This window comes from Protopterus annectens, chromosome 5.part0 (genome assembly GCF_019279795.1).
Source record: "Protopterus annectens isolate FY-2018-M chromosome 5.part0, PAN1.0, whole genome shotgun sequence".
NCBI lineage: Eukaryota > Metazoa > Chordata > Ceratodontiformes > Protopteridae > Protopterus > Protopterus annectens.
In genome coordinates, this window is record NC_056735.1 from 679,345,537 (window position 1) to 679,417,625 (window position 72,089).

The following is a 72,089-nucleotide window of genomic DNA, read 5'->3' on the forward strand; positions in this document are numbered from 1 at the left end:
TCAGAATAGATGTGTATGCACATATAGTTATAGATATCTACATATATATCTACATAAATAGGCATATCTGTACACATAGGATGTGCATACATATATAGCTATATATATATTTCTCTCTCTCTCTCTCTCTCTATATATATATATAATATGCAAAAAATACACGGCAGTAAATCCAACAAACACACTGCCTCCTCGCACAATAAATTCAGCACAAAAGATGAATGCCAAGATTAAATCCACAGTATTTAATAGGGTTTAGCGCTTTCACTCGAAAACCGAGCTTCCTCAGAACAAAATAAAAATGAATACATACACTTTAAATAGAGTGTTTTGGCGCCAAATAAGAGCAGTATATCAATTTACCTTAAAAGCAACAGAGCACTATATACAAAATGTTAAAAAGTTGTGATATAAATACAAGCAACCTATTATAACCTCGCAGATTAAAGGTACTGTTCACTCTGTATTTAACAAATCACCTATTGTGAACAAAGATGCAACTAACAAAAAGTATGCTTTGCAAGATTTTATCAAATATGACTGTTGTTTTGACAACGCTTCTATTGAGAAAACCTCGAGGAAGGGTGAAGTCATTAATGGGTCATTACGAGACAGCATTTACCTTTTTGGTAAAAAACTTAACAATATCAACGCGTTAAAGTTGGACAATGCATATTTAAACCACTGCATTACACTTAACATTGTACCAATGGGCTTGAGATTTTTCAAGCGTCCATTGGGTATTGATATAAATGAAAATGTGGAAATGGAATTTAACTGTCTTTTTGACTCGTTTGGGTTAGAATATATGAAACTTTTAATTAAGCATAATGATGTCAAGTTATGCAAATGTATTAATGAAACAGAGCATTTGAATACTAATATTACATGTGATTTAATGTTTCCCCAGTGGGAGAAACTTTATTTTAAACAATTTACTTTAGCAGATGAACGGGCTAAGAAGGCCTTTGAACGTAAGCTTAAAAAACTGAGTAGGGACTAAGATCAATACAAGAGACACATGAGTTATAATTGGAATATTAGCAAAGAGTTCAAAAAATAGGCATTTACAAGATGAGGCAACGGAATACGTTGATATGACAGAGGGTAACAAGCAGGATTTTTACTATACACAAGAGAGAAACTATCAGGGGAAATGGAGAAAGGGGGCAAAATGGAGGAAGAAGAATCAAAATTCACCACCCCCTTATTAAATAAAGGGGTTTTACAGGATGATATAACTAGAATTGATGAGGTTATTAGTGAATACAATAATTTCAAAATTTTTAATTATAGTAATATTGAACTGGAAAAAGCCCATTTTAGTCTCCTTTCAAAAGGTTTAAAATTTATACCTACACCCAAGTTTCGGATAGTAGATACTATATTTGAACTCAAGAGATTCACACGAAAATTGAATTTAGCAGTTATGTTTAACAACAAGGAAAATCAGTGTGTTGACACTAGTAACAATGTATTGAAGAAAAAAAGCACTTTTATCCCACTTAGTAATCCGGTTGTGACGGCTTTTGAACAAGGGGTTACCAAGGAATTATATAATATTAGTAAGGATAAGAACAACAGGAAACATCAGCGACAAATCAATCTATCTGATGAGGAAATAAGAACTTTAAATAATTTAAAGCACGATAAGACCACCAGAGTTATGAAACCTGACAAAGGTGATGGCATAGTTTTGTATGATACCACCACCTATAGTGCTAACATCCACAACATTTTACACAATTCGGGTAATTACTCTGTTGCTTCTATTAATGAAGTTAATACTGCTTATAGGAGAATAGATATGTACTTGGATGAATATCTAATAGAGAACAGAATCAACAAAGAAATTTTTGAATATTTAAAGGTGGACTTCCCGATTTTACCCACTATAGTGGGTATTCCTAAAGTTCATAAGGACCACAGGAACCCCCCTTTTCGCCCGATTATTTCGGGGAGCAATTCGAAAACTTACCCCATGGGGGTCTATATTGACACCACTTTAAAATTTATATACAATGGACTAGGACATCTTGTCAAGGATTCTTGGGAATTCTTACGGAACTATCCAGTTAACAGTTATTGTACTGAAATGGTGTTTAGTTCCAATGATGTAATTGATTTATTTAGTTGTATTCCCATGGATGAGGGCCTTGAGGCATTTAGTAGAAGTCTATGTAAACACACTAAATTTAGTTGGGACAAAATTTCCTTATTAGTGGAATTGATGAGTTTAATATTAGAAAACAACTTTATTTTCTATGAAGGAGAAATCTTTAAACAAACCAGAGGAGTAGCCATGGGGGCAGCTTGTGCCCCCATGTTTGCGAATCTGGTTATGCTGGATTGGGAGGAACATTTTGTATTCACGAGCAAGTATTTTAATTACATTAGTTATTACTCCCGTTTCTTAGATGATATTTACATTTTGTGGAAGGGAGATTGCACAATGTATGAGTATTTTTTAAATTATATAAACTGTAGCAGCAACTTCCTAAAGTTCACTTCTACCACAAGTAAAAAGGGAGTACCCTATTTGGATACATTTATCTCACATGACACAGAGGGCTTCAAGTCTACTGTTTTTAGGAAATCAACATTTAGCAATTCATATTTAGATTACAGTAGTTGTCACCCAGTAAGAATGAAAAAGAACATCTTTAAAGGACAGGTTATTAGAGCTATTAGAATGACATCTAAGTACCCTGATATGCTGAATGAGGTTAAGTTTATTTCTACTTTATTCAAAGAACGAGGTTATGACTCTAAGCTTATGGATGACATAAGTAGTTTTGCTATAAATCAATGGGGGAAGAAATATAGTTCACTTTTGGGGTCCAACATGCTAAGTCTAACTGGGAATCAGCAAAATATATCAGAGTCTAAAGATTTTGTGGATCAATCTCAAGCAACTGAGAAGAAAACCTACAGTAGAGCCCTTATTATTGAATATGGAATGTTTAGTAAGATCATTAGAGAAATTGTGCTTAGGAATTGGCACATCCTTACTAATTCCCAGGAGTTAGGAAACCTCATTGGTCAGAGCCCTAGCTTTGTGTATAAGATGGGTAGTAACCTAAAGTGTATCTTGGAGAGAGACAATATTACAGGTTACAAAAAGGGACAAGTAAATGTCACACACACCACAAAATGTGGGAGTTGTAATCAATGTTATGTGATTAATGAAAATTCTAGCATAACCTTAAACAATTACAACCATTTGAAAATACACTCCACCAAAGGTAACTGTAGAACTACCATGTTAGTATATATCGCAGCCTGCTCAGTTTGTGATGCCTATTATATAGGAAAGACTGAAAGGCAGTTGAGACAGCGAATATACTCACATCTTTATTGTATAAAAAAGAGAGACACTAAAAATGCACTGTCAAGACATATTATTCAATATGGAAGTGACCACTCTTTTAGTTTTTTGATACTGGAATCTGTCACTCAAAATCCTAGAGGGGGTGATCATAAAAATTATTTAGCATATAGAGAATTATGGTGGCAAGTATATACTGATGCCAATTCACCCCCAGGAATTAATGACTATTTATCCATAAAGCCCCTTCTGTATATAAATTGACTTTATTGTGATTTTTATCAATATGTTTTTGACTACTATGCAATATTTAGTAATGTTTCTAATAGGTTGCTTGTATTTATATCACAACTTTTTAACATTTTGTATATAGTGCTCTGTTGCTTTTAAGGTAAATTGATATACTGCTCTTATTTGGCGCCAAAACACTCTATTTAAAGTGTATGTATTCATTTTTATTTTGTTCTGAGGAAGCTCGGTTTTCGAGTGAAAGCGCTAAACCCTATTAAATACTGTGGATTTAATCTTGGCATTCATCTTTTGTGCTGAATTTATTGTGCGAGGAGGCAGTGTGTTTGTTGGATTTACTGCCGTGTATTTTTTGCATATTATTGTTGTTCCAACTTGCAAACTTTTGGTTCTCTATATATATATATAGACATATATATATAGACATATATATATATATATATATATATATATATATATATATATATATATATATATATATATATACACACACACACACACACACACACACACACACACACAAAGAGACCTACACATGGACATATATATGATGGACTATACAGATGTGCATACAGACATATATCAACATATGTATATGTATATATCCATATTCCTTTCTTGTGTAAACATCACCATTGTGTAAACCTTCCCAGATGTATATCACTGTATGTATCTGATATGCGTACATTATGATAAAACAATATATGTAATGCAACAGTCATATTAATAACAAGTACTACACAATTGTGGAAGTAAAGGCAATTGTTCAATACTAATTAATATGTGTATTGACAGATATATTGGAAAAACAGCAGCTGTCTTCACAGTTGTCGTGGCGTAGTGGTTAAGTATTGTGACTATAGTGTGCAGGGTTCTGGGTTCAAAACCTGGAAGGGCTGATCATTTTGTTGTTGGGCAGAACAAGGACGGTCGGATATAGAATGGTTAAGGCAGTTTTGAGCAGCTTTAAGTGCATTTGCATGTGTTTGCGTGAAGCTAAGCAGTGCTAAGCTATGGGTAAATGTACGGGCGCTTACACAGTGTAGGCTTCACTTACCAGTGCACAAATCAGCTTAGCTGTTATATTGGAGCAATGTTAATACCCGCTAAGAATGGCTTAGCCTTGCTAACCAGTGCTCACCACCAAGTCCGATAACATTGCAGGGTGATGACATCTGTAATAAGTGTATGTAATGCCATGTACAATACATGCACCTATGTGCTGTCATTACAGTAGCAAGGGGTGTGAGTGTCATGTCCGGGACACACAAGTATATGAGGCCTGTACAGCACTGTTATCTGTGTGAATGTGTTACATACAGGGGTAGTATCCCAGGGTATGTGCTGTCACACTGGCATGTAGTGTATCATGGCAGTACTACTGTTGACAGTGCTTTCCCAGGCAAGAGTAGAGTGCCAAATGTAGTACTTATAACAGGCACACCTGCAGGCATAGCTGGACTCTGAGGCCTCCCTGTTGTGCCCCTGGTGTGTAAGCTGTGTCACAGTATATATCCCCTACTGGATAATGATCCGACATGTGGAATGTAACTGTAGACTACCGTCTGTACAGCACATGTTAGTGAGGGCTTCTAGTATGTAGTTATGGCATGCATATTGTTGTCAAATATCTATCTGTCAACACAATCATCCTACTGCATAGCTACTTGCCAAGCTGATGACTCTCAGTTCCTGTACAGATGTGCAGATGGCAGGTATCCAGCTGGGATATGTACAGGCAATCTATGCTTGATTGACACTGACATGTCTGCCAAGCTGTGTAAGAACTGTCACATATAGGAGACAACACCCTGTACTAACCACATGCCATGGGTAGCTCCACTACACTACCACAGTCAGCAGAATATGCTTGGATACTGATCTCCATAACAGACACTAATCATGTGTTGTAATACATGTTGCATACATGTCAACTTGATCACCTCAGTGGCCTTGTACAGAAGGCACCCAGAGGATTGGCTGATGCATGTCACTCTCACCCTGAGGGTCACCACAGTGGTGTCTGTCAATAGATTGCCTGCTGCCACATGGCAGGTGACAGGATACCACTGTACACACACCCCTACACAACCCATCTCTCCATGGACAATAGCTAGGTGCACAGCTATGACCACCTGCAGCGATGCACCCCAGTACTGACACATGTGTATATGTGCTTTACTGAGGATAGCACTGTCTGTGTGTTAATACACCTGTACTTGGGAATTCCATGAGAACCTTCACAACCACCACAACACCCATTGTTATAGTCAGTTGTGGCTGCTGCTGTATTAAATGTACCCTGTTATGCTCCTCTCCCTACCGGCTACACAAGCCTTGCAGTACCAGCACAACAGTGTTGTACAAATGGGTCAATAGGCATGGAATACCCATTGAGTTCTGGCAAAGTAAATGTGTATGTCCGTATATCTGTAAGGTACAGCATTCCGAGGCCACATACTCCTATTACAATACCTGTTGCCACATAGTAGCACATATGGTGTTGTGGCATGTGCATTTGATGTATATCCCTGTAGTACCACTGTTGAGATATATAATGGGTTGTATCGCAATCATGGGCAATGTGTGATGGTGGGTATGTCAGAGTGTCATCATGGGTTTCAGGGAGTACAATATCCACTGGAGGATGTGGGTGCTGTGTACACTGTCATTACAACAAGGTACACCTGGTATATGTCCCATGTACCACTTTATGGTGACCACTGTCACTATCAACCATACAGGTAACTGATAACACAATCCCAGCCCAGTTATGCATGTGCTATGTGCAGCCTACATGTAACACAGTGGACACATAGTCAAGTTAGTTAGCAGCGATAGGCCCAGGTGTCTCAGATGTGTGTCTGCCTGTTATGTGTTTGTTAATGTGTATATGATGGTATGTCACACTATGTATTGTCCATATACAACCATTACATCCCCCATTAGCATACTGTACATGTCTGGGGATGTTCTGCATGTAAAATGTAACCTGGGACACGCCTCACCCTAAACACTGTGTGGTGTGTGCAATGAAAGCCACACACTTCAGTAGCACTACATACCTAGGTAGGGGTCTAGTCCCAGTGTTGCCAAGTAAGAGTGTGCATGTATGTGGATGGGTCTACATCAGGTTGCAGATTATAGATGACCCAGTGGGTCACCTGTCCATGTGGCTCAAGCAATAACTGTTATACAAACCCGTAACATGTGTTCAACTGTACCCCAGATATGTCACAGCCATGGTGTCACCACAGTGCCATACCTCTTGTGGAATATGACTGCAGAACATCCTCCTGCTGACACATGTACACCGATAACACAAATGGATAACATTATGGAGACCACAATCAACCAGTGTTACTAACAGCTATAATGAATCATTGCTGGATGGCTACACTACCTGATATGTATACATTAAACTTTACTCGTGACAACATGTTACATTGCAATACTTTGGTACATGGTAGTACAGTCACCGTGTGCATCAGAACCATATTAGCCTGTCCCTGCATCGATGTTATGGATGACAGGGACGTGGCACAGGAATCATCATATGCAGAGGGTATGTTGTTGGTTTGCCAGAGTCCGAGGGTGGGCCATATTTTGACACCATGTGTGTGGGTGAGGGGTGTAATGAGGTGAACTGGGCATGGTGATGTGGTGTGTGTAGTGTGTGGGTATGCATGCACACATTTCTGCCATGTGGCTGCCCTACATATATGTTTATGGGCAGCTGCAGACCATACCTGGTAGGGTGTGCAGTTCACTGCCTCTGGCCATGGACACATGGACTGTGCCTGCCAGGGGTTCCATGGGCACGTCCAGGTACCAGCCTCGATGTGCTACTCTCCCCTGATGATGACAGATGTCCACTAATACCAGGTCCCTCCTGGGACTGGCCAGGACCATGTGATCATGGCCTGCTGTGGTGTGGTGTGGTGTGGTGTGGACAGTGCCCCCCCACAGTGCTGGGGCTGGTACTGCCACTATGGGAGCCCCCTGTTGTCCTAGCACATCCATGTTGACTGCCAGCTGTTGGTGTTGCTGACCTATGTCCATGTGGCCATTGCCGTACTCCCACCACATGTTCAGGCATGGACAAACTATGGTCGATGAGGCCCATCATCTCACCAAACCATCTATCCATGAGCTCGGTATAAGCACGGATGGCACCAGACAGCTTATGGAAGTTGTCACTTACAGATGTGAGAGCAGCTCTCTGCAGCCTCAGGCCCTGTCTGGTGTAATGTTCCATATGTGCCTACACCACCATGACAGCCTGAAACATGCACCTGGTGGTACCAGTTGTGGCACCTTTGCCAGGGGCATGATGACCAGTGACCCTACCATGATCACCCTGGGACATCTGCCTATGTGGTGCCCTGCCGGACATCTGGCTATGCCTGCTGTGACCAGACACAGTAGGCATGGTTACCACACTTTTCTGTGCACTGCCACCGACCACCAGCTGTCTCTTCTCTATGGTTGCTGGTGATGGGGTATGTATAGGCACTAAAACTGTGTGCAGGCTTGGGGTGGCTAAAAGGGCGATGTCAAATGATGGCTCTGTTTTGGCCCCTGACAACCCCACCTGTGCCTCAACTGTACTATCATCATATTCGGTGACTGTATGGGCACCAACATCAGACTGCATGCAGGAGGGACCCTGACCCACCTCGCCACCTGTGGGGAAAGACAAAAAAATGCACTTTAAGACCTGAACAGCATTGCAAACATGTACACACATACACACACACACACACACACACACACACACACACACACACACACACACACACACACACACACACACACACACACACACACACACACACACACACACACACACACCACCTTAATAACTACCTGTCCGTGACTTTACAGACAGTCCCACATATATTCCCATGCATTCTCCATCCCGCAACACACTTGGTAACATACACTCATTAATACCACTCATTAACGTATCATCTCTAAATGCCTGGACAAGTGATCACAAAACAAGACCTATTACTCCATTACCTCCCTGACCTGAGTGGAGTGGTTTTATATGGCCTCACTGCTGTCATTTATTGTTCACCCTGTGTATGTCCGGACATCGTGAGCATGATCCCTATATTTGAGATGCTACTAAGTTCACTCCATAATTTCACACAGTGGAGTGTCATGCATAAGTATTGCTCAGTACATGCCAGATATGCTGCTCAATCAACCTATCATGTGACAACTGTAATATATGGATACACTCCCTGGTGTTGTGTAGTAATTCCCAATGCATCTGTAGTGCTACACACGTGGGTTGTCACTCACTTCTCTGCTGAATGCGATATTAAGGGTTACCTGGTGTCTACCTTTCCTCCCACTGCATGTTCCATGTTACAGACCTTATTATACTATCAGCTGTCCTGTGATTACATACATGACAAGTATTCCTGGTGTGTCATGTGTCATTCCATCTCCATGTACTGTACAATCCCAAAGGGAAGTACTGCTGTATGAACAACCCCACAATCACACGTGCATACATGGACACCAACAGAAACACACACACATGCACACATGCATCCTACATGCATCAACCTCCATCCACTTCAACAGAGTGATCCTACAGACAAAATAATCACCCACCGACACACACACACACACACACACACACACACACACACACACACACACACACACACACACACACACACACACAGGTGAAGTTGCACAAAGATAGTACACACAGTCCTCCTATTACCCATCTGTCAACATGCATAACATATGGTACACAACAGCATGCAGTGCAGCTATAGTCAATCCATGCTAGCAACAGTATACATGTGTGTAATGCATGTGCTGTGTTAGTAGGTGATGCCCCTTCCCCTAGATACCACTGCACCCATGTACACGTTATTGCTGTGCACCTGTTCCACACCCTGCCATGTACTGTGCACCAAACCTCACAAGTGTACAACCCATTGCTGAATGTGTAGTACTGTGGCAGTTATGTCAGCTCTAATGCTGACAGCTCCTATGTTTTTCAGCAACACATACCTGAGATGATATGTGGACTGTGAATGCCTGATGTCTGGTTTACAGATCTCAACATCAGCAGACCATGTATGACCAATCCAAAACTATTACACTGATGACAGTTAGACCATACCATGGCTATGGGGAGTGTACACACCCTTATTGATATGACGCACCCTTCCTTGATCTGCCATGGGACCACATCACCGCATATATTAACAGTACATGAGCCTGATATGTGACATACGTCCTGTACATTCACATACAGTGTCTACGGAATGTGCTAGGTGTGCAGATACTGACCGCGATGCATACACTCCGTGTGTGCATATGTGTGCACACCCTTATCATGATGGCTTGATGCACCTATTGTTATGTGTACTACAGCAGTCACTTCTCCTGGCAGGGGTATACTAGCATGGCCCATCTGCATTTGCCAGTGTATGTTTAGTCTCCCATACACATGTCCTCCAAATCTGCATGATTGCAAGATCTACTCATGTGCACACCCTTGGTGTTCACACACTGCCATCACTGTTGCTGTGGGGGTAGGGTTACATCTGCCACAGTTCCTGAATCTGACTGTGTGCAGATACAGCCATTCTTAGCATCCTTAGGATCCCTGTTGCAGTGCACTGGTGTGTCATGCTGACACCCCCTCCCCACCTTCAGCCTTTTTGTAGATGCTTGACAAGTAAGGCCTACACATGTGTGTCAGTTTGCAGTGTCCCATACACCGAACACCACATGTTACAGCATATTTCCAGCTAATAATGTGGACCACAGTAATATGTTATGCCATAGTGTAAATCTGTAACAGTTGCCATTGTATTACTGGTATATACACTGTTGTTGCACTGTATACGGGTGATGTTTCACACATGTCCCTACTGTAGGTCATGTCTCCCACCATTATGTTACTCCCTGTGGACACATTCCACAATGACAGGATGTTAGTTATCTTGCAGGTGTCTGACATACCCTTCCAATACCTCATCATGGTCACCACTGTGATGCCATGCATTTAACAGTAACAGTATGTGCACATGTACAACGTGCATTCTAGATAGGTGAGTTAGATGTGTGCATGGAATACACCATAGTCATTACATGCCCGGTGTATTGGCAAGCATCAACATAAACCATACTCACCAGCTACATGCTGCTCCCTTGGTGGTATACCGGAGGGACCTACATAAGAGGGTGAGAGATGCAAAATCAGTGGCCACACCTGTGGCATTGCTACAGGGTGGGTGCAGCATTACAGTACATCAACAGTAAATGTCCACAGTACTACCAAGTATGCACATTTGTTTATTACTACTATGCAGCAACAAACTATATATATGACATGTCAGATATGCATGATCTACCTATAGAGATGCAGATGCATACACAACAGTGGTCTACTGATGTGCCCTATTACTAGTTTAACATGGAATGCAGTCTGTCTGCATAGCTTTCAATTGTGGGTCTATGCACTTGATGGCCAGAGGTATGCCTGTTATGTTTTGTCTGTCCACCACACAGGTCTTGTGTCAGATATATCACTAGCAGTGTGTGTGTTGAGTGCTATCAGTACATGGCTACATCCATTTCCATTTCTAACTTCATATTCCTGACTAAGGGTATGTTGCAGACTATCCTGTAACACCAGTGACTTGCTTAGTGTATGACAACACTATTTCACATGTGGGCCTGTGTTCCAGCCTCTGTCCTCCATCTACATACCAGGCTTTGTCCATATGACAAGCTGTCAGAGGTTGTTATGTAGTGAGCTGTGAGTATGCCATGCTGCCATTCCTGCCATCATTCCACTGCTGTTGTGGCCCCTACACATATTGTGGGGTTGGGTCCATATATGTGTGGGCTTCAGCTACATAATATATGTGTGCCCTTATGCAGTCCAGAGGCCAGTGTATGTAACAGTGGCTTATGGCCCTGTATGTCAGTCTATGGGGTGATGCAGCATAACTAACCTAGGCTGTTACAACATGTGGGTGTATCAGGTGTAAGCTGCCTTAAGGTATCTGGAAGTACATTACCATACAATTCACCTTGGGTAAATGCAGGCGTACTGCTTCCTGCCATACAGACTGTTCTGTTTGTCATTGTGATTGTGATGGTTTCAGTTATGCCTTGTTATGTAACAGATACATCCCATTGTGTCAACTGAGGTCTTTACCACCTAGGGATTGTGTACAGAGTGTAGATAGAGGCTGTTGGACTATACATCTTTATTACTTACTGTTTATTGATTGTTATCCTGTGGCCCAGTCTGTCTTTACTGTTGTACTACTTGAAGGCCTTGGCCTGGACACAACATATGTAAACTTTCCAGAATACTGTCTTAATGTATCTGTTTGTGACAGTTGCATTAGTCTGTTTATATGTATTTCAGAGACTAAACAGCTATATGACATGGCATATACAACTGTAATAGTACACAAATAAAGCTTTCCCATGTATGCAAACCTGTGGGTGGTGTTATATCCTTTGACCTCCCTGTGGGTATATGTTGCAGGCAACAATTGTCATTTCTTTGGGTGGCTCATACAGTGCCCAGCTGGTAAGGTGGCAACTGTAGGCATAGTGGCTGTTCTGTATTGTGTGCAACCTCTGCATATGTATCTACCTATACATATCTCTGTGTGTGTATGTGTAGTTACATATATATCTATTATTTATATATATATATATATATATATATATATATATATATATATATATATATATAAATATATATATATATATATATATATATATATATGTATCTGCATATATGTGTCTGTGTATATGTATCTTAGGAATGTTGATTGCTTCCACATTGTACATTCCATATGGTAGCCAGACTGTACTGCATGATATGTTACTGATACCAGCCTGACATCATACAGGTGGGATGGAGTACTGTTAACATCTTGTGCCCATGTTGTGTCAGGTCTTGGTTATGGGATTTGCAACAGTTGGTATTGTATTGCAGGGCAGATATGTTTGGCTGTGGAGGGGGATAGCTATATGTACAAGACGTATGTTGCTTGGCCCCCTCACCTCCATTAATGGTGCATGTGGTCATATATGTTTTTGTTATGTTCTCTTTTATATCTATAGATATATGTCTGTATATACATATATAGATATATATATTTATGCTTCATATATATATATATATATATATATATATATATATATATATATATATATATATATTTATTTATATAGATATATATAGATATGTATGCATTTATTTAGATATAAATATATATACACACACACACACACACACACACACACACACACACACACACACACACACACACACACACACATACATCTACATGTTGAAATACATTTCATTTACTGTTGAATGACTATGCTGGATGATATGTTTGTGAAAACAGCAGGGTTATGTATATCTGACATGGCTTAGTGGTAAATCACTTTGGCTATGGCTTGCAGGGTCGTGGGTTTGAGCCTTGCAGAGGCTGTTTATTTTGTTGCTGGCCGGAACAAGGGCTATTGGATACAGAGTGATTAAGGCACTTTTATGCAGTTGTAAGTGGGTTTGTGCTGGTTTGTGCTGAGGTAAGCACTGCTAACTTCTGGTTACAGTTTCTTATACTTAGATTCTAAATTGCTTGACCTGTGTAGGCATTGCTTACCTCCATGCAAACAGGCTTAAACCCGCTTACTGCTGCTTAAAATTGCTTACTCCCACTTACCCCGTGCTAATTTCTTTAAAATAAAAGAAAAAAAAGGGTTGATAGGAAAGTGGTGTAAAAGGGGCACAAAGAGGGAAAGACAGTAGGGAAAATAGCTAGGGATGTGCAGGAAGGGTGTAGGGAAGGTCCATAGCTGCTTATTTCTTCTACAGCAACAGCTGTGCATATACACTGAATTTGGAGATAGATTTGGACACTCAAACGCCTGAGAGAGGTGTGAGGACAACAATAATATGTTGTGATGCCAGTTAGACCAGATTACATGTGTCCAGTGGACACTTGTGTGAAATGGAGAGCTATGTATGGGGCGAGGATTTTTGGGGGGAACAGATTGCCCTTTTTTTTCAGGTGAGAGTGGGATGTTGGGGAGGGATAGTAGGTATATTTGGGGAGGTAGGTTGGGTAGGTTAACAGACAAGACAAACAAGATGTATACAGGGGTGGTATATGACACATGTGTGGGGTAAACACCTTGATGGGGAGGGGTGTTGGGAAATCGGAAGCCCATGAGCCCCCTAGTGGAAACAGTGAGACTGAGGTCCCCACCCATGGGCAGTCACCACTGCACCTTCACAGCCCCAAAGGTGGCTGTGCTGGGGGCTGAGTCAGAGAGCCAGGCTGAAACTCTAGCTAAATAAATCACATTCCTCGATTTGCAGTCTGCATACTCATTGAACTCATATTTGACCCCAGTGTCAGGATGTATAAAGACATTGGAATTCATTATATAACTACATTGATTGCAAGTGTGACAGGCATAAGTGCCCTTTCTCTGTGAAGTAACCCTATTAACAGGTACCTTTTCATAACAAAGCATCCGTTTAAGTGACTTAGTATTTTTGTAACTAAAGTCAGGTCTCTCACCTACTAAATCTTTAATACTATCATCAGTCGCGTGCATGGGTCTATCTGCTCCTACCACTTCCACGTTGTCGTCCTCTCTTCCTGCTGAGATGCTGAGCGTGGAACCATGCTCGATTGCGCAGTCCTCTTCTACAGGTGAAATACCTCCAGTCGCTTCAGTCGCTCAGTCGGAACAAGTAGTACGAAGAAAGACAACAACACAAACTAGTGGAAGTCTGTACAATGGGGATAATGACATTACATCACTTCGCTTCCCTCTCCCTTTTCGTCCGGATCAAAGGCAGAACTGGACTCCTCAACAAGGAACCAGGAAGAGGAAAATGTCTGGAGGGAATGTGATTTATTTAGCTACTTGTAAAAAGTGTCAATGTTTTTATGTAGGCAAGACTAATAGGACATTGAGGGAAAGAATTAGGGAGCATCTTTATGCTATCCACAGAGAGAATGAAGGAAATGCCCTAGCTAAGCATACTCTGCAAAATGACACTACACATGTATTTAGATTCATGGCTATAGGACAGTTATTAGAGACAGAGAGGTTAGGTAATATTAGAAATAAAACAGAGAGAACGGAGGCTAGGTGGATAATTAAGCTAGCTGCAGATAAGGGGCATGGCCTCAATGATAAGTTATCTTTGAAACCTTTTTTAATAGATAGACCGTTTGTACATTAAACTAGATTTGCAGATATAGTAAGCTTTTATGTGTGTTTTTATATGTGTTTTTTATATATATGTTTTTACTACATACATAATAGTTTTATTAATAGTTGTCTATAATTCATGTATATATTTAATGTGAGTTTACATATACGTATACATATGTATATATATATATATAGATTTTCTTCCTTATACCCTTAAAAGTGAATGATGTGATTTTATGTGGAACACATGTGACATTGATAAGGTGTGCTATTGGTGCTTCCTAAATATTTAAATGCAATGAACTTCCTGCATTATGTTAAAGTCTGATGAAGCGTTCTATGTAACGTGAAAGCGCTTACTTCGTTTGAATAAAGGGTTATTTTTCTACTTTCATCTACCTGGTTTGCTTCGATAGTTGTGGCGTATCTACCTCCTAAATTTTAAAGCACCTAACAAAACTTTAAGACAGATAAATCCAATGATTTTTACCATAAAATACCATATTTGTAGTTTCATTTATTCATTCATTTAATCATACGTTCTCAGATTAGTCTCTTAACCTAATTCAGGGTCATGGATAACCGGGTCTATTTTATATATTCGAATGCTTAATTGTTCAAAACACTAAAGATCAAAATTTAGTGATCAAACAATTAAATGTTCAAATATATTAAAAATAAATATTTACAAAAAAAAAAAAAAAGAAAAAGTAAAGGGTGTAAGATGTCCCCTGCACCACCCAGACCCTCCACTACTTAAATATACCAACTCTGAGATCGCACTTCAGTGTGCTACAGTGTGGAAATGGAAAATTTCCCATTTCCTACACTGTAGCGCAATCTCGAATATATTAAATGGATCCGGATAATCTTATCCTGGTGCTTACTGAGAACCTTGATGAACACAAGGTAGTAAAACTAATCCTGGATAAGGTACCACACACAAACTCACACTCACACACACACACACTCACACACACACACACACACACATACACACACACACACACAAATACCTATGGACAGTTTGAGAGACTGAAAAATCAGCTACAACATGTTTGGTGTGTAGAAGAAAACTGAAGAATCCACCAGATAACCACATGGAGCCAAGAACCAAAGTCCAATCAAGTACTATGAGACAGTAATTTTCCACTATGCCTTCCCTAACTTGAGGGGATTGAACCATATAGAAATCCTTTTTAAAATATTAAAATCCTGTGTTCTGTGATCTGAAGAGGAATTGCATAAACTGGAATTTCTTAACTGACAAGTCATATTTTCAATTTCTGTACAACATAAAATTTGAAATTCTAAATTAATAGACCAAACTGCAAAACATGTTGGAAAGAAAAGTGATTTACTTTATGCTATGACTGTTTTGCAGTCTATGAGCTGAATTGAAAAAACTTTGATGCATCAATGTAAGTGCATTTACATGTCTAGCATAGACAAACAGGATGACATTGAATATCACACTGACACAAATGTTCTCCATGAGGGGCTGACACAGACAAACAACTGGTGTCAGAGCCATGGACTAAAACTTTATGCCAAGAAATGTATAATAGTATCCCTGGTAACTATCATATTGACAACACACCCCTTAGAGTTGACCCAGTAGTTAGGGACTTAGGGACACACATAGATAGTAATCTAGCTTTTGACCATCATATGTCTACAGTAGTGAGGAAATCATTCGATGCTGCGCAATTATAAACAAAGGTATGGCATCTAAGTCCAAGGAAGGCATTGTTCCAGTGTATTCGGCATTCATCAGACCAATCATTGAGTACAATGCCCCCTTTAGTATGTACCTAACCAGGCATATCCAACAATTGGAATGTCCACAGAGGTTCCTCACTAAAAGAATACAGGAGTAAGTAAAATGTCCTATGCAGACCACCCCAAGACCCTATCACTGTATTCTGTCTTCTACAGGCTTTTGAGGGGAGATCTATGGCTGGCATACAGGGCATTGTCAGATCCCACTCTAATGGACCTCCTTATATCCACAAAACAAACAGCATCAGAATTACCCATTCTAAAGACTTAAACCTCGCCTGTGATATATATAGGACCTGTTGGAGAGATAAGAATGTATCCCAGAGACTACCCCATCTATGGAACAGGCTCCCCATCCATGTGAAGCAGAGTTCCTCCCTAACCCAATTCAAGGGCAACTTTGACAATTGAATGTAAACTGGAAATTCATTCCTGGTTTAACACCTTTGTCTCTAAAGGATACACGTAAACTGTAAATAGTTCCTCTCCCAGGCCCATGTTTACACTTATCAAGGGTATCAAAACTTGTCAGAGATTTTGGATTCATGGCTAGGCTTAAAAAGGCCCTTGTGGTCATTAGCCTAGAAAACACCTATGAACCTATGGAGTTAAAAAAATACACTGACACAATGTGGCCAGAAAAATAAACAGCCTCAGCTGTACTTATGCAAATAAAAGTATAATGAGGTGCCATGTATGCTACTAAGGGAAAGCAAGATGGCAAAGCAATTCATAAAGGTTTAAATACTGCAAAATGGAGCTGCAGTCACTGCACATTTGAACATGACTCATGTTCAGTATGAGAAGATCTCAGAGTAAAGTAAGGGGTTGCTGCAGACACAGTAAATATGTATTTCTAGAAGGACCTCATAGCTGCTGTGTCCTATAGTATACAGTGTCACTCCTGGAGAGAAAAAAAAATGTTTATAAAATATATCTGCAAAAGTCCATCCATCTATGTTCCTCCTCAATCCCCATATCATGAAATTTATTGGACAAAACATATCACCTGACTCTTCACTATCTGTACCAGCCAATACAGCCAACTAACTAAAACCTAATAAATAACTAATTGGTTACAAATCAGAAAACAACAATCTCTTTTCCCATCATTTTTTTTAACACCTCTCCCCAATAGATGCATCCCAATATCTTTTTGTAGTTTCCTTCCTCCCATTTCCTCTCCATACTGTTCTATACTATTCCCTGCCTCCCAACATGCATATACATCTACTTCCTCTAATAGATTACCCATTACCAAAAGTGCAGAAAATAGATGCAAGAAAACCAGATCTAGCAGTCCATGAAAAGAAGACATGAGCAACATTGATCACTGAAATTTCTACATCCAGTTATTACAGGGTCTTACACACAGACAGACACAATGTAATAAAATACCAGAATTTACAGGCAGAAGTGACAGCAAATGGAAGAAAGATACACAGACAGTTCTAATAGTAGTAGGATTAATGGGATTTACAGTCGTATTAGATATGCTACCAGTACATGTAAAGCCATATGAAATGCAGAAGGCATTAGTTCTGCAGGTGTTGTGAAGATCACTTTTGGCTAACATTAGATATTGGAATAATACTAATTTTATGAACTTTAATCATACCATAACTTTGGAATGGGGTTCATTCCCATTGTAGTTTAGAAACAAAAAAGACTTGGAAAAATCAAACTTGACAGAATTTTAGAAATCCTAAGCCTATTAACTTTTTATAAATCATGCCCTGCCTTCACTCAGCTCCCTAATCTGGCCATCCTTTTTCAGCATAGACAAAATCCTACTTAAAAAATCTGCATTTCTAACCTACACCAAATACAAAACCCCACTCTCCACTGCAAAACTGTACCAAAACTACTTCTGCATAACCTCAAAAACTCCGCCACCCATCCTAATAAACTAATAGAGAGTAGAGATGTACACCCAAACCCTGACCCACCAATAACCCCATCCTAAACATAGCCAACACCCAACCCACACAAACCCTCTGCATAAAAACTCCCCTCCTCAGCAATCATCTAAAAGCCAGTTTCTGCCTCCAGCCTATTAATATATAATCTCAATGTCTTCAGCATCTGCAGTAAGATATCTGACCTTCGTGTATGGCTTAAATTCTATATATGTTCTACTTATCACTGAAATCTGGTAAAGATCTGAAGGTAAAGATGAAATTATTCCTCCCATTTACACCATCATTAGGAAAGACTGCATAGCTAAATGGGCTGGAGGCATGGCCATCATCTTTGAAGCTATTTTACAAATCCACACCCACTTCCCAACTATTCCACAATACAGCAATGAAGAAATACTAACAGATAAACTCCACCCAAGCAATCAGAAATCCACGATCTTTCAGGCCACCTACACCCCCTCCCCAAATGCCAGGACTACCAAAAACATGCTTGTCTATTTATCATCTACTCTCAGCCAAGAAACCATGCTCTTCGGTGACCTTAATGTAGACTGGACCTCTAACAGCCCTACCTCTACTCCCATAATACTGACCTCTATCATTTCACTCAGCTGATCCAACAATCAACACATTTTGACAAAGTAACCAAAAAAAAACATAATAGACTGCATAATCTCAGCCATCACTGAAAAAATTAAACTAGCCAATACCCTCCCAGACTCTCACAGTGATAATCACCCACCTGCATCAGCTAACAGAGAAAACCACAAGTTCCCCAAACCCCTATAATTCCACTATGTGAGAAGTACATCTTAAGTGACACACTTAAACAATGTGACTCTGAACTCCTCAAGTATCTGCCTCTAGATGATGCTGTCTGTCACTTCAATAACTCCTTCTTAACCATACTAAACCAACAAGCCTCAGAGAGACATAAAAGAGTGAAAATAAATTCTGCCCCATGGCTAACCCATCAAACTAAACAAAGACAGTGGCAGAGACAATGCCTAGAAATAATGTCACAAAACTAGGACCTAGTTTTACCTGAATACATATTGGACCTCAGAAACCACGCAAAGGCAATTATAATAAAAAAAAACTTCTTCTGCACATATACAAAAATCCTCAAAACAATTTTTGCAAATTTAAGCAACCTCCTAAACCTAGGCAGAAAACCCATCACAAATCATTTCTCATCTGAAACCAGCAAGGACATCGCATTCAAATTCAAAGAACACTTAATATCCAGTACTATTCTTAACTCAAGCAATAACAGCCTATACCCACCCCACCTAAGCCACCCAGACCATAGCTCTACACCTCAACTCAATATAACAGCCATCCAGAGAAATATCATCGAAAATGCTTTAAAAAACGAAACTCACAACACTAGCTCGTGACTACCTACCATCTGGTTACCTCAGTATTGCTGCTGACATCATTTGCTACCCTGCATCTTTCCTAATTAATAGATCATTACAGAAAACTATGTCCAAGCCCCATGGAAAGCTTCCTTCATAATCCCATCACACAAAGGTGGCATATCCACCAACATGTCAAACTATTGCCATATCGCAATCCTTTCCCCTCTTGATAAATGCATACATCAGCAGCTCTTAGACTTTCTACTGGATAACCGATTACTTTCTCCTACCCAACATGGCTTTTAACTCCACCACAGCATCAAAACTGCCCTACTACATTTATTTATTTATTTATTTATTTGACATTTGTTGACCGCGTAGTCTGACTGAGCTTGTGCCCTTTTTCAATGGACGCCGAGGGAAAAAAAGCTCCACAGTACAACCCATGCAAGTAAAAAAAATCACAGTACAATTTATGCAAATACAAATTTTACAGTATATATTATGCAAGTAAACACACCAAAAAGTTTATACAAAAAAGGTTAAGCAGATGTTAAATTTCAGTACAAGTGAGAGGTCTCAGAAAATGAGGCATTTCAAATAAGTAATGAGCAGGACGATAAGAACAAAGTGGTAAAAATGCAAAAGAATTGTTAATGGTGGCCCAGTATGGAAATCATAGCAGTTAGTTAGACAAGTTACAGTGTGAGGGGAAATAAGAGAGAAGGGTAGGAGATTTATTTAACCAGTTTTCTGGTGGGTTTTAATCCCTTGTGCAAACTTTTTTCTAGATACCATTACTCAGACTAAAAATGTAGGTAATTTTCTCTCCACCATTTTTCCTGGACTTGTCAAAAGCTTTCAACTCTGTCTCACATCAACCATTCCTCCAAAGACTAAGTCGTATAGTCCTTACAACTCCCTCATCTAGCTGGCTCATGAACTGCTTAAACAATCACACCCAGTCTGTAAAATGTAATGACTGCCACTCCACCTTCCTTCCCTGAAGGCTACATATTTGGGCCAGTACTTTTTAATATCTTCATTAAAGACAGGCACAATTAATTAAAATCCACCAGCATGATAAAATATGCTGATAACTCAACCTTAGTTTGCTGAGCCCCAAATCTTCCCACCTTAGAAACCATTGCATAGAAAATTTTCACCTCTATAGAAAACTGGTTAAATAAATTTCAGTTTCTCTTAACCCCCCAAAAGAAAAACAAAGTAATTCTATTCTGTCCCAAAAACATAAATCAAAATAGCACTGACCTTAATATTATCTCCTTAAAACAACACAAAAATCGAAAATGTCACCAACACAAAATTACTAGGAGATATCATTGATAACAATTTTGATCTGCAAATTGACAATGCAGTGAAAAAGACATACTGCAAACTATGATCTCTTTATAGAGCAAAGCATCTAAGCGATCATAGTAAAAATAGCTGCCACTTCCCTTCTTCCTGCCCTCATATATTCCTCAATAATTATATAAATCTCAAGTCTTCCACCAAACAAAAACTACAAAGCACCTACAACAAAATTAACAAATTTGCCTGCAGCCTCCCAAACCTCTGTCACCACTACAAGGCGCTCAGTACCATCAACTAGCTTGAACGTCCTCAACACATTACACTCTCCCAGCTACTCAAAGCACACAAAATACTTCAACAACAACTTAAAACACCCTCACTGTCAAATCTTATCCAATGGCATGTTTCAAATAGAATAAAAAATAAATACACTCGTTGAGAATAATAAACTGCTGGAAATAGAAACGAAAATGTGTAACAGCAAACACTAGTGGAATAAAACTGCCATAAGTTAAAAAAAAAAAAAACTGTTTTATTCCGCTGGTGTTTGATGTTTCAAATAGAACCCTAGGATCATCAGAATTTAAAATAACTGTTGCTAATAAATCAAATAATTATTATAGTGACTTGCTATTCTCTGTCGACATCTCCAAGACATGGGGCAAACTTCCAAACCACATTAGGCTTTTAAATAACCTGCAGTAATTCAAATCTGCCCTGAAATATCACATGGTAACTAATATACTATGCAACTGTACCACACATACAGTTTGAAGTATGCAATCTGAACTCTGATCACTATATACAAGTGTATTAATATAGTAAAAACATGTATTTCCTTACTCTGATATGCTTTGTAAATAATGTTTGTTGACAGTTTGCTTTGAAATACGTTGAAAATAATGTTTTCGACCATTTTTTTGAATTTTCAAAAATGTATTTCTATCCTTGTTTTGGAGATATTCTCCCCAGGGCTCCACTGAAAATGGACATTTCCAAGACAGACTTTCCCATAGAAAAGCAAATAAATAAATAATGCAAGTCTCTTTTCCCAATTTTTACACATGGGGTTGGGGTGTCACATAATCAGTGAACATCACATAAAGGGAGAAATAGTGTGACTGTGTTCAAAAGATTCACCAGGTTTTGCTTACCCATGTACAAAGAGCAGTGTACATTTATCATTTGAAATGCCGAGGAAGGGAGCTGACTCTGACAGCAAACGTAGAAGTCTGTGCTCAGAAGCTTTGTCATAACCACAGTCTGAATCTCTGCAAGTCACCCTGCAAATTCAAGTGTCACAGTGGGATGAGCATGCTAATTAAGCCTTATCCAATTTTTGTTTCTTAATCACTCAATTTTTTGCAATGAGCAAACCTGGTAAAAGCCATGCAGATGTCTCCATGATGCTTTGCACATGCCTGTGCTATGTGAACAACTCTGCTCATACCCAAGGAACAAGTGATTATAGGGGTGATGAACTGTCATCCTACCCAACCACCTGAAGATGGAGTTACTGCTGCACATATACTCTCAGCAGAAAATAGAGGGCGGGAGGACTGTCATGGTTCACATCTTTAAGTTTCATTGGATTTTTAACAATGATCATAGAGTGCCTGTATTTCATTAATCTGCCATGCATCACACAAATTATTTTTTCTTCAGTGCCCATCATTGTGTGAAGGATTGGACACATGACAACTGTTTTGGGCACTAATTTTCAGACATTTTTCTCTGAAATATTTGAAGTTGAGACAATTATGGGTAGAGAAAGTGGGGGTAGTGCTCCTTGTAAAGCTCAGAAATGGTATGAGAAGGAGCCCAAGATTTGTCTAGACATCCACAATAAGCATTCTATCCACAGGCTACTACAGGAAAGCTATACCTGGTCATAGTATAAGGCTAATGCCTGAAATCATTGGCCAAGGCTGAAACCAGGGTACTGACATCCCATGCATGGGAGGAACAGTGCCATGAGCACTACAGTGACTCACATCACTGTAAACCTGACCTCCTTGGATGATTACATACTGAAGTTAAAGCATGATCGCTGATTCCATACTGTAAGTATAGAATGCTTTCACTAACTAAACACCCTGCCGAGGCATGCCACTATACAATTTTTCATTATACCCTTTTCTTGTCTCCAGCCCCTGCAGACATCAAAAGGAAAGTACAGCTGTATAAATAAACTTGCCATAACAGTAGACATTTGAATGATTACTGCTGCAGTAGTCTTAGCTATATTGGATATATCCTGCTAAGGATATAACAGTCAGCCAGTCCACTTCCAAAGTTTCAGGGCACCTTCCATGCACCCAAACTGTCAGCTTGAACTGAGCTGACTAAAACACAAAATTAGGTGCCAAGCCCTTCAGAGCTTTCCTACCAACAGAAAGAAGGAGGTTAAGTCCTGAAGGACAATTCTAGGAGGAACAAAAAATAAATAGCCTTACCCTGGCATAAACAATGCACCAAAACATAAAGGGGATGGAGGGAGGGAGCAGCTACTGGAGTAGTGATCATTCAAACATCTATTATTATGGGAAGTTTGTTTACACAACTGTACTATGTTCATCATATTGATTACTGTTGCAGTAGCCGTAGCTATATATGCAGATTACCCAATCTTACTGCATCTGGAAGATTGAAGGAGATGTATCTGGGAGTCCCTGGAGAATGGGCCTTGCAAAGCCTGATCTAGATCTAGAGAAGGATTCAGGCTTATAGTGCTTTGTAAAAAGATGCATAGAGGACCAGGCAGCACCTGCTAGAATACTTATGGAATCCACCCCTTTCCAAAAAGCCATAGATGAAGCCAAGGCCCTGATAGAGTGGACCTTGACCCTGCCTGGAAAAAATTGTTGTGGTGAGTATAAAAAAAGGTAATAGCTTTAGAAAATCATGTGGAAATAGCCTGTATTGACACAGGTTGTCTGTTCTTCCTATCTTCCCAGGAAAAGAACAGCAGATCCAAAGATCAGAAAGATTTAGTTCTGTCAAGACAGTACACAAGTTGTCAGTGTGCATCCAAGGTATGGAGTATCATTTCTCCCTCATGTTTAAGATCAGTAAAAAAAGAGGGAATGGATATTATGGCTTAAAATAAACTTGCATACCACTTCAGGCATAAAAGACAGATTAGTTCTCAAAGAAATTCTGTCTCTGTGGAAAATGAGATAGAGTTGACTCACCATAACATCTTTCTACCCAGATACTCTTCTTGCAGAGGTCGGAGGAATCAGTTTAATCTCAAGTCAGCCAGATTAGCTGGTTCAACTGGAACAAATGTTAGCTTCTCTAACAAAACTTGGCCCCATCATAGAACACCCACAACTAGGCAACCCTTTCTTGAACTTCAGAATAAGGCCAAAAAACAGGCAAAGCTAGATAAGCAAAATTACTACATCTCCCTACAAAAGAAATATAATACCAACCCTCAGAAATTCTGGGCAAAGTAAATAGTATCCTTCATCTGGGCAAATCTACCGCACCACCCCCCAGTACATCTGGCTCAGATCTCGACATACCCTGCAGCTTTGACAACTACTTCACCTCCTTCATACTTAAACTCATAAATGATTCTACCCCCACCAACATACCCCAACCCGTTATGACGCAACAAAACATCATCCCCTTCTCACTCAAGCCAGTACAAACATCCCCTATACAAAAATTCTTAACTAAACTCAAACCTACCACCCTCTCCACCGACAACCTCCCTGCCGAATACCTCCAACTTGCATCCACAGTCATAGCCTCTCCTATTTCATTATTAATTAACAGATACATTACCAAAAACAGCATGCCAACTTTGTGGAAAACCTCATTCTTTATTCCCCTACACAAAGGTGGCCCTTCTACCGAACTCTCTAACTCTCACCTAGTAGCAATTGTTTCACCCCTCTCAAAGATTCTAGAGAGTTGCATACATCACCAAATCCTGTCCCACCTGTTCTCAAATAACCTTCTCTCCCCCCAACCCAACATGGCTTCCGCCCATCCCACAGTACCTCCACTGCCCTGGTCAGATTCCCCAACACTATAAACTCCTACAGGAACGAAGGTAAACTAGTCTCAGCTACCTTCCTTGATTTATCCAAGGCATTTGACATGGTATTTCACAAGAAACTTCTCACCTGTCTCTCTGACCTCAACTTTGACACCCCCACTCTGCTCTGGTTCAAGAGCTACCTAGACAAGTGACACCAGTCTGTCAAATGGATCAACTCCCTATCCCTCCACTCCCAGTCACCCTAGGCATACCCCAAAGTTTTAGCGTCAGCCCACTTCTCTTTAATATCTTCACTGACCAACTCCACCTAGCTACCACAAAAGCCAATATAGTCCAATACGCTGATGACACAACCCTCATATGCTATTCACCTAACATCCATCTTCTACAACAAAAAGCCCAACTTGCCTTTACTGAAACTGAGAACTGGCTCAATAACTCACAACTGATACTAAACCCCCAAAAAACCCAACTCATGCTATTCCATCCAACCAAGCCCAACGACCTCTCCTTTTCCATATTCTCCACCAACAACACCCAAATCACCCCAGTCTCAAAGGCAAAACTCCTAGGAATTACCACTGACCAACAGCTCATATTTAATAAACACATATCAACGGCCATCTCTAAAGTCCACAAAAAACTAGGCTCCCTCTACAGATGCAAAAAATATCTAACATCAGAATCTCGAGTTGCCATAGCCAGAACTCTCCTTCTATCCACACTTCTATATGCCTCTCCCTCACTTACAAATCTAAATAAAACCAACTTAAATAACCTTTTCACCTGCTACAACAAAATCACTAGATTCGCTACTAATGCCAAATCGTGTTCCCACCATTGCCATGCCGTACAAACCCTACTTTGGATAAAATTCCCCAACCTATTAAAATATCACCAACTCAACTTAGCCCAACAAATACTGTATTACCCTAAAAAAAACCTGCCCTGAATGGCCTCCTTAACTTCCACAATTCTAATAGACAACTATGCTCCAGCAACAAAGCCTTAATTAAAACCATCTCTTGCAAAACAACTCTGGTGAATCTCTCTTCACCCATGAAATTGCCAAGACCTGGAACAACCTTCCTCCTCACCTTAGACTTCTAAAATGTACATCCTCCTTTAAGACCCTCCTGAAATCATCTCTCTGCTCCATCCATTTATGCAGCTGCAACAAACCTCCATAAAGCCACATATTACTACAGGGATACCTTTCAACACAGGTGCTTGTCTATCAGGGTCAATATACAAACATATTATATGTTGCTCAGGCTGTATAACCTCCATTTGACTGCCTCTCAGTGCTCACTGTAAATATTGTAAATATTTGTACAAAAAGTCATCTGATCATCTATCCAGCAATGTGAAAGCTGCAAACTGTTATGTTTTTCTGTATAAAATGTCATATTTTATCCAATAATTGCTAACTAAAATATCTTTATACTGTGACATCCACCTGTAAATCTTTTATCTATGCTCTGTCTTATTTTTTTTCTCTCATTTCTATGCAATTTGTAACTTTGTATCTCATGTTAATATAACTTGCATGCTTTTTTTCTATTTTGCTTTGGAGTTTTTCTCCCTAGGACACCTCTGAAAATGAACACTTGTTGTCCAGTCAGACTATCCTGGATAACAAATGTTAAATAAAAAAATAAAAAATTAAAATCCCAAAAAGGATACACTGGTTTTCATGGGGCTATTAAGTAAAATCCCGGTCAAAAATTTTGACATGAGAAAGCATTAAAAGAGGAGGATCCATGGGCAGACATGCTGAAATGGCCAATAACTGAACCTTGATGGAGGAATAAGAAGGGCCAAAGGAAAGTAACTTAAACAAATATTGTAAAACCAAAGAATAACTAGACCTGAATGGGTGCTGGTTATGTTGCTGTTAGTACCAACTAGAAAACCTTTTCCATTTGCTAATAGATGGTTTTCTAGTTGCAGGCTTTCTTGCCTCCATTAATACCTGTTGCACATCCTCAGTAAACAGCTGCCTAAAGGAAAATCAGATCCTATATTCCAGGGAGTCAGTTGAAGTTGATTGGGGTTGGGGTGTATCAAACACCCCTGATCTTGCGTGAATAGATCCGTTTTGTGAGGAAGCTTCTAATAACTAGCCCTGGCCATTTCCAAAAGAAGGGAAACCACTGTTGCCTGTGCCAGACAAGGAATCACCACAATGAACTTGGGGGATTCCTTCTAAATTTTCATAAGTACTTTGGATATCAGTGCAAAGGGTGGAAAAGCATACAGGAACATTCCCATCAAGAAAAAAGGCATCTGTCTTCTAGGCCTTCTAGCATGAAGTCCTGGAACAGAGTCTAGCTAGATGATTACTTAAAGAGGAAGCAAATGGTTGTACCAGAGAAACTCCTCACAGATGGATCAAATCTTGGAATATCCCCTGATCTGGAATGCATGTGTGAGGGTCTGCCCTGTCTTGTCCTGTTCAGCTTGTCTACTACACTATATTGCTCTGATGGAATGAAGGATGCCTGTAGACTGAGATTGTGCTGGGAAGAATATCCCAAGCTAACATGGCTAGTCTTCAAATAGGGTATGACCTGGCTCCCCCCTGCTTGAAGATGAACCACATGACTGTGGTATTGTCTGAAATAACTTGAAAAGATCCTGGGTACCAAAGATGATTCAGAGAGTTGAGTGCCTTGATCAATGTAAGCAGCTTTTTCATATTTATATGCTTTCATCTGTCCTAGGTGTCCCAGACACCTTACAATATTATTCCTCCTGAAACTGCTCCCCAAACAAAGTCCAAGATGTCTGAGATGACTGACTGCTTTGTAACAGGGAAGGATAATGGGAATCCCAAATTTAGCGATAGTTGCTGTCCCCACCAAGTAACTTTTCTATTGACAGACCCCTGCACTGCAATTTGAAAAGACAAGGGATGTTAATGCTGGAACCAACGAGATTTCAGATACCACTGTATCTTTTTTGGGTGGATTCTTGCCAGGGTTATCATGAAAATCATAAGTGTCATAAGATCCAAAATCCTGAGGTATTCCCTCACAGTGACCAAAGTCTGAGTGGAAAATCTTAAACATAGATCTAGATACAGATCTATTTTTTTCTGTGGAAGAAAAGCTCTTTGAATTGAGGTGTCATACTGACACCCAAAGAACACAATCCTGTGTAAAGGAGTCAAAAGGGGTTTTGTATGTTCCCTTGGGATCCCAGCTTGTGTAATAGATGCCTCACCCAAGTGAGAGATTCCTGAGACTTTGAAAAAGGCTCTGGAAGGATAACAAATCACTGAAGCACAGAGAAAAGAAAATGTCCTCTTGGTGTAGTGGATAGCCCAAAGGTTAAAGCAGAGAACTGCTAAAGTGATCCAGATACGCATACCTTAAGAAACACCTGTAGTCTGGATGAAAAGGAATTAAATGATAAGCATCTTTTAAATGTAGAGTTAGCAGTAAACTTGAATGAGGAAAAAGGTAACTGATTGTGAAATGACATAATTTTGAAGTAAAGCAATATTACAAACAGGTCTAAGAAGAAAAATCCAGAACGGGTCTTCTTTATGTGCCACTAAAACATCCTTGAATAAAAACCTTTCCCAACTTTGGAAAGAGGGACTGGTTCTATCACTCCCTGGAACAGTATGTAATGAAGGGCAAGTGGAAATAAGAGTTTGGTGGATGAGAATAGCCTCCTGCAAGGAGGAATATCCTCTCACTGCCATCTACAACTTTGAGGTATAATCTTTATGACCCATTTGTATGAAGCTATCTGCTACAGAAGAGAAAAATGTGGACTCAGACTTTCTGGAAGGGAAAATGGACTGCCAGGGTCAGAGGGGGGAATAAAGTCCCTTAAATAATCAAAGTGACTAATTGGACTACCCTTGGTTTGGGGGGTTCTTGAATTCATTTTGGAACATGTTAGCCATTATGCCAAAATTGGATGAGGGGTTAGGGAAGCCCTAGAAGATTCGAAAAAGGGGAGCAGAAAAATCTTAGGGATTTCTTGATTTAACTTACCACTTTCATCACACTTTTTGGTCACCTTTACAGCAAAGGAAACAAAAAGTAAATTTCTGTAGAAAATAAAATCTCATTATTCACATCCTCTTGGCAGGTTCTGAGAATGCAGCAAGGAAAACCTCCTCAAAACAGTACCGGTGGCCATAGCCCTGAAAGAATTATCAACTGAGTCATATATACACACACTGTAAACAGAGAGCAGTGACTAGCACAGTAGAAGAAACTAAATAATTGAAAGCAGATGCTTCTTTAAAAGAAGAAACTGCACCAAACATTTGTCATGCTTTCACAATTAGTCAGAATAAACATTGATGTGTAACCCTGACAATTCGAAGTTCTGAAAAATCAAAGTTGGGGAAGCATACAGTATTTTCCATACCCTATCAATAATCTTTAAATCCTTATCAAAATGAATAGGATAGGAATTAAGTAATATTTAGCAGCAGTGAGAGTAAAGCCATATCCGGTGGGTCAGGTTTCAGAAAAGTGAATAATGACTTAAAAAGATAGAGGAACTTTAAACATTCTATCTGCCTTTTTAGGGTCATCAGACTAGCTAACAGGAAAAATCTGGCAGAAACACAAACATTCTCCAAAGCTGACAGAAATGGAGGAAATGGTGATGGCTCAGGAAATTCCTGCTGTAACAGCTCATAAGATTTTTTGATGGACTGAGAAACCTCAATGTAGACCCACTGAAAATACTGACACATTCTGGAAATAATCTCAAAGAGAGAGGAACTACAAAGAGAGAATCAGAAACTGAGCTCTCCTCTGAGTCTGAATAAGAAAACTGAGGAGAAAGCCTGTACCTGTCCGTTTGTCTTCCTGTCCAGATTCAGAATCTAGACTCTCTTCAGGAAAAGAGGTATCCACCTTTCTTTTGCCATAAAGCAATAAATAAGGAAGATCAAAAGCCTAAATAAAACACTGAGGCAGACACAGTGAACTATTCCTGTTTGAGGAAGTTTGAGGAGGAGTAGACACATTTAATTTTCTATTTCATTTTGATAGAAACAAATGGGGCCAATAGTGTTATAAATGGCAGCAGTAGCTTCCCCAGGGATGGGCACTAATAGAGAAGCCTTGCCTGTTCCTTCTCCCAAGACCAACAAGAGTGTCTTTCCCCTTGCCTGCTGAGGGAACCCTAGTAGCCACAGAGGACTTGACTAACCCTGGTCCATAGTGGCTCTAGGTGCTACACCAGAGGGATCCAAAGTAAAAGATGAGTATTCTGAGGTACACCAAATGGACATAGCAGAGTGACCCACCTTTGACTGTGGCAAATTGATAGACTGCTGTGGTGGCAAAGGCTGGTTGCTTAACATTTTTTTTGTGGCTGGAAGAAGGCCCAACCAAGCCAAAAATGGTGCATCCTTCCCAGGTAAAATAAGACAGTAAACACTTAAAGTCTTTAAAAGTCACTTTTCACACATAAGCACAAGAAAAATCATTTTAAAGCACCTGCTAGCCCCAAAAAGTTAAATAAACTCAACTTCTCTACAGAATAAATATTTGAATGGAAGGTTTATACCCAAAGGTAACTTACCTGCCCAGTAAAGGAACAGCACAAGACAACCATTCATCCTCAAAAGCCTCAGAGGAGCATGTTCTTTAGCAACAGTAAAGCTCTGAAGGGCTTGGCACCCATACCTATCTTTTAGTCAGCTCAGCACATGCTGCCTGACAGTTTGGGCACATGGGACACATGGGTGCCCTAAAACTTTGTAAGCTGGCCAGCTTTTATATCCTTGGCAGGATATAACCCATATAGTTAAGGCTACTGCATCAATGATCAATATGATGAACATCATGGAGATGCACAGGAGCAGACTAGAGATCCCAAGAGAGTGCCAGGGTAAGAATACCAACTGTTATGGCAGATGTCTGTTTAACTTGCATGCAGCAGTACCACATCTTTAGTAATGGCATACCTTAAGGGAAGCAGTATGACTGTGCAATGTTAGAAATGAGCATCTCCATGCCTCACCTTATATAAGTGAACAGGTCTCATCATGTTAAGTGTAAGAGCACTGAAATTGTTAGAATGGCTTTGGGTTCAATTCCCTCCAACCAAAACAAACATTCTGCTGTTATAGTAGGGTATATTTGTTATCTCTATCTGGGCCACTGTAATGTCCACATATGTAATATACACAATTAGTTGTTGGTTGGGCATCCCATGATACAGAGTAGAAGCATCTGCCCTTGTCTATCACCTGTGCTTAACATGTTTATTCATGTTTTATATATAAATATATATATATATATATATATATATATATATATATATATATATATATATATAGGGTCTATATTAAATCATCGAACGCTTAGAAAAGCGAATGATGATTTATCGACCCCATGTAAGCGAAAGCTAAACTCAAACGCTTAGAACAGCGATTTTTTTCCCAAGGGAAAAAAAATCGCTGTTCTAAAAAAAAAACACTTATAACATAAAGTGCCGCCCACAACCCCCTACTTAAATATACCACCTCTGAGACCACAGTACAGTGACGAAAAGGGCAAAATAACGGACACTGCCAAGCAATTTCTTTCCCAGGGAAAGAATTCACTTATATGCCTCTTCGTCTTTTTCAAGTTCGACCAAGATGCATTCGAAAGGACTTGCCCCCTTGCAAAAACATGAAATCAGAAGTTTTCACATTTAAAATTTTTTTTTTGTCATTGGTTTGATATTTTGCAACTTTAATCCTCTGGTCTTTGATGATCAGAAGTTCTATGTTCTGGAATTTCAAACATATGAAATAGATACACAGACACACAATATATATATATATATATATATATATATATATATATATATATATATATATATATATATATATATAGAGGAATGTATGTATGTAATTGTATAATTGTCAAAACTGAAATTGCATCACTAGCAACGAGCACAGATGAGATATCCTGATAAACAACATGGGCAGTTAGTATGCTCTTCTGTCAGACTGTCTGTTAGGATAGCTTTTGGCTTAGACCCCCCACCCCAAATGTTATAACCATGCAGGTTGATGGCATATATGTTTAAGTCCGACTATTAACAGGCTATTTTGCTTCATTTTAAGAATGCAAGTTCATTGTATTTGAATGTCTTTTCCCCACTTGTTTTTTTTTTTTGTCTTTTCTCTCTCTCTCCATTTCTGATACCTGCACTTTTCCCCACCAGCATAGTCTGTTATTCCCCCACAAGTGGCAGCAGCACCAACACCACCAGAGGCACCCAGCGCATCTAGGTTCCAGCCTGCTACAGTTGCCTCCACATCTCCTGCTATAAATGCTCCACCTGTATCAGGTAGTCCTCCACCAGAAGGTGATACAGTGGTACCCAACGGTAACAGTGCAAGTGGAGATAATACTTTTTCCATGCTGCAGTGACTCATTGAATCTCATCCCTGCTCAGCAGTGTCTCCAGCTTCTGAGGCAGGTCTCAGTGAAGACAGCTTCCATGATGACAAGTAATCTCTCACTTGGTCTAAACTGGCGATACTGTACATTTGAACACCCAGTCCTATCCCCAGTCCTGGTGTTCCCCTTCCTTTTGTGTCAATTCCCAGTCATGTATGTTATACAATCATCATTTCACCATTGTCTTCCATCTGTTTGTCTTCTTCACCATTTTGTTACCCCTCCCCAATTATTATTCCCTACACTCTAAGTCACATCTGTCTTTTCTGCTGACCTACCCTCCCCCTCTTACCCACCTCTTATTTCTCTTACTTACCTTCCCTACATCCATCTTCTTAACAAAAAAGTGAAAAGACGCTTGTCCCACAAAAAATACTCCCACACATACCTCTCAACTTCCTGGATAGATTTGTAATGTATGCATGATGAGCTACAAGTTTTTCCACCTACAAAGTGTAGTTGTCTGACAAATCATTGATAATTACTGCCATTAAATGATTACAAATATTGTTGTAATTCAACATAATTACTAAGGTAAAAAGATGAGAGGTATGTTCCTATCCCACCTCCATCTTGTTCATTTCTCATTTACTCGGGTCTATATGGTGTCAACCGTATGACGTTCGAACTTTTAAAAGTTCAACATCGTGATAGGAACCCCATTTACTCACCTTATGTTATACCCTCTGCTTGCTTTCCCATTTCATCTGTATCCTATATTCCCATTTCCAACCTATAAATGGTCAAATAATAAATGTAAACACCATAGACATACCCACAAAGTGTTTATTATTAAGAATCAACTTCCTGTAGTCATACATGGAGAAACAGATGGCATAGAGCAATGTTGATGATCATATATAACCACAAAGAAATGATTCTTCTCATCTAATGGCAAAAATGAAGAAAACTAATTTACATCCACAAATAATGCATAGGTATGTGTTATTAAACAATAATGATATATGGTAAAGTTAATACTTTTCCTGTAATGGCTTCTATGGTTTAATGTATATGTGATGTAATGAGTCCATTCTCAGTGCACTGGATGCTGAATACTACTAACTACTGAGTGATACTGGATGCTGGGATCTAATCCTCTGGGGGTTGTTATGTTGGTGTTATGTGTATTTTACAATATTTTGTTTCCTGCATGCGGCTGTATTACATCCCCCTGCAATTTTTTTTCTGTTGTCTTTCTTATAAGCTCCACTGTGGCATCCAAGCTAATGCTTTGTTTCAGATATTATAGGTGACAAGTTTGTGAGTTCAAATACATTCTGGTGTATTTGTCTTTTCTTGCTGTCATATGTTCCATTTCCCTGAAATAAAACATTCCTGTTCTCACTGTGTAAATCCTGACAGGGAGCCTGGCACTTTCTAACTAAATGTAAGTATAGATTCATTTAACATTGTTAAGTTGAGATGTTATGAGATATACTTCTAACCTACCTCCATCCAGCTCATTCCTTATTAGTCTTTTGCTCCTGTTTTTAACCCTCAACTTGGTCAAAAAATAAACTCAATGCACACATGCCCACAAAGGGCTTATAAAACAACTCATCTTTCTGTAGTCATCATACCTCTCAACCTCTTAGCACAAGGAATCTGGATGTAGCCCAACATAATGGGGGTACAAAGACCCAAAAATAGGGACAAATTTTAAACATTTCTCTTATAAACTTAGAAAGTTGCTAGAATAAAATGATTTGTATTGGCATGCATTTTCTGAAGGATATGAAGTCTGAAACTCAACTGTTTGTCATTATTTAGTGATGTCACTTCTCAATGATTTGCCATAAAACCGCAAATTTTATGAGGAACAGACCAAAACTATGATGCAAAAATCTGGACATGCTGCAAAAATCTGGGTGGGTGAGTACTATGGTAGTCATATGTTGAGTAACAGATGGCAGAGAACAACATCAATAGTCATATATAACCAAATTAAAATAACATTTCCTATCAAAAATCTTTGCAAAACACTACGATCTTGCATCAGTAGTGGAAATGAGCTAAGCACAGAATGAGTGTAAGAAGGCAAATGTGCAATAAGTTAACAGAACACCTTTATTTCATCTGTTTCAATAGCTCAGTGTACTTATGAAATGATTTATATGGCATCAGTGTACTGGGTGGGGTGTTAGACTCCCATGGGAGTTTTTCACAGGTTTGTAGGTGGTTACTGGACTATCAGTCTAAGAGCAATTTTAAGCCTACCCCAGTTTGCTCCAAATTTACCAAAATATTGCTGAAATGTGTCATGTGTCAATACCCTAGAGAATTCTACTGTTATGTAAATAAATAAATAAATAAACAAATGTACCTCTCCCTCCAGCTTGTCCAGGTTTTGTCAGAGGCAAAGTTTAGGTCCTTAGAATAGTTATTTCTGATGCTATTTCTTTTGCAGATGAGAAACAAACCCCCCAGTGTGAGATCAGAAGATGCTTTGCTTGCTAGGCATAGATAGCAACACAGCAAGTCTCTCAGAGACTGACACAGGGATGGAGTCTTGAGATGGTCTGCATAGGACTAGTTCTTTACTCCCTGTATTCTTTTTGTGAGGAATTCTGTGGTGTCTCAAGCTGCTTCAGATGCCCAGTCAGGTATATGCTGAAGGGTGCATTGTGCTCGATGACTGGTCTGATGAGAGTCAAGTACAGTGGAACAATGACTTACTTGGGCCTGGATGACATGCCCATACTTATAAGTTTTGCAACGTATAATGATTTTCTTACCACAAGTAGAAATGTGGTGGACGAAGGTCAGGTCACTGTCAACATGTATTCCAAGATCTCTGACCACTGGGTCTATTTTAGGGGAGTATTATCAACATGGTAGTTTACACAGGTGATCTTTCTTTTCAAAGTGTACTATTATACATTTTTTCACATTGAGTTTAATCCATGGCTCTGGCACAAGTTTGTTTGTTTCTTTGTTTGGGGTCCTCTAGAAAGGTATCTGAGTTTTTAAAGAATTCAGTGACAATGTCTCATTTACAGTCATCTGCAAACTTGGCCAGACACTGGCCATTGATATTTGCCTTAACTTCAGAGAAGCAGATGCCAGAAAGGGGAGGTCCCAGCACTAAATACTGTGGCACTCCACTACTGACTATTCTCTTTGGAAGTTGGATTCCCTTACCCTAACTGCTTGCTTCCTGTCAGTGAGTCAGCTGGCTATCCACTGGGTGACATATGAGTTTAATCTTTATTTTGTAAACTTTTCTACAATGCCTGAGTGAGGTGTTGTGCTGAATGCCTTGGTCAGGTCAAGCTAGGCAGCATGCACTGTTTTCCCTTGTCCATAGCTTTAGTGACCTTCTCAAAAAAGTCCAGCAGTTTAAGTAGGCATGACCTGCCTTTGACAAAACTGAACTGGGTGGGTTACAGTATATGTAGATTTTCTATGTAATTTTTTATCAGATTCATGATAACTCATTCCATGGCCTTGCACATGAGACTAGTCAGGCTTATGGGTCTGTAGTTTCCTGGGTCTGTTGAAGGCTTTCCTTTGTGTTCAGGGATAACCATTGCAGTCTTCCATTTGTTTGGCACAAAGCCTGTCTGGAGGCTTTGGCTAAACAGAGATTTTAGTGGATGTGGCATGTCATATTTATGCTATTCATGAGGCATGTGCAAAATGAATAAATACAGTTGCAAGTATAGAAAACTCTTGGAACAACCTAGTGTTGATCAGGACTGAATGCAGGAATGGTTAAGAAGAAGTGACTTTAAACCAAAGGATGAAAGATTAATATTTGCAGCCCAAGGCAGTGGACTACATGCATGCTGGTTTACAAAGTCCATTAGCTATGTGGGAGAAACAGACAAATGTAGGTTTTGTAAAACAGAACTGAAAACAGTCACGCATCTTGTTGCTGGCTGTGATATACTAATGGCAGAAGGACTGTATACTGAAAGGCATAATAATGTGGCAAGACTGTTGCATTGGGGATTATGTAAACATTATAATACTGAAGTAGCTGAAACACACTGGAAACACGAGCCACAGCACATCATAGAAAACTATGAAGTTTATATCACATGGGATCATTCATTAACAACAGTTCAAAAAATAGATGCGAGAAAACCAGACATAGTAGTCTATGAAAAGAAGACAAAAGTAGCATTGCTCATTGAAATTGCTACACCCAGTGACTACAGTATCCTATGTACAGAGAGACACAAACTCAAAAAATATCAGGATTTGCAGGTAGAAATGAGGCCAATGTGGAAGAAAGATTCCCAGACAGTTCCAGTAGTAGTAGGAGCAATGGGTCTTATAAAAAAGAATTTTCAATCATACTTAGATATGTTACTGATGCATATAACTCAGAAGGAATTATTACTGGAACAATTGTGGGTGCTGCGAAGAGCACTTTTGTCTTACATCAAAGATTGAAACAATACTAATTTCATGAGCTTTAATCATACTCTGACTTAGGAATGGGGTCCATTCCCATCATGGTATTAGAAACCCAAAAGACTTGGAGAAATTAAAAAAGAGGCATCCAAGGATATTATTAGGGCCTATTCAAGTAGTCTTGTTGGCTTTAGAGAGCACAGTGAGTAGCTGCTCCCTACTGATAGTTGGTAGAGAAATGGTGGGAGTTAGAAATACTTGTATGGTGTTTTGCACCGATTGCTTTCCACTCTACAAATGTTCTACATATCCTTGGTATATGTATTTTTAATGATCCCTTACAGTCTGATAGCTTCAGTGGCTGCCATTACCAATGCACTGCTATGGAGGGTATGATTATGAAAGGCCTGGATTCCATTCCCTTGAAACCTATGTTTTTTTTCTTGCACTCACTCTGCCACTGTGTCACATTTCCCTGATATGTACGTTTTATGAAGCACTTTAGTTTGACTGATTCGGTAGCTCCCCTTGCTAATAGACAGAGCTATGTATCATATCAATATAAAAATCATAGAATCAACTCAGTTGATGTTCATCTTTCTTTTTCACCCACTCCCACCCTGCTCGATCATTATTTGTTCACCTTATGTTGTACTATCTGCTTGCTTCATTTTTTATCTTTGTCCTATATCCTTTCAAATCTCTAATGTTTTCATAAAAGTGCATTAGCACACCAAACACACATTACCAAAAAGAGATTATAAAAAACACAATCATCTTTCTGTGATTACGCTTTCTGTGACAGGTGGCAAAAGGCAGTCGTGATGTCTATACTTAAACAAACAGGAATGACATTTCTCATCTAATGACAAAAAATGAAGAAAGATCCATATCACGGGCTACTCACTCACTGTGCAAATATGAAATATAGTAAACATAATACATGTAATAGCGTTCTTGACTCAGTGTACTCATGCAGTGATGTATACATTATCAATACAATGGGGGGATTAATGGTGTTAAACCCCTGATTATTACATTATTTTACAAAGTTCATTCATTCTTCAACACTGTTATAACATTCCCTTGAAATATATGTTTTCTGACAGCTTCACTGTAAGATTTTCTGTGGCTTTACTTGTTAATGCACTGATATAGAGCCTATCAGTTAGAAAGGCAGGGGTACAAACCCATTGATGTCTACCTTGTACAAGTCATCAAAGCAATCCACGTCATGAGCTAATAACTTCCCATTACTTGTGAATATGAGCTGACTGACAAAACATTGACTGATGGCATATGTATAATAGTGCTGCACTTTGCTGTAATTTAATTGCATTGTACTGTGGTGAGTCTTTTTTTTTTTTTGCTTTCCATGCCATGTGTAGGGAGAATTGACTCACACAAGGCCAGAAATGAATGTTACACATCCTATAATAACAGCTGGATAGAGAACCACCTTGTTTAATTCAATTCAGTTCTTCTGTGTAGGAAACAGTTCATTCATTCATTCATTCATGCATGTATGTGTGGAAGACTTTAATAAACATTCACAGTTTGCTTTTAAATAGAACATGGCAAAACAAAATACATCAATGGTATTCTAATTCTATTGTTTTTGTGTGTATGAAACAATCCTGTCATCAATCAGTCAGTATCTAGGCATTTTTTGTTCCTTTTTATGTACGTTTATGTACAAGTATAGAGACAGCCTGGTAAATAAAAATTACCAGAGTACTATTTTATTTTCTTTCTATATGGTAATGTAAAATAAAAGTCTGTCAATTGTATTTATCCTGCTCGTTTAGTACAGTAATCTGCCAAGTCAACGTTAATTTACACAGCCCTGAGAACATTAAATATGGAGAAGAAGGTCGAAAGAATATTGTCAGAAATGGTCTGTAGAAAACACTTAATACCCATATGTCTGGGATTTCACTAAAGTATGTTGTTTATAGGTACACTCCAACTTTACCCCATGCTTTAATAAAATCTCAGCCATTTAGGATATTAAATATGCTTTACCGGCTATTTCTGGCAACAGTCCTCAACTCATTTGTTCTTAGATCTTTACATGTTGATAAAGTGGACTGGAAACATTTTTTTCTAACTGGTTCATTTACTACCATATAGAAATATGAAAAAAAAGACTAACAAAACTGGGCAGTGTGGAGCTAAACCAGTACCAGTAAAGCACTTGCAAGAATGTATCACTGTGACATACATATGATACAGACCTAAAGCCAAGCAGATGAAAAAAAAAAACTTCTGCCATATATCTGGGAATGTTTTAAGTCCTCAGGTGATTGCTTTCAGGTTGCTGTATGTTACACACTAAAATAGCATGCAAGTTGGACTGCAGCCATCATTCTCTTACTTTGTTGTTGTCATGGCACTAAGGGCATAAATATGCCTCATGGTTCTTTAAATGAAAGAATACCCATGATGGCCCGTATAACTAATGACACTAATGACAACCTGATGTCTCAACAATCTGGGATGTGGCCCCTACATAGACCTTGATATTGCCAGCCATCACAGAAAAGGCATTTTAAATAATACAGAGGTTATCGGGAACATAGTAAACACAGAGCCAGACCCAGGACTAGGTGACCTAGGGTGGGGTGGCCTGACTTCACTATAAAAACATAAAAAGGCTTCAGTAAATAAAACAAGCCCCAGCATAGACACAACAGGTCTTTAGGACCTCACATGAGTCTTTTCTTCAACAAACACCAGAAACACTAGCATTAGGATGTTGTCCTAATGTCATCTTTAGAAAAGATCCGACCACAAGCTAATCAGCCTAGACATCCACATCCCACCCCCACCCCCAATTAGGGAAACCATCGTAAAAAACTTCTCCAAAGCCAATTTTACACTTCTTAAGACAGAAGTGGCAAACTTCATGACACCCATGCAGATGGACAATAGAGGTATGACTGCTGAATCCTACACAAATGCACTTTATAAGCACTTACACGAGTGCATGGATCATGATATCCCTAATAGAACCAAGATGTTATCTTCCAAAAAAAAGGAAGCCAATCTGGTGGTCCTCTGCCATAAACAAACTCTACAACAGAAGAAAGAAACTGTTGCAAGAAAGAGTAAAATCCCATGACTGGAGGAACTCCCTGGTCAACCTCAGTAAGAAGCTGAGATCCGTCATAAAATCCTCCAAAGCTAGTTACAAAAACAAAATTGCCACTGACTCTAAAGACAACCACAAAGCATTCTATAGCTATGTCAAGAATCTCAATGGGAACACTCAGATCTGCTCTGAGTTACAGCACAATGGCACTAAATATACAGAACCAACTGATATTGCCAACATCCTAGCAGATAGGTTCGGTGCTAACTTTATCCCCCTCTCACCACCTAGAGGGCCCATCTCTATACTGGAAGAATGCAAAGTTCCTATAATCACGGCTGCACAGGTAAAAAACACACTCTCCAAAGCCAAGAACACAGCATCCATGGGACCTGGCAATATCCCAGGCTGCGTTCTACACAAACTACAGAATGAACTGGCACCCTACCTAAGTACCATGTTCACTCATAGCCTCACCTCAGGCTTTGTACCCACTGAATGGTGCACCCTGACAGTTATCCCACTCCACAAAGGGGGAGCCACGACGGACCTCGGGAACTACCGCCCCATTAGCCTGACGAGCCTGGTCTGCAAGGGCATGGAACGTATCATCGTGGAACTCATAAACAAAGACATTAGTAATGTCCAATCTCTGGACCCTACCCAGTTTGGATTTGTAAAAGGCAGATCATGTCTCCTAAACCTGATTGACTTCTTTGAAGCAGTCACCAAAGCCATAGATGAGGGTAAAATGGTTCACACAGCTTATCTAGATCTCGGCAAGACTTTCGACACCATCCCCCAGTCAGGAATTATAGATAACCTCACTAAACTAGGTATAAATCCCTATGTCACAAGATGGGTTGCCAGCTGGCTCATGGACAGAACCCACACTGTGAAAGTAGCGGATTCCAAATCCGACTTCAGACCAGTGACAAGTGGAGTACCACAGGGTTCAGTCCTGGGTCCTCCCCTGTTTGGTATCTACTTCTCTGAAGTGCAGGGTAACACAGACGGTCTTTGGCTAACAAAGTTTGCAGATGACTGCAAACTAGGAGCCATAATCGAAACTCCTAACGATGTGGACAAACTACAAAAGGGCCTCACTGAGACAGATACCTGGTGTCAAAGCCATGGCCTGAAGCTCAGTGCCAAAAAGTGTATTGTTGTCCCCTTTGGTAAAAACTCTGTACCCATGAACTACCACATAGATGGTAGTCTACTTAATGCCGAAAATGTGATAAGAGACCTTGGGACACAGGTGGACAGTAGTCTCTCCTTTGAGAATCACATCGCCACAGTGGTCAGTAAATCCTTCTACATGGCTCATCTCATCACAAAAGGATTCTCAACCAGAAAAAAAGAGGTCATTGTTCCCCTCTACTCATCACTCATTAGACCCATTATAGAGTACAATGCCCCTTTTGATATGTACCTCACAAGACATCTACAACAACTGGAAAGACCACAGAAATACCTCACAAAGAGGATTACCGGCCTCAAACAGATGCCCTACGCAGACCATCTCAAAAAACTACAGCTTTACCCGATTGCATATTGCCTACTCAGGGGCGATCTCTGCCTAACATACAAAGCTATGTCAAACCCAGAGCTGTTGGACATGCTCCACTTAAAGAAATCCCAATCCCTCCAAGCTACACTCTCTAGGGACCTAAACCTTGTCACTACAATAAACAGAACATGCTGGAGGGATAGATTCCTGTCCCAGAGACTTCCCATACTCTGGAACAGACTACCTATCTATGTCAAACAGAGCTCCTCATTAGCACACTTCAAGAAAAATCTTGATGATTGGATGGGAAATGGGAAATTCACCCCAGGGATCACTTTTGTGGCTCTGCTCGACAGGGGCACAGGAAAATAATTTTCTTGGGTGGCGAAAGCCAGGGTACATTTTTTGGCTAGGCTTATATAGGCCCTAGGGCCAATAGCCTAGTACCTACCTATGAACCTATGAACCTATAAGAAACTGCATGAGATTTAAGTAGTCATGTGAGCAAACACATCTTTACGGTCATCTGCAGTAACAAAGAGATATAGAGAAGCTGTTCCATTCCAGTGAGTGCAAACAGAGCTAGTAACAGAGCAGCCATTCCAATGAGTGCAAGTGCAATCTTTTAGACCTGTGCCTTTACTTAGAATCAAACCCTCAGCCTTAATTATTGGCAAGCAAAGGCCCAAAACCTCAACCCCACCTGCCAGGTCTTCTTTAATTTTAATTTTGTTTTTGTAAACTGCTGAGGATTACAGACTGTCAATGTTAGAGAGTTTCATGGTTGTGCTGTCAGTGGTGCAAAAGGTACCACACTTGCCTTTGTAGCAGAAAGCTGTGGGTTGCCTTCCCAAACCAGGTAGATCTATTGCTGACACTTGCATGCAGCATGGGGGGGAGGTGCAATCCTGAGCATTTCCTCCTTAGGATGAAATGCCTAGTAACTATGAATCTGTTGTTAGTTTGACAGACATTTCCTATTGCATATCACCAGCACACATTTTTTTCAATGTAACGTAGCCAATATGCTCTTCAAGGGCAGCAGGCACTGAACTTGTAGATGAAGAACTGAAATGCAAAGTTGTTTGCCAGCAGTAAACGAGGTGCAGCTTTTCATTAACTGTGCTAAGGCACTTATACATTTTGTTAACATCTGTATGGATTACCCTGGAGTTTTGAGGGGAGCATATGGTTGCTGCTAGGAAGGCAGGCTCAAGTTTTATTATAAATCTTTGTTAAAAATAAAGCAGTGGTTGTCAGCAGTGAAGGATTTACTAAGCTTTTTAAGTCACTTTTAGGAGGGTAAGAAGTTTTTTAACAGTACTGTCAACAAGCAGGTAGACAGAAAATGAGGGGTCAGTCACAACCCTCAATTATTAGATAGGAGACAAAAGAAAAGGGATTTCTTCAAGATTTGAAAATTTAATTGACATGGATGAGGAAAGCTCTGAAACAGTTTTGAAGAAGGGGGTAATTGGAGGTATGTAAATTACTTGTAAAAACTTCTTATTTCCTAACAATAGGTGGGTAAGTAGCAACTTTGGTTTGAGTTTGTTTTTGCTAGGTTTAACTGTAAATACTTTCTCAGTAGTCTCAGTAGTCATTGTCCTGTGTATACTGTTAGTGTTACTTCTTATACAAGGTGTGATTAGTTACAGTACCTAGTTGCAAAATATCTGAATAAAATCTCAAAGAGATGGTTTTATTGCAATATTATCATCTAATAAAGACACATTAATATGCTTATATTTTTGTGTTATGTTATCATTCAGTTTTTTGTAAACTATCCCATAATCATACTAGAAGTGGGAGGGGGTTATATGGTATTACACACGCAAATGTTTTGCTAATCAGATATCTTGGTTTTTGTCCAGATGTACCTATTTTTCAAGAGCTATGTACCTATTTTCAAAGTCTGCAGGCTAAGAGATGTGGTGCTGTCATTGTAAAAAAACACTGGACTGAAAAGTTGTTTTACTTGTCCCTGAATCTCTTACAGTACAACAGTGAAAAACAATTACTGCTATGAAGCAATTTTCTCAAAATATCTGCAGTATTTGCCCTTAAGACTGAAGAGATTGTCACAGTTCAACATCTATTCTACAGGTGCCTGAAACAGCAGGAACTCATTGCAGTCCAGTTAATATAGCAGCATCCTACACTACAGAACTCAGAGATGAACTGATGGTCAGGCATAAGTGCAGACATCTGTATTGGATGAAACTGTTCTCAACTGAGAGAATGCAAGTAGGTGACAGGTTTAGCTTAGAAATTATTGATATGCCATAATAAGTTCAAATGTATCTTTATAGGCAGTATGAACAAATTATAAGAAAAAAATGTGGTACCCCTCCAACAATATATACTAGAGTATCTATCAGTCTATGTATAATATTGAAGTCCTTTAATAAAGTTGAGCAAAGTAATGCATGGTGAAGTACGCAACATGCTAATGTTAATGCAAGATGTTGCATGATTTCTGACTTGCCATACAGTTGCTGCTGTGTTAGTAAAAAGTCTCTATCTGTATCAGTTCTGAAAGGTTTTGCTGTGCTTGTTGAACTCAGCATCATCCTAAGCACTGCTTTGCAGTTAGTTATCTCACTCCTTGTGCTGCCCATTTGAACACATCTTGTCTACCAGCTCTCATCACTACAACAGTCTGCATTATCCCTGTTACCTCAGAGTTAATGAGTTAGCGTTTGGTTTCTAGGTTCCATCCCTTGTATTGTACTGGATTTATGTAGGGAATCAAATAATCCAAACATTGTAGAAATTGGTTGTTTTAAGAAGTTAAAAAACAAGTGTAGAAGAGTTATGTTACATCACAGTGCAGCTTTGCTAGGTTTAGTTGTTTGGATACCCGGTGTTGAACTTTTGGTTTAACTGATATGCATTCTGGTTGCTGCCAGAATAGAAAAATAAGATTTGTAACTATGTAACTTGCATAGCTTACACTGATCTTAGTGGAAAACGTAAAAGTCGTGGGTGGAGACAAGAGCCATTAGACACAAATGCATCAAGTGGTATTGTTAGGTGACAATATGGAGGTGAATAAGAAATCAAGTTTTCTAAGAGTGGGATCTGTTTCTGGTAATTTTTACTCTACAAAACGTTTGTGTGCACTTTCAGAACAAATACATTAATGTCAGATAAGACGCAAGTTTACATTTGAAACTATTAAACCATAAGAAGCAGTTTGAGCATCCTTCAGTGTGTTTAGTGACATGTCAATCACTTTAGACATTTTCTAAACATATGGGAAATAAAAGCCTAAGATAAAATGTATTAGAAGTGGATAAGTTTTCTTTATGATTTTACAAATCAATTTAGAAATGACAAATGCTGATGCATTAAATTTTCTCCAAGCTTAATGGCAGCAAAGTCTAAATTGCAGAGTGTGTTGAACATCTTGTTATGTAGCCCTGAGGCTTATTCAACAATAAAGCATTTGTTAGGTGACTCACTGTATTTTTTGCTCATCATCCATCAAAAGCAGTAATCAATTTAATACATTTTTATTTCTGCTCAGCAGCAGTACAGCCAATCATTTGCTTCACACTCCTCCTTAATGACTTTTTCAATAATTATTTCTGTGCTGTACTTGTTACATCTAATTCTTGCTTCCTACCACCCTGTCTGTCAAGACAGAACCTTAGCAAGCTCTTGGGAGTAAGCCTTGACAAATTCAGCAAAAAAAAAAAAAAATAGAAATTGTATATGATTTTGGTAGCTTACATTTGTATATACTACAGGGCATTACTAAAATCCATCAACGAAAATATAACCAAAAGTAGTATTTATTTAGTCTATTGTCCACCAGTTCACCTGACAGACCAAACTGACTTCTGATGAAAGGAATCATAACTTGTCCCTACAGTTCAGTGACCTCTGAGGTAGTTATATTAGTTGGAGTACTGTAGGCATCATGGCTTCTTGCACTGGAAATATGTATGGGGGGGACACCCATTATAAAGTCTTTCATTGGAAGCCCATTTGATCTGTCAAGCCACACGGATTGGGGTTCACTGACCAACATTCTATGGCATGTTTCTTGTGAATGTGCTAGGGCCATGCAAACACTTGAACTCCTCCCCAGGTTCCCGTGCCACTGCTGCAGAGGGTGCTTGATGGGATTGTTTCCAGTCTGTAATGTTGCCCATGGTGAACGGGATATGATGATGTCAGAATCATTGAGTTCTGTTACCATAACATTAGGCATCATGTATTTTGTGTGAATGGAAGCTACATTTGACATGCAGCAATATTTGTTCACAACTTGAATTCAGATGCCTTGACAAGCAATGATGATGATGATGATGATGATTATAATGGTGCAATAAAATGTTGATTGGTCAATGAAAGGCAAGGAACTGTTTCAAGAAAGTCACTACATTGGATTACATCATGGAATCTGAATCTATACTTCATGAAGAAAATGGATTCTGATGCTATATTCTATAAAGAAAATGAAAACACACCATAGTATCAGCATGTTAACATGCTTTAGTTCTACCCACATGGTGGAAAAAAGGAGATGTGTTGGGTCATAAAATAAAATAGCAATACAAATAAGTGTGTAGTCAGAAGGTGAAACAGTGAGAAAAGATTGAAAAGCTATAAAATGTTCTCCCTACGTACCTAATAAGCTGTGCTCTGCTAACCGGCAAGAAAAGATGACAAAATAAATGAAAGATTTATTACATGAGACCACAGTGATCACTGCAATGAAAGTCCACTTCTAGCTGGTAATACTCTATGCACCTTTATACTTTGTGAGACACAAGTTATCAGCAACAACTAAAATGGACACTTTGGAGAGCCATGAAAGACCACTAATCACAATCAGCCTCTAACCCTTGCATTTGTACAACATCTGTGAAGGTTATTTGTAAACCATTATGTAGATTTAAATTGCTTAACTCCATATACTTTCCTAAATGCAATTATATAGAATGCTTGGCAATTCTATCATGTAGACACAGCTAATAAGAGGGATGGAGGTGTTGTTATCCTCTGCTCCAACCAACTTACTATCTCTCTACTCTTAACCCCCTTATCCAGCTTTGCTCCTGCAGAAATCCTCATTATAAACTGCCATCTTAACACCCCCCAAAAATTTGTCATCATCTCCATCTATATCCCCCCAGGTGACAACATTCCTATTCTTGAAAACTTTCTCTCCTGGCTATCCCAAAATATTCCTCTTGAAACCATTATACTTGGTGACATAAATATCGATTGAGTTTACCTTTCCTCCTCTTCCCCTACTCATTGCCTCAATCTCTATGGCTTCCACCAACTTAGATCTCCTCTACCAGAACCAACAAAACCTGTTCCTCTGGATCTATTATAGACTGGTTCCTTACCTTTGACCCTTGTGTCTATCATAACCCTGGCATACTTCCCAGCTCTCTGAGTGACCATTCCCCTACCTATGTCCATAGATAATCTCAACAGTCATCCAAAGAACACCTTTACAGAGAGTGGCATAACCTGACTCACTTCAACCCACACAAGTTTAACTTTACACTGTCCAACATCAACTGGACCTTCCTTTATAACCTCCTCCTTAATGATGCTGTAACTGCATTCAACAAAATATTTCTTGACATTCTAAATGCCACGGCCCCATCTAGAAAAAAAATCAGGGTAAAATCAAACTGTGCCCACTGGCTCACTAAGCAAACATGCTCTATTATGCACCTGAGGCACACTGCCTGGAAAACTTGGGTCAAAAATAAAACCTCTGCCCTACTCCAACATTAGAAAGAACTTTGAAACATGTAAAAAAACCTAATCATCAAAGATAAAAAAAAAAATCATTCTTTGCTTCCAACCATTGCAGCCCACATACCAACCCCAAGAAATTCTGGTACACAGTTAATACAATCCTTTACCTCAGTACCTCTCCCACCCCAACCCCTTCCCTCTCAATACTGCCACTGAAACCACTGCTCTGTTAAATGATCAGTTCATAGAAATAATCCAATGACTTACTCAACATAGCCCCAATGCCTCTTCTCTAACTTTACCTCCCAGTCCTTCTTCAAGTGGCAGCCCAACTGCAGCCCCCCCCCCAGCTGTGACCCACAATGCTATAATCCAAATCCTCCTTACCTGCTGCATAGAAAGTGAATCCAGACATCCTTACAGGAAGAAGTCAACAGACTGCTGATGCCCCAGAAGTCTATGCAGTGCTAACCACATAGACTGGAAGGGGATTGGACTGCAAGGTCAGCAGTCTTGGAACATTCAGAAACAGGAACCAGAAGTATGCATTCCAGCATGAACACAAGATAGGATGAACAGCTTATTTGCAGCCATGTACAAAGTGTGTAATGCCCAGTTGATTTGTACTGGTGGCGGTAGAGAGAACTCAGGATACATGCTGGTGATCAGGCCTGAACCCTGTACCGTGGGTTCAAGTAATAAGAGTCTGAATTCCCTACCCACCACCATTTGTGAAACTTTTGCAGATTTTTGCCTCATATTTTGTTCTGTTCTGTTCTTCATAAAATCTGTGGTTTATGAATTTTTAATTCCTTGAATAGTTGATGGTGCAAGGGTGCAATGGTAGCATTGTTGCCTCACAGCTAGAGGTTCTCTGGTTTAATTCTTGGCTGGGGTGCCATCTGTGTGGAGTCTGCATGTCCTCCATGTGTTTGTGTGTGGGATTGCTCTGGTGTACTCCCATATTACAAAAACATGTCTGCAGTATTTCTCCCTGGGCCTCTGCTGAAAATTAGCTTTTGTTCCAAGTCAGACTTTCCTGGTTAACAAGTGTTAAATAAATAAAATTGACAGGCATGGAATTTCAGACTTCATATTCTTCAGAAAGTACATAGTAACAGAAAACCTTTTATTCTAGCAATTTTCTAAGTTTATAAGATGAATATTTGAAATTTGTCCTTATTTTTGGGACTGTATTCCCCCATTATTGGCTTTATCCAGGTTTTTTGTGCTAAGGTTGAGAGCTATGTTGAGAACTGAATTCACTGAATATGTTTGAGGGCTGTATTCCCCCATTACTGGCTTTGTCCAGGTGTTTTGTGCTAAGAGGTTGACAACTATGGTGAGAATTGAATTCACTAAATGGTAGCCATTTAAGTTTCAGTATTCCGCTCTTGCACAAAACAGATGATTTGGTATAGTGGTATGTTGCTGTGACTGGGGGCACAGGGTCCTGGGTTCAAGATTTGGCAATAAAATATATGGAGGCAACACAACATTTTATTCTAGAAACTTTCCAAGATTATACAAGTAATGTTTAAAATGTGTCCCTGGCTTTTGGGCTTTTGCCCCCCCCCCAATACATTTTGGCTTTTTCCAGATTTCTTGTGCCATGAAGCTGAGAGATACAGTTGAGTGTCAAGTAGATTTTACAAGGAGCTGAGAGCTGCAGGGGCAGAGAAGTTTAGTGCTGCTTATACTGAGTCTGCTTGCATAGTCCATAGCACAACAGGTAGAGTACTTGCATTTGATGCAGAAGGCTGTGGATTATACTCCCAGAGAGGGTGGATGTTGCCGTACTGCGAATGTCCTCTTTGATGAAGATACCTACTAACTATGAACCTGTTATCTGTTTGCCATCCATTCCCTAATGCAATATTACTAGCTTATCATTTTTTTAATGTAACATAGGCAATTTATTCCTCAAGGGCAACAGGCACTTTATTTGTAGATGAAACAATGAAATATAAAGTTGTTTGCTAGCAGCAACCTCTTCATTAGCTACAGATCTCATTAATGTGGAATTATTTAGACGACTTTTACTTCTGCAGAGATTGTGCATATTTACTGATACTGGTGGACTGTAGAAGTCTGAGTAGACTTTTATGATAGAAATGTTCTCAATTGGGCAGTTTTGTCATTATTGGTGCATGCATTTTGTTTCATTGTTTACTGGAAAAACGTTCTGAACTATACCTCTCAACTGTCCAGATTTTCACTGAATGAATAGATTTTTGCTTCTTATTTTCGGTTTGTTCCTCATAAAATTTGTGGTTTTCTGGCAAATCATTTAGAAATTAAGTCAGTAAATAATGACAGACATTGAGTTTCAGATTTCATAACCTTCAGAAAAATGCATGTAAGTGTGCAGAGTATCCCCCCATCCAAGGTAGACACAAGTACTGCAGTGGCTTTTCATCTGTCTTTGCTTGATTTTGCAGAATTTTCTGGTTTTCTGTCATATTTTTATACTGCTAATTTATGCTTCTTATTATTAAGAGAGTGCCCGTTGCTCTGTGTTTAAGTAGCAATGCTTTCATGACCATCAGGTAAGCTTGTCTGAGATTGTTAGATGCAAGTAAGCTTTAATAAGCATACTGTTAAAGAATTACCAACATTGAAAGCCTTTTTGTTGTTGCCATGCAGAGAATTCTTACATAACTAGATAACATTTAAGCCTTGGGTATTGAAATGCATATGACAGTATTTGTACTAAAGGACAGGATTACAGTATTTTAAGAAGCTCATTACCTTTGTTAGAGGCAAGCAGTCATCTTTGCAGGCTTTAGCCATAAACTAAACAGAATGCCAATCTATCATGTGTGGTCCATAACCTGTGCAGTAATCCTTTAAGCAATTTATCTTGAACTTGTTTCTTGTTTGCTGTTCATTTTTTTATTTTGATCATATTTTCCCCATGAAACAAGTAGATAGTTGTTGTCAGGCAGCAGGTCTTTTTTTCTATAAGAAACATTTTTACAAGTGGGGTTATCACAGAGATTGCTACTTTCAGTATGTTACTTGGTACTTTTATAAAGCTGAATATAAATTATAATTAGAACTGCAGTGCAAGAAGAAGTGGTTTGAGTTGAGTGCTGCTTGTTTTTCTTATACTTGATTTTGACCAGTAATTTAATTAAAAAGTAATTAATTTTTTTATACCTCACAACCTTTTTGTTTCTATCTAGATATTAAGTAAGCTGTCATGCAGCCAATGCATTGAAATATTTTTTTTCTCCTACACTTCATTTTGTCTTGATTGGACTCTCATAATGATGGTTTGGCACCCAGGGCAGCGTATTTAATTAAAGTTCCAGTTTTTGTGGTTTTGAGCATAGCCCCTCCCATTTCTAGTTGGCTGCACCCCTTCCCATTGGCCCCACTCATTCAGTTGTCTCTTGCAGCCCCCCTTTGATTTGAAGTCACCAGCCGCCATTGCCTTCTTCCTCCAATACCCTCTCTTTACAACCTGTTCCCACTGCCTTTATCAAATCCCAGCTTAATAAACTCAAACCCTGCTCTTCCTCTGTTGACAATTTACCTCCCCACTTCCTTAAAATTGCTACCAATTCTATTGCCTACCCAGTCTCTATCCTTATTAATCATTCTATTATCTAGTCTGTTGTCCATGAATTATGGAAATCTTTTTACACAATCCTTTTTATACAATCCCTCTCCAGTGGTAACTTTCAGTCATATTTTCTCAGCAAACTAGAGCAAACTTACAATAAAATAGCTAAATTTACCTCCAATCTACCCCTAGAAATCCCACCACTGCTTTGCCCTAAAGTATTTGCAATGGTCTGAATTCCCCAAACAATGGCTCCTTCCACAACTGCATATAACACACTCAGTTCTTTATAACCCCACTTCCTGCCCCACTAGCTCTAATATTGTATCACAATACAATCCCCGATGTCAGCTTCCTACATCTGGCAAACATCTTCTGGACATCTACAAACCTACAAAAAATATTGGGACGTCACTATACAAATACTCAGTAGCTCACTCCAGGAACTCCCTTCCTCATAATATAAGTATCCCCCATAAGTCCCAATTCAAACTTGAACTTAAACACCATCTACAAAACATCGGGTCCTGTCTCTGTCAAGCTCCAACCTGACTCTAGCTACCCTCTTCCTAAATCTACTTTCTTCACTCATTATTTTTTCTTTATCTTCAGTTCTTTCTCCTCTCCATAGTGCTAATACTTCTTCATATCAACACCCAGTTTCTTGTAAATAATCTTTTGCATCCAGAGTATCTTGTTGTTACTGTATAGATATACAAAAAACTTGTACAAAACTGTTAATTTTAGTTAACTTCACTTTGTTGTATAAATTCTTGTTATATGACATTTGTGATGTAAATTTTTGTCTTGAATGACATAAATGTAACTGGAGCTTTTTTCCTCGGGTCTTCACTGAAATGGTCCTTTTGCTCAGTTGGACCAACCTGGTTAACAAATGGCAATAAATAAGTAATTGATTCCCTCCCTTAGTATGTGCAATAACCGAAAACCAAGAATTCATTGAAATTGCATTGTATATGCCATTTGAAGATGCATAACTATGTAAATGTATTGCACCATACTGTAAAATAATAAGCAGATAACAGCAAAGTGACTGATACATTTTTGTAAACATAACTGGTAACTCAAAGGTGAAACAATCTTGTAAAAAAAATGTATTTAACTTAGATCATTATGACTGCCAAATAATGTTGCAGGCCCTGAAAGCCAGAGAAAACATTACAAAACTAAACATATTCAATATAGTTTAACATTTATCAAAATACACAATTATAGATTACTTTTAAATCTGGTTGATATGTAATTATTAATATGGGTTCCTGATTAACTAGTGAAAGATTGCAGGCATACCACAAAAGTAAACTAATGGATCAGCACCTTAATTTGAAAAGGCTAGTTTAGACTAATTATGTTCTAAGAATGGTGATGTTGCACACATAAAAAAGTTATAAGACAAGATCCAGATAAAAGTATGCTATTTGATTTGGTGGAAATATATAATTAGTAATATTAGATCTCTAGAATAAATAAAATGTGTGAAAAAATAATAAAATACATTGTATCTTTAAAGTTTTTATGTTTTGCTGTGATCCTTGTTTTATCAAGCATATATTTTTCCTTTGATTAAAAAAATATAGTTTCCAAAATTGTCTTTGCTTTTATTACCTCTGGCAGTAGTCATCGCAGTTTTATTTATTACCTCTTATCTGAGAATGTCTAATCAAATAAAGTTTGAAACAATGTCCTGTAGGCCCTGCAGCAGCCCAGCTCCATTACAGTTGTAGCAGAATATCATATGGCAGGGCAGATCCCCAAAGGAAAGGGTATATAACCATGTAAAATCCTTAATATGAAGCTGTAAGTACACATACAGTACTGTTGTTGTTAATAAAAATAGTAATAATATCAACTGCAGTGTCCTTTAGGAAGAACAAACAATGCATCAGTGTTAAAGCATATGTAGATGCATTCATCCAGTTTAAAGCTGCAAAGCAATTTTCTAATCAGTGTCACTCTGTTATTGGCATGATATGCTCTGTAATTATATGGGAAGTCGTGGCAAACATATTGATTGGAATATCTGAGAAAATAGTATATAGAAAGAAAAGGGAATTTGGGGTGAATAGCCATTACACTGACACAGAATCTAGTATTTGCCAATGAAGGAGAGTGATGTGGGAATTAAGGAAAAAAGAGTATATTAACTGGGCACATGTTTTTCCTGTAAAACATAGTCATTGAAGAGGGACAGCCAGTATACCATCAGAAAGTAAGCTCTTTTTCTGAGTGTGAGATGTAATTGAAGTAAGAAGGGGATAAGGAATTCGCTGTGGGCTAATATAAATGTGCATGCACGCTCACACATACACACACACACACACACACACACACACACACACACACACACACACACACACACACACACACATAAACACACTCACACACACACACACACACACACACACACACACACACACACACACACACACACACACACACACACACACACACTGCATGTCATTTCACACAGTGATTTCACTGAATATGAACTTAGCGAGGACAGTTCCCTGAGAACTAATTTCAGGGAGAGAAAAGTATATTAAATGGCCACATGATTTTCCAGTTGACTGAAAACTGTAGAAGTATACATATGGTATGCGATGTCATGTTTGCTGTGAGTATTTACTAGGGGAAGTGAATTTACAAGAGTATGTGTGGATTGGTAGTGGCCACCATCGTGGTATAACTGACATCTGTAGAAGACTGTGTTCGTGCACTAGCACTGATTTACTGAATATGTTGTTTTTATCTTTTCTCCATGGCTCTGCTACCACTGAGTTACTATATATAAATAAGGTGGGTGTGGGTGGTACACAGGGGACATGCCTTCTACAAAAAAATTGCTTTTATGATAAATTTGTTGTATATTATGTGTTTCATCAATTGCGATTGAGTGAAATGAGTTTTAATTGAATTGTTCTCACCGAGTTCTTAGTCAATGAAAAATAACACTTACCCACACTCGTGCAGACACACACACACACACACACACACACACACACACACACACACACACAAAGACAGATGCATATACATATAGATAGATATATATATATATATACACACATATACAGAGAGAGAGAGAGGAATCAGAAGGAGGAATGGCTACTACAGTGCTTGAAGAAATTCAGGATGAGGAGATATGTATAATGAAACATCATTATCAACCCTTATATTCACATTTTTCCCTCAGGGATATGGTATTGTGTTAGCTCACCACTTCTCTCAATTCACTGCCACTATCCTACCTTTTTTGGCAGCCAGAATGTCACAGGTCTTCTGTCGCACAATCCATCCTCCTTTTGATTAGATGCCCCAATTTTCTCTAGCCTTCTTCATGTGTCTCCAAAGTAAGAATGAGAGACAGAAAGAAGGAAATGATAATTCTTGATTAAATAGGACTCAGCATTTCCATAAATGGAGCTTCTAAGTGTGAGTATAAGGAATAGCAGAATAAGACCTCAAACTAAACAAACATTATTTTTGCAAGAGAGACATAGCCTCCTGCACCCTGTGAAGGAAGACTCAGTTCCCCACACCAAAGTGTCTAAAAAGAATACTTCCAAGGTGAAGAACTTACTCAGGCAGGAAGGCTCTATTTTATTCCTGTAGGATTGCAGTATTGTGGAAAACCATAATTAATTCAAACAATACTAATGGTCATAAAAAGATCAGTGGGATTAGAATGATTTAGAGGCCTAAGTTTAATTTATTCCTATGATAACTATCAATAATACTGATTTATTTGACATAAACAATACTCAAAATTATTACTGAAGAGGCAGTCCTTCCTTTCTTCTTCAAAATCTTAATATTAGTTATGAAAAAAATGTTGCATATATCATTTTCACAATTAGTTCATATTTTAAATGGTCATGATATTTCCAAAGTGCAAGAGACACAGAAAAGCTTGAAGCTTAAAATAAGTTAGAAAACTGCTGCTACCAAGTAAGGTGCAAACATGAGCTATAGATAATGGTTGGAGTTATATTTAACATATGATAAATAATACAGTATTATTTAAAATGTTATATACTGTGTCAGAAATGTTTCTGTGTGACTTAAGTCCCCAATGTTCTGTTTATATCATCCCCCATGGTTGTATCTGTATTTTAACAAAGTATTTTTGATTGAATATAGACATTTTATTATGATATTTAAGGTTTAAACATACACACCAATAACAGTTACTTCATTCGGAGTGCTATTTTCCCAAGAGCTGCTATATTCTGTTAAATAAGCCAGGGCTTACATGTATAAGCTATATGTCAATTCCACTTTCTTCACTCCAGATCAGCCTGCTTCAATTTTGAAATCCCAGTAGCATGCATGTTTATGCTATGAAACAGTGTTGATGGAAAGCATATTATTTAAAGATATTTTTTGATGAAAGAAAATATCTTCACATTATGGCTCGATTGCATTTGACAGGTTTATCCTTAAGTTTTATGTTTTTTACTTGTAAATGCTTTTAGGAGTTTGCAATTTAAAAAAAGTTTCTAGCTTTTGATAAGCTATCTTATCAAATTAATTCATGAAAAGTTTTAATATTTATCCAGTAACTGGCAGAGAATAAGGAACTAAGATATGTATATATATATATATATATATATATATATATATATATATATATATATATATATATATATATAGAGAGAGAGAGAGAGAGAGAAAATGTGTAAGAAGAGAGAAAGAGAGGTGTTGTATGCGTGGAGAGAGAGAGAATTTCTATATTTCCTCTTCCATTAATTAGTTGTGGTAATTGTAAGTTGCTTGCTGAAAAGGCTCATATAGTCTTCACTGCATTTTATGAATAAAGTCTCAGACTCTCTCTTGGGAGGATTTCTTCCATAGTTCTGAAGTAATTTTCCCCTTTCTTAACTTGTTTTCAAGTGTTTTTTTTTCAAATGTTTTGTTCTGTTTTTATAATACAGTAGTGTTATTTTGACTGAGACATTTTGAGCAGAGCCATAACAAGAGTGAGTGAACATGGCAAAAAAATAGGGGGCATGTGCCAGTGGTGCATAAGTATGATACTGCCATTGATTTATAAAGCAGCAGGACTATGTAATATTGCCAATACTGCATCTGTGGTCAAAGCAGATGTCCTCAGAGCACAGAAGAGCTGTACTCACATGGAGGTATGCTCTGGACAAGTATCCTCATGGCAATGACAAGGGTTGTTCAGTAGCTATTTTCTGCTGAGGACACCAAATCCCAGTGTGTTCTGAACTGTAGCTGCTGAATCCTATACAAAATGCAGACATTACGTAAGTTCTTCGGGAAAAAAAGTGAAAATACTGATCTACACCAATTTAGCTTCCTGGAGAAAAGTCTGGCCACCATCATGGAACAGGTTCTCACAACTCTTACTATTCCAAACTCCCTTTAAAGAAACCAAGCAAGATAGATATTGTGGAGGCTTACCTGATGGCATTTTAAAGGTATGCAAGTTGAGAAAAGTTGCCCTAAAATGAGTGGGCCAGAGTTATGACATTTAATTCAACTGGGAACTTATTGAAGGCATATATGGACTTAGATGATGATGACGGCCACATCCACCATAAAATGAAATAGAAATTTCTGGCAAGTTATGGAGCTTCACCTGAAGGTCTATCCTTGAAGTTTTATAATTAGACATTCATTATGGCCAGAATAGTAGGGTCAAAAAATGTTGACTTAATGCATACTTGAAAAATGTAGCTAGAACCTTGTGTAAATAATGTAAGTAAAATGCATTCATTTTTGGTAGTAAATAAGTCTAAAAGACCATTCTTTAGTAAATTAAGAACACAGACATTCCAGAGTGAATCCTTCTGAACAGTTTGTTGTTTTACTGCTGTTAGTAACTGAAATTGTCAGACTTGTGTACTCCAAGGGCTAATAAAAAGCCTTAACTTATGTATGTCTGTCTGCCAGCAAACAAGAAAAATATTACCATCCAGTTGGTTTGTTCCAGAAAAGGACATAGAGTTAATTACTGCAGAGTCCGTGACAGCAATACCATGCCTGTAAACCTGTTAATGCTAGCCAGCAAACTATACATAAAACATGCCTATCAAGTACACATCCATGGAATGTGATAATGTGCAATAATTCATTTTAAAGTATTAGAAGTGTAGAAGTTGCTCCTTGTCACTGTTCTGTTACTAAAATTGCTAAGTGTGATATTGTGGTGCGGGGAAAATAAATTTAAGGGTTATTGGAGTCAGCAGGCATAATTACATTAGTAAGAATACAATTCATTTGTAAGCAAAAAAATAAATAATAAGTGGTAAATTCAAGCAATATCTGTACATGGAGACAAAATAATACTTGTTATCATGGGTAGAAATACAAAGTCTGCTAGGTAAAGTGTTACAGTAAATAGCTTTGATGCCTAATTTAACACATGATGTGGTAGTTGGGCAAGACTGTCCTCAGTTTAAAGAGCTATGAAAGCTATGGGGGTAAGTAGTTCAATCAGATGTATTACCTGAAACACACTGTGGAAAGAGGGGGGGGGTGGAGCTAGAAGATACAGAAGCAACTAAGCTTTTCATGCCAACATAGAGAATGAGAGGGAAGGTGAGTCTTAAGATTCCAGTTGTTAAAATAAGAAAAGCGGTCATTATAGAAACTGAGTGGGAAGAGTCCTTAGTTTGGATTATCCTAAGGAAGTGAGGTATAAAAACTAGGTAAGAGAAGGGTGTGTTTCCTAATAAAATGTATATACCAATCAGAGAGCTAGTCAGAAAGAAAAGCAGGACTCTAAGGATATAGAAAGACTTAGAAACACTAAAGAAGAGAAAAGGAAAGCGTCATTCCCTCTGGTAGAAGAAAGCTATTTTACAAGTTGCCTTTTTTAGAGGATGAATTAATTACATGAATATGAATGTCTTAATACAAACATATGTAAATTAACAATTTTACTATGTACTTCTCGTATTTTTGTTTTTGTATCTTCACAAAAGCAATGTCGCAAATGTAATAATAACTCATGTTCTAAGATTAGCTTACAGGTTCATTTTGTTTCTTGCAATTGTACACGTTTGTTGTAAGTCAGCACCATAATGCCCCAAGTTGTGCCTGAAAGAGTCCTTGGATCAGCTTATCTACCTAGTTAAAACATTTTAAATGAATGAATGAATGAATAAATATATAAAGCAGGAAAACCCTTTATCTGTATTTATAGCAGTCGAGGCTATGACGTCCTCTTCACATCAGACTACTAGATAAGCCCTGTGAGTTTCAAAAAGGCTCAGTGGAAAACAATATATTACATAATGAGAATGTAGGTAGACTAGATGGAGAATCAGAGAAACAGAACAACCCCACTTAATGCCCATCTTTTGAGTTTAGAAACAACCTGCTTTAAAGAGTAATTAAAGACAGAAAACAGACATTCTGAATTATTTTAGAACATTTATAATAAAGTCAACACATAGTCCCATTTTGTGTGGTCATTTAGGAATTCATAAGACAGTAGCTAGGATTTTAGTTAGATTTTACTGGCCTGCTGTATGAAAGACATTAAGGATATTTGTACAGTTTGGATAGAATAAACAAAAAACAGCACCAAAGTCAAAGTTTAAAAACTCTTTGATGCCCTCACCCACATCATGGATGTCTTTTTGAGTGCTAAGCAATTGATATTGTTGGTCATCTTGCAAAATCAAGTAAGGGCCACTACTATATTTTAGTAATTATAGATCATGTATTGACATTTCCTGAGGAATCAGTACAAAGCTCATTGTATGAGAACTAGTACTGCTTATCTTCTAGTGTTTAATCCTTTGAGAAATTATTACTGTCCAAGGCACTGAAAATGCATGTCCAGAGGAAGGCACAAAAATGTCGAGCTGTTTTGAAGTGAACTAGCTAACAATCTCAAACAGATGAGCTTTAACGTCTATGTTATGGAAGGCTATAGAAATGGCTGGGAGAAACTTTTTACTGAATGCTTTAATATATTCTCTTTGTTATAACATATTTATCCCAAGTCTCAAGTAGATTAACATCATTTGAACTAATGTATAGCATATGTCCCCTAGACATACTAGATATAGCGAAAAATGTGATAGAACATTTCTCAGATCTGAAGATTAAGAACCATAACACCTATACTAATAGAACATATGAAGAGAGCACAGGAGACATGGCAGACAGGGTCCAAATGGAGCGATGGTAAATCAACAAGCAAAGGAGAGTTGTATTTCTGGAACTAAATTCATCCTCAAGTCTTGGTGAGTAACTTCCTAAGGTGGACCCTGTTTTCTCAAAATCTCACCAAGACAACATTGATAAATAGACTGTATTTTACACAGCATATATGATGGACAGAAGGAAGTTAACAAATAAAAAATATAGCTGGGTGCACAAGTTCCAGGATAAAAAGGTACCCAATCCTGGTAGGTGCACTGGTGCCAATAATAGAAAAAATGACAATGTAGAATCCTCAAGACATGGAAACATTCCTACAATGGGCTAGACCAGGATCATGGGGAGGATGCCCACTGTTGTAGAAGGAAGTAGTAGTCCACAAAAAATCACAAAAACTTCTTCTTTCGGCTTTTTCCCGGTTAGGGGTTGCCCCAGAGGATCACCTGTCTGCTCATGATTGGCAGTGGAGTTTTACAGTGTCAAGTTGCCAGCCACAGAAGACACACACACGCACTCACACCTAAGGCCAATTTAGGGTGTCCAATCCACCTACTGCATGTCTTTGGGATGTGGGAGGAAACCGGAGCACCCAGAGGAATCTCACACGACCACAGGGAGGACATGCAGACTCTGCATAGAAGGCACCCCAGCTGAGGATCGAACTGGAGAACCTCTTGCTGTGAGGCGACAGTGCTAACCACTGCACCGCCGTGACCACCCACAAAAAAATCACAAAAACTGACAAGCCAAAAAAGAGCCATAAAGGTGATAGACTGGACTATTGAGGAAAAGAAGGACATTATGTTTTTTATTATTATGCAAAAAGCAAATTTCTGGACAGAAGATAAACAAAAGATTAAAAGAAAAATTAGAGGAATGAAAAATACTTGCAAAAGAAAACTTGTCAAAAGCTTCAAATGCAAATTTGTGTTCATTAATACAACACATTTATGAAAAGCATTATATAGACCAAGAAACCTTGAGCCATTTGGAAAAAGAAGCAACTGAGGAAGTGTGAAAATATAAAGAACAAAATCTAGAGATTTTTGAAAGGTATAAAAATGAAATATGGACATGGGAAAGAGAGATCTGATATGCTAAAATATTTATGCAAAGGAGAAAGCTAAATTAATTAATACAAAAAAAAAAGCAGCCCCAAAGATTTTCAAAGAGAGATGCAGGCAAAGGCATTCAGATATGACAAATTTCACAATACAAAAAATAAGAACACAAAGAAGGAATGTAGAACAGAAGATTAGTAAAGTAGAAGTTAAGAAAGTAGAAGCTGAAGTTATGGAATACCTGCAAAGTGAAGGATTTAGTGCAGAAATTCTAACATGGGTTATATTGCAGCATGATGAAACAGCAAGTCCCCTAAGTAAGGAAAAACAGGAGGAGCAGGAGACTTCTCAAGAAGAAACACAGACAAGGGAAAGAAAAAGAGATTTGATATGGTGCAATATTTATGCAAAGGAGAAAGCAAAACTAATCACTACAAAAAGATATTTGAAGAGAAATACAAGCAATGGCATCCAGATATGGAAAATTTTTAAATACAAAAAAATAATAAAACAAAGAGGAAAAGTAGAACAGAGGATTAGTAATGGAGAAGTTAAAGAAATAGAAACTGAGGTTATGGATTACCTGTGAAGTGAAGGATTTAGTGTGGTAAATCTAACTCTGATAAGACCACAGCAAGATAGAGCAATATTTGACAGCATGAAAGAAGATGGTTAACAGACCACGCTTCTTTGACAGGGATGGTCTGTAACTCTCCCTTCTCGGCTTTCAAATATTAGCTAAAACATTGTCTTCCCCTATAGTGTCTTTTTTAGGCATTGCCAAACTGAAAGTACTTCCGACATAGTAGATCAAAAGCAAGAAAATCTAAAGGTGTTACTGCTCAATGCTAGAAGTCCAAACAAAAACTCCCCGCCCTACAAGGTCTCCAAACCCTAGAGAATGCTGACATCTGTACAGTAACTGAGACATGGTTTAAAACCACAAGGAGCATCCCAGCAGTGCAAGGTAAGAATGCCTTCCACACATTTAGACCAACTGCTACACATGCAGGGACTAAAGGTGGAGGTGTCTCAGTTTACATCAAAAATAAATATACCTCAAGACTGGTCAAAAAGGACAATACACTTGAGCTTCTCTTCATTCAAATCACCACAGGCAAAATCCAGGACCACTTCCTTGTAAATTATAGGTCCCCCTCTATGACTGAGGAAACCCCATACCATGTATTTAAACTTATTGGAAACACTCACCATCCAACCCAATACCATATTCATGGGTGACTTTAATTACTTAACTATTAACTGGAAATCATATATGATACCAAATGTACAGGCACAGAGATTTCTGTATTTTGTAAACACAAATATACTGGATCTTGGCATCACCAATATGGAGAGTGTTTCGCACCCCTAGTGTAATGTCCTCTCTGGTAAGATCAAACCACAAAATGGTCACCTTTGAAGTAAAAATAAAACCTGGAATTCCAGCCAACTAATCCAAGTCTAACTTCCTACTATTAAGTGATATCCTGGCAAAATTTCAAGTCCCGTAAACCCTGAGAACACGCTGCCTATGTGGAACTGTTCACAGAAACCCTATACAAGTATGTTAATAGCTGCATAGAGGCAGCTACTATCTACTAGCTGATAAATTCAGCTCCAACTTTACCCCTTTCTCCCCCTCAACCTTCTCTCAGGAAATATCATCAAATATAGCTCCCCCTACTATCATTACGGAACAAGGCCTAAATGCTGTCTCTCTCTGTCTCTGTCTCTCTGTTGCTCTACAGCCAAAAACACTGCATCAGTGGACCCAGACAATATCCCAGAATGCCTTCTAAACAGCATGACACATGACCTTTCAGGCTGTCTGGAACTGCTATTTAACTGACATTGAAATGTGCTACTCTAAGATATGTCCACACTCTAACTCTAACACCTACCTGTCTAGCTAATCCACCTTGCCTGAGATTGTATGGCGAAAATGCAGCTCAAAGAATTAGATGGTGAAGGTGCAGGGATGGTGTACTAATAGGGACCATAGTTGACACTTTACAAGAAGTGCAACATGCTGTGCAGTTATTAAGATGAAATTGCAAGCATAACTTCAGGTCACACAGTGGTCACAACACAAAAACACAGCTGTAAACTTTCACATCTCAGAGAGTGAATCACTGTCGTAACACATCGCTGCTGTTAGCAGACAACTACACATTGCTGTTCAGCATGTACACTGTAATATATTTTAGGTGGGAAGGCATAAAATATGTACAGATATTGTCAAACTACAAATTATTACTCCAAATTATCCATGATATCAGGGCATGTTTTATAGACCAAATGTATATCTGAACATCTCAATCCCTCCAAATATGAGTATGAGAAAGGTATTGAATTCAACTTAATAAACAATGACACACTTATACATGAAATTCAAGTTACAAAGGTTAGCATATTCTACATTCTGTTTGCTTAAATATACCAATATGTTCAAAGCTTTACACATGAAAATCTAGTAAAAGAAGTAAAAGAAGTGATATTGGCAGACCATTATGGATTAAAGAGATATTCACAGAAATCCAACAAATAAATGAGGTAGTCATAAGAATGTTCAAAATAACCATTAATATCAATAAGCAGGTATGTATAGCAGTATTTGGAAAACTTTTAGACAGACACAATCAGAATATGATGAGAACTCTCTCCACATGGATTTGAACCCACATCTCTCTCTAAGGGATATGCATGCTGCCATGTTGCTTTACTGGCTGAGCTAATAGCCATCACACTTTCCTTCTGAACAAACTACTATTGTGTGTGTGTGTGTGTGTGTGTGTGTGTGTGTGTGTGTGTGTGTGTGTGTGTGTGTGTGTGTGTGTGTGTATCTATATTTTTTTACAACATAGAAGATATGTTTAGACAGTTGGACAGTCAGACGCAGTGTTCTTATATTGAACAGATGGGACTTTAATAATAATTTTCATTTTATAAAACAGAATGGACTAACAAATTTAGCTATGAGATATTTATACATAGGTAAACTGGGTGATACTGTCGAAGTATTATGGGTAACAGAGAAATGCGTAATCATCAGCAATACAAGACCATACTGGATGTGTGAAAGGATGCCCTTATATGTTGGGAAACAGCAACATCTAAAATGTTCATTATTTTGTACGTTAAACATTACTAAACAAATAAACCCCTTGGGAATCAAACACATAATTATAGGGAGAACAGGGACCTTGCCTTCTGAATTTTCCAGATGAGAAAATTGTCAGAACAGCAACTTAATGGTTTTAAAAGGCATGTATCTGATATGCTGGGCCACAGCTATAGCTCTGAATTCCTTAAGAATGCCCAGGTATATGTAGGATTGTGGATACTGTAAGCATCCACCATCTATCTCTGCACCTCGGCAAACCTCTGATGAAGCTCCTCCTCATCTCTCCAGTGCAGGTCATCATAGTGGTAGCTAACCTGCACTCCAGTCTGGTAGATTCTCATACGTCATTGATTCTCCCTCACAATCTAGTTCCATATATCGAGCATTGCAAAGTTCCATGGTCCAGCTCATATGCAATGCTCCACTCCAGCATAGATGGTCAGCATCTGGGTGGTCTCCTCCTCAGTCCATCTCAGACATGTTGAAGTCTCCTGGAAGTAGCCATCTTGAAGATAATGTAAATAAGTTGAATAGGTCACAGTTCAATAAATTGCTCACTGAGGTCCCACTTAGTTTGTAGATAATGGTCTGATCTGTAAATGTATGAAAATCACAATTTAAAAGTGGCACTTATGGCATGTTATCAGATTGTTGACAGATAACAGGCATGTGCTATATATGGTTCCATTTAATGACAACTATGGGGTATTTGCATGAAACATCTTCCCATTATGCCAAATTATTGGTTAATGTGCCATATTTCGAGAACTTATGTGGATGTGCTCAGTTGGGATTCCAAAACCTTTAATTTTAATGAACCTCATTAATTATGTATAGTGCAAATGGGATTTAAAAGATATATGCAAATAGCTGGTCTTACTTTTAGTTATACCTGACTCATAGAAAGCTACAAAGGTAATTTTGCACCAGCTAGCATTGGTGTGTTGGGATCTGTTTCCTTCCTTATAGACCTATGTTATCAGTATTCCTTATCAAACTATTTGTCTATGGTTAGTCTGATGCATTTATGAAAAGTTGTGTACATTATAAAAATGTTTGTCACTTATTGGATGGGTTTGGGATTGTCTTGTCTGCATTCAGGTGGTTACATCTGCATAAGTAACATGCAGTACTTTTCCATATGCAGTTGTGCAGACAAATTTAGATAGCACAACTGAACAGTACATAAAGATATATTCATGGATGCTCCATATATTTGCTGGTGACTTGATACACTCTGTGGTATATGTACACAAAACTATGGATTCCAGCATTATCTGTATGTTATAAAAATATATATAAAGCAGTCCCAAAGCCAAGGCTAGAAACAAAACTGATGTTTAATACATACAATAACGTAAGCACTTTCGAACAAAGTTCTTCTTCAGACTTCGTTATCTGTATGTTGTTATGTAGTATGTATTCATATTGTTGTTATGGATATTTATGGATATTTATTCACTGATGCTTCTTAAAACAAGTATTAGAACTACTGACTCAGTACAAAAAGGATCTTTGTTTATGTCTACTTACCTTGTACTGTCTGTGGCTTGCTTATGGATACACATGGCTTCTGACACTTTCTGTAAGTTGTTCAACTGACAATTTTCGAATACTCTCTGTTAATCTGGATGGCATTCACTGCTCTGTACTGACTGTGCTGCTATAAGTTCATCATGTACAATATTTCATGTTAATATGACTGCTTTTTTGTACACAGGTTGCCTGTTTAGTCTCAAATTGCATTACAGCTACAGCCATCACACATTTCTGATTTACACATATGTTATCTGTAGTATGTTAATATGAACTAAATTTAAAGGGTATGGGTCATGGCACAGTGCTTTTGTGTTTGAACCTCCACTACTGTGATATGCACTGTATGAACTTCAAATCTGAAACACAGTCTGTACTGATATCACAACTTATGTTGTTGTTCCAGGCATTATGTACGCCTACATTGTTTTCATATCACACAAGGCTTTATATGCCACAGTACTTTATGACTCAGGGAGTATTTCCCAGATTTTAGCATTGCACAGGTCTGCAGAGGGGTTCAATTGACATAAGCTGTCCACATAACTGATTTACATATTTGGGCCCAAACATCAGTCTAACCATGTGCTTATAATTATCTTTCAGATGACAAACAGACCGAGGGATAAAAATATTTTCCCACAGGAGAACAACATTATAATAGATGCTCTCACCAACATGGATGGAGACTCCTTGGATGGGCAGGAAATACAGTATGGAAGAATGAAGTCTAGACTGACCTCAACAACATGATTACAGCTCTGGGATATCACAAAAGATCCCAGAAAGCCTGTTGCCGATGGTACTCTAACATGATCCTTCATGCAGCCAACAGGGTACACCAGTATGACAGGTCGAGGGATGCCACAAGCGGTGGCCCACCATTGACACCCCTGATGAGACCACAGTTTCTTGCAAGTGGGAAGTGCCATATAGCAGGAGTGGGATAGAAGCAGGTGTCTCAGGCCACACACGTATGTGTTACTTTGCATAACATTGATGCATATAGAGTAACTCTGTACATATTGATGTTGCATGCATATTCATGTATTCTCATTTTTGTATTGCAGTGGCAGAACTGCATCGAGCACATGGGTCTACACAGGGTGATGTAAGTGTAATGACATGTAGCCATACAACTGCATTACATACATAACAGTGCAATTAACATGTGTAATGTTGTCTGCATTCATTTGCACAGGCCCATCCACTTCTGCACAACAGCAAGATGTGACAGGTGAATGTCTCCATATACTGTTACTGTGACCATTACCTGTTATTGCCTCAGCCTTCTGTCATGCCAGTGCTGTATACTGTCATATTGATATATCCCTCACATTGCAAACTACAAGTACATTTTCTAGGGCATGAGCCCTGTAGGTGCAGCTACAGACAGATGAGGTATGGTTTCCCGACATGTTCATAGGCTGCAGCAATGTGTAACAGACCCGTGTTGTATGAAATTAATACTGCTTTTTTCCCACACAGGGACTTCTGGCCAACATATACACTGTATGTCACATGAGTATCAGCAGACCCTGTTACTGTGTTGTATATGTCATCATGTGACTATGCTGGTGCATGGGGCAGGGGGAGATATTGTTAATAAAACTGAACTATGTAAATACAAGTGGATTAATTATTTTGGAGCTCATAGATTTCCTGGATTATACAATATAAATAGTCTTAAACCTGTTTTAAAAACAAAGCAGAGTTATGTTTGATTATATTTAAATTGTTTAATATAGGGTTCTGTTATTAATTTTAGGGCTGCTGTATTATAATGTGTTTAATTATATGTTTAACTGTATAATTAGTCATGTGAGAGGATGGGCTATACTGATTGGATGGTGTTTTATTTATAAATGGTTGTATTTTAGCCTGATTGTATACGCATTGAAAAAGGACTATTTAGTTTGAAAGCTTTGCTTGTTGTTTTATTAAAGATGTTTCTTACAGTTTGAATCCTTGGTTATTATTTTTTCTTGTTTATTTTTTGTCTGTTGGATCCATTTGGCCACTATCAAAGTTTTTTAGTGACTGCATATATGACTGTGTTTGCTTTGTCTGTGCTTTCCAACTGCAGGATCTGCATTATGACACAGGAACTCACCATATCTCGAGGATGTCACTGGTATGCTATCACCTCTCTTTCATACCTGTCATTGCTGTAATTATTGTTGTTGTTCTCCATTAATACTACGTCTTTCTACCCTTGCATAGGACTGCCATCATCAGCATCTCAGCCACAAACAACTGGTATGTGTTGGTAATGCCTACTATATGTTTTACCTTAGTTGGAATGGTACCTGCTAGCAAGGATGTGGTTAAGAATGCTGTGTTTATGCCTTTGTTTACCTACAACAGTTGTTTTCATCCCTCTTCTCCCGTACTGCCTTCTCATGAAGACATGTCAGGTGTGTTTTATGCTTGTATTCCTCACATATGTCATGTATGTTGCATATGTAGCATAATTGTCAACTCCCTGCTATATAGGTTCAATTGACCATACATTGACAAGTCCTTCTGGTAAGTGATTATTAGCTGTAAGGTTGTAGTGAGATATATGTGTCATATGCCATTAATAATATCCAGCATGTGATATAAGCATGTTTTCCTGACCTGTGTCATCTGTTTTTTCTTTTAGTACATTCCTTGCCTTTATTGTCCATTAGCCCATCTGCTGATCCCAATATGATCTGATGTGTCTCAGTATAGTAGCAAGGCCCCTTGCATACAGGACACAGACTTGATGATGCAGTCCAGCCCAAATGCTGACAATCATGTGGATGAGGATCTTGCCACAAATGTGGAGGAAAATTTGTTCAGCCATTCTGACAATGAGGCAACATCAGATGGTGGAGAGGATGAGGCCTATGGACCACAGCCACATGTTGAGTCTACGTTTGATATTGGAACTTTCCCACAATATGCCAATACTGCCAGTCACAGTAGAAGTAGGTGTACAGCTGCTGTGTACAGGCATGTGTCACAGGGTGTTCACATATTCCTACAGGCAAATGGACATTCCCACTGATGTCATGGATCTGATATCTAGGCAACTGCCCATGCCACAGATCATACTGCACACCAGTTGGGTGTGTTACATAAAGGACAGGAGAACAGACATGGTGAGGTCATGGTGGCATTGGCTGCCCAGAATGAAAGTATGCTATCTGTGACATAGTCCATTGAATCACTGGCTATAGTGGTACTACAGCAATACTGTAGTATGAGCAGGGTTATGCATGCCTTGACTGTGTGATTTCCACATGGGAAGGCAGGTCCCCTCTTGCTATCAGGCATTAATGTCTATGTTGCAATATACACAGACTTCTGCTACTGGCCCATTCAATGTGGGCCCAGCAGTCATGACCAGACAGTGAACTCACATTCATGCTTCTTCCCACAGTGGACATCCACATGCTGCCATCAGCCTATAAGTCTCGTCTGTGCCTGGGCCAAGTGTTTCCATACATGGTAGGGCAGACCAGACCATGGTGTGAGCTGTCAGTGTGGGCACCATAAACTGTGTTAGAGTAACAATGACAGTTGATCCACTGTGTACTGTAGTGTCAATCTAACCCTCTGGGGATGATGATTGCTTTGCACACCACTGGCAATGTCATTTGTCTGCGGTAGATGTGAAGTCTGATGCCAGTCAGACATTTTTACTAACTATAAGTGATTCTGTTTAGTACATTACAGTTTATCCATAATTTACATTGATATATGTTTCTTGTAATATTGACAACAGTTCTACATTATGTCCTGAGTTGTTTTCCTGTTTGCATCTTTTGATAGTGGACAGATAAAAATGTGTTTCTCAGAGATATATTCCTTGTTATCTGCTATACACACATACACTACTATGAGTCTATATGCATAGCTGTGTCACTTGTGGCCTGAGCTGATGATCCATGTTCTACTAGATTTGTATATGTTCATACTGTTATATGTGAGAATTATGTCTGATGCTCAGTTTGTACATCTACTGGATAATTGCCATTTGATGCAATCAGTGCTGCTGAGGTGGGGCAACACCTGAAAATAAATGTTTAATGAGCATACTTCTGTATGAGTGGCTTGTTATGGCTCAAAGGTGTGTTGTCAGACACTGAAATGTTGCTTGAGTCTGGACTTGTGGCCCCAACCTCCATATCCCAAGCTTGTTTCTTCTGCCCCCTGTGACCTCTTGCTCCTCCTATGTCATCTTCAGACAACTGGGGTTCTTGGGGAATTTCACCCACACCTGCAGTTGGAAGACCACCATGTGCTTTTGTTAGCATATTTTGTAACATGGCGCACAGAGTTGCCATCTGTGCTTCTTTTCAGGTGTGTATTGCAGTGCAGCCACAAATGTGTCCAGACATCTAAACCTAGATTTCAGTACACCAACGGCACTTTGTGTTGTCACATGTACTCTGTGGTAGGTCCCCTCTGCAGGGTGTGATGGTTCTCTGTATGTAGTCATTAGCCATGGCTCTAGTGGATAACCACAGTCACCTGTTGTGGGGAGTGAAAACATATGTTGTCATCATGGATATTGTTGGAAGGGATGTCCTTAGCTCACATCCTAACTTTGTTCCTGTTCTTACCTAGTAGTAGTCCCTCAGGTATTTCACTTTGCTGGAATATGGCTCACAGACTACTTTCCCTCCATGTGGCAGCATCATGGATACTTCCAGGGTGCATTGCCATAGTGTTTGATATGCTGCCATGTGCTGCCATCTGCTGCACACACAATCTGATAGTTAGGGGATCGCCACCCCTTCCTGTTGATGTATCTGTCTGTATCTGGATGCTCAGGAGTCTTAATAGTGATGTTGGTGCAGTCTATTGCACCAAGCATATGTGGGAGATTTATGAGTTTATGGAACCAGTGCATAATAGTTCTCTGCTTCATGGGAATAGATGGAAAGTATATGTATTCATCTACCTTGTTGCACATTGCTGCCAGGAATTTTGACAGGATACCACTGGCAGCTGTCTGTAACATTCCTACAGCATCTTCCATGTGTCTTTGGAATGTCACAGAGGCCAGTACACCTAGGCTTAGACACATGTTTCTTTTTAGAGATACGGGGTGACCTCACAGTGTCTATACAGAAATGTGCGAGGCACACACTTTCACACAACCAGCACTAGTTGTGTGTCTAGGCTGTACCTGTCAATGATTTCTTGATCCGACAGTTGGCTTAGTTGTAGACTGGCTCTCTGTATAACTGGTTGTTGGCATGCACAGCTGCATCTTCTCCACAGGTTGCAGTACCACAGTCTGTTACTGTTCATTCACTGCAGGTAGCATTTTTGTTTTTGGTATTGCAGATTTCATACGATTCCATGGAAATTAGCTTAGCTTCTGTTACTTGCGGTGCAGTATGGCATTCACTGAGAATATTGCAAACAGAATCAATGTTGAGTTTGTCACATTTAAGTTGCATTGAGTGCACACAATGTCTTCTGGAATCCAACAGCATGTGGGAATCTGTAATTATCTGCTGAATAGTTAAGTACTTGGTCTGCTTGCAGCGTATCTTCTGAAATTGCATCTGCAGCTGGTGCACTGCAATCTTTCTTCAGCATGCTGCACTATGTGTAACTATCTTTTGGAATCCAGACCAGTATATATGATGACCATTCCATACGTCATACTCAAAAGCCACTTTAGCTTATCTTTCTAACTCTCTCATTCCTAATATCACCATTATATGCCTCTGAACCATATCCAAAAATGCAGTTATTGGAATTTATTGGTGGCCATGAGAGCCTGAATATAATATGTAAACAGTGACAAACCCCGATGATGCAAATATATGGCATTGTGGGAATATACGTTTACAACATTTATACTGAATAACAGCAGTCAGCACTCATAGTAAATGATGACCACTTAGTTGGAGGTGCCCCAGATGAAGAACTAGGCTAAAATTTATTTTCCTAGAAAAAGAATATAGGAAACCATTAATGGATGCTGAGTGCTGTCCTCACTAACTGAAACAATGAGCATGATAAGGTATTGGCTATTTTGTAAAATGAAAGCATTGCGTTTCTTTCAGCTGAGGGAAACCTTGATTTTGTCATAATGGTATGCTTTGTCACCATAGGTTCATATGCTCATAGGTGCATACTAGGCTAATGGCCCTGGATTCTTTATAAGTCTAGTCCATAGGATTACCCTGGCATCATACCACCCGACATTAGTTCCCAGTGCCTCTGTCATGTAGAGCCACTGGAGTGATCCCCGGGGTGAATTTTCTATTTCTAATCCACTCATCAAGATTTCTCTTGAAGAGGGCCAGTGAGGTGCTCTGTTTGATATGTATTCCATAGCATGGGCAGTCTCTGGGTTATGAATCTGTCCCTCCAGCATGTTCTGTTGATTGTGGTAATGTGGTTGAGGTCTCTGGAGCATGTGGTGTGGAGGGATTTGGATTTCTTTATTTGTAGCATTTCTAAAAGAGCTGGGTCAGACATGGCTTTGTAAGTCAAGCAGAGATCACCTCTATGTAGGCAATATGAGACAGAATAGTTGGATTTTTTTCAGTCTGTCCATATAGGACAAGTGTTTAAGGCCTAGGATCATTAGGTACTTTTGTGGCCTCTCTAGTTATTGCAGGTGTCTAGTGAGGTACATGCCAAATGGGGCATTGTACTCGATGATTGGCCCAATGAGGGAAGAGTAGAGGGAGACAATGACCTCTTTCTTCCTGGATGCAAAACCCTTAGTAATGAGATGTACCACATAGAAGGAGTTTCTGACCGCAGTGGCAATGTGGTGGTCAAAAGAGAGGTTGCTGTCAGCCTGTGTTCCCAGATCTCTTATAACACCTTCTGTGTTCAGTGGACTACCATTGATGTGGTAATTCATGAGAACCAAGATTTTCCCAAAGGGGATGATGACACATTTCTAGACATTGAGCTTAAGGCCATGGTTCTGACACCAGTCGTTGGTCTCAGTGAGGTCTATGCAGGATGTCAACATCAATTGGAGAGTTAATAATAGCTCATTACTTGCAACCAACTGCGAACTTTGTCAGCCAGAGTCGCTTCGTGTTGGCCTGGACTTCAGAGAAGTAGATACCAAACAGGAGAGGACCCAGGACTGAACCCTGTGGGACTCCACTCATGACTGGTCACCACCCTGACTTGGAGTCAGCTACTTTTAAACTGTGGATTCTATCTGTGAGGCAGTTTGCAACCCACCTAGGGGTCGATGCCTAGGTTAATGTGTTTTTCTATGATTCCTGAGTG